This window comes from Bufo bufo, chromosome 6 (genome assembly GCF_905171765.1).
Source record: "Bufo bufo chromosome 6, aBufBuf1.1, whole genome shotgun sequence".
In the NCBI taxonomy this organism is placed as follows: domain Eukaryota; kingdom Metazoa; phylum Chordata; class Amphibia; order Anura; family Bufonidae; genus Bufo; species Bufo bufo.
Genome location: NC_053394.1, coordinates 156,337,813 through 156,409,901, shown reverse-complemented (window position 1 = coordinate 156,409,901; position 72,089 = coordinate 156,337,813). Strand labels below are relative to the sequence as shown.

At 44.1% G+C, this 72,089-nt stretch overlaps 2 protein-coding genes across 3 annotated transcripts; both read left to right on the top strand.

Moving 5' to 3' along the window:
- Positions 1-20,308: 20,308 nt before the first annotated feature.
- CCN5 (cellular communication network factor 5) lies at positions 20,309-56,302 on the top strand. Of its 2 annotated transcripts, none has more exons than XM_040437597.1 (5): positions 20,309-20,431; positions 25,879-26,095; positions 38,139-38,390; positions 55,067-55,236; positions 55,671-56,302. In XM_040437597.1, the coding sequence occupies exons 1-5, from the start codon at positions 20,378-20,380 to the stop codon at positions 55,671-55,673; spliced, it is 696 nt and encodes a 231-aa protein (XP_040293531.1). In that variant the 5' UTR covers positions 20,309-20,377; the 3' UTR covers positions 55,674-56,302. The 2 variants fall into 2 exon arrangements, with proteins under 2 accessions (XP_040293531.1, XP_040293530.1); XM_040437596.1 differs by having other exon boundaries at positions 55,449-56,302.
- An 11,515-nt stretch (positions 56,303-67,817) lies between these two features.
- LOC121003879 (P2Y purinoceptor 1-like) lies at positions 67,818-69,656 on the top strand. The gene has a single exon (XM_040435819.1). It carries the CDS (start codon positions 68,021-68,023, stop codon positions 69,074-69,076), a length of 1,056 nt encoding a protein of 351 aa, XP_040291753.1. The 5' UTR covers positions 67,818-68,020; the 3' UTR covers positions 69,077-69,656.
- Positions 69,657-72,089: the final 2,433 nt, after the last annotated feature.

Here is a 72,089-nt window from a genome sequence, read left to right as displayed (position 1 = left end):
ACTTTCACTTAACCAAGATGAATCATTAAAACCTAAGAATATTGCCATAAATGACCGCCCCTTCGAAAGGATGGAAACCCAATCTTATCTGGTTACCAGATACAATACCAAACACAAAAAAATTAGGGAAATTTTAGTTAAACATTGGCCCATTCTACAAAAGGACCCTATACTAGGTAAAATACTCCCACCCATCCCTTCACTCACCTTTAGAAGAGCACCTACTCTAAAAAATATATTGGCCCCTTCTTGTCCCAAACTAAAACATAAACATGCAAAAACGTCCATCTTTGGAGAACCTTCAACATCTATGCCAGCTGCTAGTCCGGGTATCTCTAAATGCTATAAGACTAGATGTAAATGTTGTAAAATGATCATACATGGTAGGAAGACAATTAATATTCCAGGAACAGATGAAGTGTTTACCCTAAGACACCATTTGAGCTGTAGCTCCACAAATGTTATATACCTGCTGGAATGTTCATGTCAATTAAAATATATAGGTCGGACTACCCAAACAGTCAGAGAGCGTATGAATGACCATAGGTCAAACATAAAAAGAAAGGTACTGACACATAGTGTCTCTAGACACTTTTCAGAGATCCATGATGGAAATCCGCAATTTCTTTCTGTCACCCCACTTGAATGGGTCCCTTCCTCTTTCCAGAACCTGGCGAGGAAGGAGATGTATTGGATCTATCGTATGAACACGTTAACACCCTTTGGCCTCAATGAGAGTCTTGAGTACACTAAATATTGATTAATTGTTCGTCCTGCCGGTCCATTTATTTATTTATTCATTCATTGTAATTTTAGAGCTATCATATATTTTTTAATATTTATATTGTTTTGTTTTTCTATATACATATATTCATCTATTTATCCATATGTATGTATATACACATATATATTTTAATATAACAATTATTTCTATAGTGTTTTTTTTTTTTTTCTCCCCATACTCTTTTTTATAAGTGTACATTATTATTCTACACTTATGAGTTTTTCTCTATTTTATATATATGCATTTTTGTATTTTATATATATATATCTTTTACATTTAGTTTTTCTTATATATATTTTATTTTTTTAGATATTTACATGTGTTTTTATATATATATGTATATATTTATATGTTATTATTATTGTTTATTTATGTATGTATATATATATATATATATATATATCTGTGTGTGTTTTTTTTTTTTTTTTGTTTACCTCTTACCTGTATTCATTATACCCTGATTTGATAAGGGTCCCCTTACTGATTTTTACTATGCTCATCATTTTTATTTTTATTTTTGTCACCACTACTAATTTATTAATGTATCCTGATATTTCGGTATACATATATATGGATATCTATTACATTCTACTTTTTAAGCTCTGGCTTCTTTTTTTGAACCTATAACACAATATATCAAGCTTGTTGACCGCCCCCTTTTTTTCTTTCTGCAGGTTCTCCTGTGGTGGAACGCATCGTCTTTGATGCGTTCCAAACACCGGAACCCCTGTTTGGCCCGATCCCCTGTGGTGGAACGCACCGCTTCCGATGCGTTCCAGGCATTCGTACTTCCGGTTCATACAATTTTTTATTTGTTCCTTCTTGTGTTATCCCCCATGCCCCTTAGTGTTTCAGTCCTTCTCATATATCGGCCCTGCGCTTACATATTCCTTTTGCTCTGCTACCACCAGCCTTTCTCGTGCGACGGACATCTGGAACGCACTTCCGGTTATGCGTTCCACACACCGGAAGTTCCTCTGGCTGAGCTCGTTCTCAGCCACAGTGTTTCTTTCAGCTGTCCATATCCATAACAGGAATTAGTTAGACTACTCTAGATAGGCATTCTCTGTTTAATACATATGTCGCTCCATGCCTTTATTATTTGTATTACTATTATTTTGTGTATGCACTATGATTGATGTCACTTCCGGAAATGACACCAACCACTGTTTTGGCGCCAAACACGCCTCCTTTTTCACTTTGATTCTGCTATATATGGTTGTATGTTTCTCTAATTCTTTGTATAAACCTATTACTGACTCTGCTCCTGAGGAAGGGGTTTGTGTATCCCCGAAACGCGTTGAGCCTACCTGATTTATTCACCTATTAAAAGGATTATACCTGAAGACCCTTGGTGTGGACTGACGTATTTTCCTACTACTCTACATACGAACCAGGTGAGGGAGGCGGTTGTATTGGGTGTCTTGAGCTTTATCCCATTACACCCCTCCCTGGTGAAGTGAGTTTCGGTGTTAATCACCTTTTACTCTATATTCTTTTATACCAATTGCTCCTCGTGACCCCATAGGGGTTTTTTATTAATATATCTGACAGCGTTTATTTCCTGTATTTTGGGATACTTTACACCATAGCATTTACTGCATGTTATTAGCGGTTGGCGCCATTTGGTGATTTTTCTTTCTCTTTACTTCTCTCCAATTTTACTATACTGCTTTCTTGCAGATAGTTTATCACCTAGGCTGCCCTGCTTTTTGGACTCTGATCTCCGATTCAAAAGTACCTACACTATACCATTTAATATATATATATATATATATATATATATATATAATTTTTTTTTTTTTTTTTTTATTCTCCCCACTCCACTGTGTCCTCTACCTCTGGCGCCCTGTCTGTTCATCCCATACCTCCTATTTTTGGAGTACAGGATTAACCCTCTTTTTTCTTCTCTCCCTACCTCGATGTATAGAAATGGCCACAGACATCAGAATTCTGAACATCACAGGGGGCACTTTTGACACACTCTAACAGCTCATACTCTACAGGAGAGAGGACCCCACTGACAGAGGTGTACCTATCCTTTCTGCTGCCTGAGGTTAAAATTGAAACGGCGCCCCTCCCCATTCCCATACCAAATTCTCAACCTAACATCTTTCCTCCTAACATTACATACAGGACTACAAAACATACAGGGTAAAACAGTGCCACATACCTCTTACATCCAGTGACGTCTCTTTTTATGTAGATGTCTTTCCTCATCTTCTCCTTTCACACCAGACCACCATGATGATTTCTTTCAGCCGCGTCTTGTCTCTGCAGAGTTTGACAAACAGACATGTTAGTTTCCTACTTTTCCATCATCATCCCGCCTTCTGAACACCTCATCCTGCCACCCCCAATACTGTGCTAGCTGAGCTCCCAAATACTATACTGCAGAAACAGTCACCTTGATGGGGTACTACTATGGTATCTACAATTGTTTACTGCTTTATACAGTACAGACCAAAAGTTTGGACACACCTTCTTATTCAAAGAGTTTTCTTTAGTTTCATGACTATGAAAATTGTAGATTCACACTGAAGGCATCAAAACTATGAATTAACACATGTGGAATTATATACTTAACAAACAAGTGTGAAACAACTGAAAATATGTCATATTCTAGATTCTTCAAAGTAGCCACCTTTTGCTTTGATTACTGCTTTGCACACTCTTGGTATTCTCTTGATGAGCTTCAAGAGGTAGTCCCCTGAAATGGTTTTCACTTCACAGGTGTGCCCTGTCAGGTTTAATAAGTGGGATTTCTTGCCTTATAAATGGGGTTGGGACCATCAGTTGCGTTGAGGAGAAGTCAGGTGGATACACAGCTGATAGTCCTACTGAATAGACTGTTAGAATTTGTATTATGGCAAGAAAAAAGCAGCTAAGTAAAGAAAAACGAGTGGCCATCATTACTTTAAGAAATGAAGGTCAGTCAGTCAGCCGAAAAATTGGGAAAACTTTGAAAGTAAGGGCTATTTGACCATGGAGGAGAGTCATGGGGTGCTGCGCCAGATGACCTGGCCTCCACAGTCACCGGACCTGAACCCGATCGAGATGGTTTGGGGTGAGCTGGACCGTAGAGTGAAGGCAAAAGGGCCAACAAGTGCTAAGCATCTCTGGGAACTTCTTCAAGACTGTTGGAAGACCATTTCAGGGGACTACCTCTTGAAGCTCATCAAGAGAATGCCAAAAGTGTGCAAAGCAAGAATCAAAGCAAAAGGTGGCTACTTTGAAGAACCTAGAATATGACATATTTTCAGTTGTTTCACACTTGTTTGTTATGTATATAATTCCACATGTGTTAATTCATAGTTTTGATGCCTTCATAGTCATGAAAATAAAGAAAACTCTTTGAATGAGAAGGTGTGTCCAAACTTTTGGTCTGTACTGTATGCAATGTGAATGTAATGAAATGTAATACACTTTGTACACCAGCAGATGGGGTATGGTTGGCAATGTTTGGCAACAGATGGAACTTCCTCCTCTTTTGGTAGGAGTGGGCTGGTTCAACTACCTGCCAAGAGTGGGGCAGGGCTTGGGAGATTCAGTGTAAGAATGTAGAGTGAGGAGTGAGGGAGAATGCAATCCATCTCCATCTCCTCCAGGCCATGTGGAACACAGAGGCGGCCCACCTAGAAAGATGTAATTTTCCCACAGAGACAGCAGGGTCCTAAGCCACAGAGAAATTGCAAGCTAGAGCGTATTAAAGTCAGCAGAATAATCAAGCGAGCAAGCAATCAAGATTCCGCTGCAAAGTGGTGGGAAACATGTTAAGACACCATCATGAGGGTTCAGGACAGGCATAGCTAGAAGCCAGCATCATTCAGTGGACACCTACAGTCATAGGCGCCAGAGCAAAGCTCTAGGGAAGGGAATCCAGAGAGAGAGAGAGAGAGAGACAGCATCAGCTAGCAAGTTTCTGAGTGTCATCTTTGCTGAATTGCCAGCCACTATACCCCGTCATTAGGACGGAGAGAAATTGAACTACTACTACTACTACTGTACGAACTGCTGATGTATGTACTGCTACCAGTTTTTGCACTCAGTAAAAGAACACAATATTTTATTTGTTCAACCATTTCTGCCTGTTTCCTTTCATAATGTCCTTTCTTACTGTATCAAACTGTAGGGAGCGCTGGCCTAAGGTAGGACACCGTGACACAACATTGTCATCAGTGCCTCTACCACTCCCATCCTTCATACCAGCTCCCACTGGAGCACGCTGCAAGTGCTTTAACTATAAATCCCAGTTAATTCAGTAATATTAAATGAACCCTTTGTAGTAGTCTTCTGGCGTACTACATTATGAAAGGTCTTCGTAGAGCATATATTGTTTGAATCATCATCACATCATTCTCTACAGAAGTAAACCAAAGTGGAATATTAAGTTCCTCCTTTTTGCATACTTCTTCTTCAGTTATCTTGGGTGGCTCTTGCCTCTCTACATCTTTAGATTAGTGGCATATATGCCTCAACACTGTAAGGCCTCATGCACACGACCGTTGTGTGCATCCGTGGCCGTTGTGCCGTTTTCCGTTTTTTTTCGCGGACCCATTGACTTTCAATGGGTCCGTGGAAAAAACGGAAAATGCACCGTTTGGCAGCCGCATCCGTGAGCCGTGTTTCCTGGCCGTGAAAAAAATATGACCTGTCCTATTTTTTTCACGGTCAACGGTTCACGGACCCATTCAAGTCAATGGGTCCGTGAAAGAACACGGATGCACACAAGATTGGCATCCGTGTCCGTGATCCGTGGCCGTAGGTTAGTTTTTATACAGACGGATCCGAAGATCCGTCTGCATAAAAGCTTTTTCAAAGCTGAGTTTTCACTTCGTGAAAACTCAGAACCGACAGTATATTCTAACACAGAAGCGTTCCCATGGTGATGGGGACGCTTCTAGTTAGAATACACTACAAACTGTGTACAAGACTGCCCCCTGCTGCCTGGCAGCACCCGATCTCTTACAGGGGGCCGTGATCAGCACAATTAACCCCTTCAGGTGCGGCACCTGAAAGGATTAATTGTACTATCATATCCCCCTGTAAGAGATCAGGGCTGCCAGGCAGCAGGGGGCAGACCCTCCCCCCCCTCCCCAGTTTGAATATCATTGGTGGCCAGTGCGGCCCCCCCCCCCTCCCTCTATTGTAATAATTCGTTGGTGGCACAGTGTGCGCCCCCCCCTCCCTCTATTGTAATAATTCGTTGGTGGCACAGTGTGCGCCCCCCCTCCCTCCCTCTATTGTAATAATTTGTTGGTGGCACAGTGTGCGCCCCCCCCCCTTCCTCCCTCTATTGTAATAATTCGTTGGTGGCACAGTGTGCGCCCCCCCCTCCCTCCCTCTATTGTAATAATTCGTTGGTGGCACAGTGTGCGCCCCCCCCCCTTCCTCCCTCTATTGTAATAATTCGTTGGTGGCACAGTGTGCGCCCCCCATTGCCCCCCCCCCTCTATAGCATTAACAACGTTGGTGGCCAGTGTGCAGCCTCCCATCTCCCCCCCCCCTCCCCCCCATCATCATTGGTGGCAGCGGAGTTCCGATCGGAGTCCCAGTTTAATCGCTGGGGCTCCGATCGGTAACCATGGCAACCAGGACGCTACTACAGTCCTCGTTGCCATGGTTACTTAGCAATAGTACAATAGTAGAAGATTAATACTTACCTGCTGCTGCGATGTTCGTGTCCGGCCGGGAGCTCCACCTACTGGTAAGTGACAGTGACAGGTCTGTGCGGCGCATTGCTAAATGAACCGTCACTTACCAGTAGGAGGAGCTCCCGGCCGGACACGAACATCACAGCTCCCAGGTAAGTATGAATCTTGTACTATTGCTAGTAACCCGCTGCCACCAATGATCGGGGGGGGGGGGGGGGGGCGCAAGATGGGAGGCCGCACACTGGCCACCAATGTTGTTAATGCTATAGAGGGAGGGGGGCCAATGATTGCCACCAACGATTTATTACAATAGAGGGAGGAAGGGGGGGGGGGGGGGGGGGCGCACACTGTGCCACCAACGAATTATTACAATAGAGGGAGGAAGGCGGGGGGGGGGGGGGGGCACACTGTGCCACCAACGAATTATTACAATAGAGGGAGGAAGGGGGAGGGCGCACACTGTGCCACCAACGATTTATTACAATGGAGGAAGGGGGGGGGGGCCGCACTGGCCACCAATGATATTCAAACTGGGGAGGGGGGGGGGGTCTGCCCCCTACTGCCTGGCAGCCCTGATCTCTTACAGGGGGATATGATAGTACAATTAACCCCTTCAGGTGCGGCACCTGAGGGGTTAATTGTGCTGATCACGGCCCCCTGTAAGAGATCGGATGCTGCAAGGCAGCAGGGGGCAGTCATGTACACAGTTTGTAGTATATTCTTACTAGAAGCGTCCCCATCACCATGGGAACGCCTCTGTGTTAGAATATACTGTCGGAAATGAGGTTTCACGATCTAACTCATATCCGACAGTATATTCTAACATAGAGGCGTTCCCATGGTGATGGGGACGCTTCAAGTTAAAATATACCATCGGATTGGAGAAAACTCCGATCTGATGGTATAAAAGGGACTCCGGACTTTACATTGAAAGTCAATGGGGACGGATCCGTTTGAAATGGCACCATATTGTGTCAACGTCAAACGGATCCGTCCCCATTGACTTGCATTGTAATTCAGGACGGATCCGTTTGGCTCCGCACGGCCAGGCGGACACCAAAATGACTTTTTTTTCATGTCCGTGGATCCGCCAAAAATCAAGGAAGACCCACGGACGAAAAAACGGTCACGGATCACGGACCTACGGACCCTGTTTTTGCGGACCGTGAAAAAAAACGTTCGTGTGCATGAGGCCTAAGGCCTCTTTCACACTACAGTATTTTGCGTTCAGTATACTGGACGTTTTTTGAGTTCAGTATACGGAACAGATACTGAACCATTCATTTCAATGGTTCAGCAAAAAATACTGAAGTGTCTCCGTGTGCATTCCGTTTCAGTATTTCAGTATTTCCGTGCCGTGGAAAGATAGAACATGTCCTATGTTTGTCCGCAAATCACGGTCCGTGGCTCCATTAAAGTCAATGGGTCCGCAAAAAAACGGAATGCATACGGAAGGCATCCGTATGTCATCCGTATGTCATCCGTTTTTTGCGGATCCGTCATTAACAAATGCTAGGCCCAGCCCACTGTGGCCATGTGTTTCTTGTTGCCAAACTTTGGCTGAGCACAAATACAGGTGGCTTCCGTTTTTGATCCGTGAAAAACGGACCGTATACGGGAACCATACGGAAACCATACTGAAAGGTTTTTGCGGACATACTGAACGGAAACGGAGACACAAAGGAACCCAAAAACGGGACAACGGATCCGTGAAAAACGGAACGCAAAACACTGAAATGGACATACTGTAGTGTGAAAGAGGCCTAAAGCAGAGGAAAGCCCACGCAACACAGCATGTCAGCTGAGCAAAACACCTATAAGTCCATTAACTACAAAAGGAGCACCACACATGGATTATGGTTAGGTGATTAGTTTTCTAGGCTGAACTTGAGAAGATCTGAGGATGTGAGTAAGAGGATACAATATAATTAGAAGGATGAAAGTTATTGCTTAATTACTTAGAGAAAAGCACAAAAGGTTTGGCAGATGGGAGAGAATATTTATGACAGTGCAGCATTGTGAAGAATTTTTTAAGTAATACCTAGATGCTACATCATGAGGTGCACAGATCTGCTGCAATCTGAAGATCAGGATGCTCTGCAGAAGTGTGCTGAAGCCTAACCTTTTCACTTCCTTTGTTTCTCTCATATTCTACTTACAGTTTGAATTATTAATACTTAATGTATGCGAGGGATCCATAATCACGGACAAAAACAGGGCATGCTTCAGTGGTGTCACCACTGGCTCGTGGTATGTGGTAAACTACTGATGTGTAAATACACACATTAAATTCAATGGGTATGTGTGCTGTACATGGAGACCCTGGACGGCACACATACTGTATGCTATTCACGAATGCGTGAAAGAGACCTTACTCTTGCTCTTCCCAGGTGTTGCACCAAACTTCCTCTGTTTGGCAGCAATGAAGATGGCTTTTCTTTACACAGGTCACAGCAACTCTCTTCATGAAGCACTGCCATGCAATCTGCTTAGTTATTTATTCAAGCTGCTGTACTTCTTCTCCTAACATTCACTCTGCACTGGCATCTCCCCTGGTCATGGTATTTCTCTCCTCGCGACACATTTTATACACATAGGGGGTCATTTAAGAACAGATATACGCCACTTTTCTGGCATATATGTGGCACAGATTTTGTTGCACGCCATGTTGCAGCAGAATCTGCGACTTCTTTCCTGCGCACGCCAGGTCTAAAAAAGGGGGAAGTGGCATGGTTGGGTAAGGCCCGTCTCATTCATCATTTTTTACGCCTGCTTTAGGCGTAGAAAATGGTCTAAATGTAAGAAAGCAAGGAAGCTATCTTACATTTAGAATCGGGGGTGTATACGCTGAAGTTATGTAGAGGCCGGCAATCGACCGCCAGCGCAGGAGTTTATTAAGACCAGCGTCTCAAGCTCCGGTCTTCATAAATGTGCCCAGGGGCGTAGCTAGAAGTGACTGGGCCCCACAGCAAATTTTAGTATCCCCCCCAACCTTGTTTTGCAACTCCCTCCTCCCCACTCCTTTGGCTAGTCACGATCTAGACCAGACCAGGCTGCCACGCCATCCTTTTCCTATAATATATATATATATATATATATATATATATACACACTGTCTGTCATGTAACATGATTGATAATGCTCCGTGCCTCTCTGTGACCTTTTTACTACAAATCACAGTGAGATAAAGTTGTCACTGTGATTTTGTAGTAAAAAGGTCACAGAGAGGCACGGAGCATTATCAATCATGTTAATGCTCCGTGTCTCTGCTGTCCGGAGCGGGGCTTGACTGTCATTCACACAGCGGATTCCACACACAGGATCCGCTCGTGTGAAAGTCAGACCCCTTACATGCTCAGATTATCAGTAACAAGCATCCTCACTAGGGTTGAGCGTACTCATCTTCGAAGCCAAGATCCAAAGTCAATTCGCTTTAAACTTCGTTATTGCCGAAGTCTTGGGAGACTTCGGTCAATAACTTCGGTATTTGATTATTTAACTTAAAACAGATTTTAAACAGGTATCTGAAGTTGGCTTCAAAACCAATGTACCAGTCAGTACCGAAGCCGTCTTCTGATACCCATTTTAAAATAGTTTAAAAAAAAATGCTAAACACTGATTCTGCCCTGGGGCGTGCTGTCCTTTATTTTTGGCTCCTGCAGAAATTTTCCATTCTTGCCCGTGGAACTGCCATCCGGACAGGCATATAATGCACTTTGTGTCATTTCCATTTTTTGCCAGGCCCATTGTAGTGAATGGTTATACATACAGGCCTAAAAAAAACGAATGGACATGGGGGGAAAATTCTATTGTGTGCATGCGCTCTAATGTTGATGTCCTATCGGATCGGTTATCAGTTTCACAAAAGCAGATCATTTCTTTATAGGGTTTTTCAGCTTTTTTTTCTATTGATGACCCATTCTCAAGATAGGTCATCAATATCAGATCAGCATCGGTCCGACACCAGCCCCCCTGTCGATCAGCTGTTTGAAGAGAAAGCAGCGCTCATACAAGCACTGCCTTCTCCTCATTGTTTGCCTGCTTGCCCTCGCAACTGCATTCACTTCAAGGGGACAGCTCCTTCCTGTCCAAGTGAGTAGTAGGGTAATATCCCATAGAAGTGAATGGGGATGCCATAGTTGCAATTAAACTGCTCTTCACTGCAGTCGGTAAGCAGGTTAACAGTGAGGAGAAGGCAGCGCTTGTATGAGTGCTGCCTTCTCTTCAAACAGCTAATAGGATAGGTCATGAATAGAAAAAAACAAAAAACAAAGCCGTTAAGGAGATTCTCTTAGTAGTCTGCTGCTGCCCTCCTCCAACACGCTGCACAGTCCCACTGGGTGTAGCCTGGCGGCCATTGCCGGATGCCACGGAAGTCCATCCTTCTCCTCCTCTAATTTTACTAAGATGTAGAGGCTGAGAAGGAGACACTCGGGTCCACAGCACTGAAGCCAGCCGTACTCACCCTTGTTGGGATCTTTCTCACTGAACTGCAGTCTTCACTAACGTGCTCTTCTCCTCTTCAAGTTCTGCTGACGCACTGCTCCAAGCAATGAAATCTAGAAGGTAGAAAAAAATCTTTTGTAATATACTATTAGCCCAAGAGGTAGAAAATGTAAGATGAGGGTAAGAAAGTCATTGAATCCTAGACGAGACCTGAGCAGTTCACTTGGCCATTTTCAGTTTTGGTGTTTCGTTATAGAGACAAGTGTGGGCCCCACAGGTGGGACCCGCACCTAACTGCCATTGGTGGCATTTTGTAGCAACATGCCACCAATGTCTAAGATTACACAACCCCTCCCTTTAATACTTAAATTAAATTTTTTTATTTCCTCCTTTGCCTCCAAGATCAGGAACTTTTTAATTTACATAATCTTTTTTTTCAATACGCGCTTCTGGTAATGCTCTGGATCCCCCATAGTAACATAGTAACATAGTAACATAGTACATAAGGCCGAAAAAAGACATTTGTCCATCCAGTTCGGCCTGTTATCCTGCAAGTTGATCCAGAGGAAGGCAAAAAACCCTGTGAGGTAGAAGCCAATTTTCTCCACTTTAGGGGAATAAAAAATTTCTTCCCGACTCCAATCAGAATAACTCCCTGGATCAACGACCCCTCTCTAGTAGCTATAGCCTGTAATATTATTACGCTCTAGAAACACATCCAGGCCCCTCTTGAATTCCTTTATTGTACTCACCATCACCACCTCCTCAGGCAGAGAGTTCCATAGTCTCACTGCTCTTACCGTAAAGAATCCTCTTCTATGTTTGTGTACAAACCTTCTTTCCTCCAGACGCAGAGGATGTCCCCTCGTCACAGTCACAGTCCTGGGGATAAATAGCTGATGGGATAGATCTCTGTACTGACCCCTGATATATTTATACATATTAATTAGATCTCCCCTCAGTCGTCTTTTTTCTAAAGTGAATAACCCTAATTTTGATAATCTTTCAGGGTACTGTAGTTGCCCCATTCCAGTTATTACTTTAGTTGCCCTCCTCTGAACCCTCTCTAGCTCTGCTATGTCTGCCTTGTTTACAGGAGCCCAGAACTGTACACAGTACTCCATGTGTGGTCTGACTAGCGATTTGTAAAGTGGTAGGACTATGTTCATATCACGGGAATCTATGCCCCTTTTGATGCAACCCATTATCTTGTTGGCCTTGGCAGCAGCTGCCTGACACTGGTTTTTGCTGTTTAGTTTGCTGTTTATTAAAATTCCTAGATCCTTTTCCATGTCAGTGTTACCGAGTGTTTTGCCATTTAGTATGTACGGGTGACTTGCATTTTTCCTTCCCTGTGCATAACCTTACATTTATCAGTGTTAAACCTCATCTGCCACTTATCTGCCCAAGCCTCCAATCTATCCAGATCCCTCTGTAGTAGTATACTGTCCTCTTCAGTGTAAATTACTTTACACAGTTTAGTGTCATCTGCGAAAATTGATACTTTACTATGCAAGCCTTCTACAAGATCATTAATAAATATATTGAAGAGAATAGGGCCAAATACTGACCCCTGAGGTACCCCACTAGTGACAGTGACCCAATCTGAATGTGTACCGTTAATAACCACCCTCTGTTTTCTATCACTCAGCCAGTTACTTACCCACATACAGATGTTTTCTCCCAGTCCGAGCATTCTCATTTTATATACTAACCTTTTATGCGGTACAGTGTCAAATGCTTTGGAGAAGTCCAGATATACGACATCCATTGATTCGCCGCTGTCAAGTCTAGAACTTACCTCCTCATAGAAACTGATTAAATTAGTTTGACATGACCGATCCCTCACGAAGCCATGCTGATATGGCGTTATTTGCTTATTTCCGTTGAGATGCTCTAATATAGCATCTCTCAGAAAACCTTCAAACAGTTTACCCACAACAGATGTTAAACTTACCGGCCTATAGTTTCCAGGCTCTGTTTTTGGCCCCTTTTTGAATATTGGCACCACATATGCCACGCGCCAATCCTGTGGGACATTCCCTGTCAGTATAGAGTCTGCAAATATCAGAAATAAGGGTCTGGCTATGACATTACTTAATTCCTTTAGGATACGGGGGTGTATGCCATCCGGTCCTGGCGATTTGTCTATTTTAATCTTTTTAAGCCGCTGATGTACTTCTTCCTGGGTCAGACAGGACACTTTTAATGGGGAATTTATTTTTGCATTCTGCATGTCATCTGACAATTTATTTTCCTCAGTGAATACATTGGAGAAAAAAATATTTAACAGCTTTGCTTTCTCCTCGTCGCTCTCTGCGACTCCCCCCTCATTACTCTTTAAAGGGCCAACACCTTCAGCTTTATACTTTTTAACATTTATATAATTGAAGAACATTTTAGGGTTGGTTTTACTCTCTTTGGCAATTAATCTCTCGGTCTCTAGTTTGGCCGCTTTTATTTGTTTTTTACATGTTCTATTTTTTTCCTTATAGTTTTTCAGTGCTTCCGTGCAACCCTCCTGTTTTAGTGTTTTATATGCTTTCTTTTTGTCATTTATTGCTTTCTTTACAGTTCTATTTATCCACATTGGTTTCTTTTTGTTCCTTAACCTTTTATTACCATACGGTATGTACCTCTGACAATGAGTTTTTAGGATGTTTTTAAAGATATCCCATTTTGTGTCTGTATTTGTGAGGACTTTGTCCCAGTTAGTTTGGCCTATGGCCTCTCTTAGTTGGCTAAATTTAGCTTTTTTGTGAATGACAGGAGGCTGCTGCACAGTGTTTCCTACGGAGCCCCTGTCTGTTACCGGGCTCGATAGGAAACTAGTAAAATCCAATGCTAGTTAAAGCTTATAGGGGTCCGAAAATGGGGGGAAAAAAAATAATAATAAAATGTTTCACTTTTTTTTTTTTTTAGTATCAAAACGCAAGAAAAACTATACATGTGTTATCCGCCAGATTTATACTGACCTGGAGAATAAATCAAAAACTCTGTAAAACTGTGGCAAAGTTGATATTTTTTTCCAATTCCACCATCTTTGGAATTCTTTTACCACTTCAGACTACATTTTATGCAATATTAAATGGTTGCGTTGGAAAATAAAAAAAAGTTAAGGCTCTAGGAAGGCGGAGAGCACAAAACGAAAATGCAAAAGGAAAAAAAACCTCTGGGGTAGAAGGGGGTAAAATAAAACTTTTGCATAACCATTTTCTGACAGGCATAACTTTTTCATATTTCTTTATGAGGGCTTGTTTGTGGGTGAACTGCATGGGCGTAGGAAGCGGGACGGACGGATCCCCCCCAGGAAATAATGCGGGGGGGACAGGTTTGGTTAAATCCCCCCCAGGCTCCAGCCAGGCCAGCGGCAGTGTCTGTGTGCGGCGGGGCAGGCAGTGTGCGGCGGCGGCGGCAGGCAGTGTGCGGCGGCGTGACAGGCACTGAGATGAGCGCTTCCATTGTGGAAGCGAAGCGCTCATCTCCATGGTGATCTGTTTCTGTTTATATCGCTGTCCTCAGGACAGCGATACAAACAGAAGGCTGCGGAGGAGCAGGGCAGGGAGGTGTGTCCCTTTCCTGTTCCTCTGATAGGCTGCCGGCACTACTAGGCCGGCAGCCTATCAGAGGCCGGCGCAGGCGGCGCTATGACGTCATCACGCCGCCTGAGCCGTACAGCGCTGGAGTCGGGACACAGGCCGGAAGAGTCCTGCATCGCATCGCTCCAAAGAGGTAAGTATAAGTGTTAATTATTTTTTTACTGGCACATAATGGGGGGGCCCTATTACTGGCACATGATTGGGGGGGGGGGGGCGGCCTGTTATTACTGGCACATAATGGGGGGCCTGGTTATTACTGGCCATAATGGGGGGCCTGGTTATTACTGGCACATAATGGGGGGCCTGGTTATTACTGGCACATAATGGGGGGGCCTGGTTATTACTGGCACATAATGGGGGGGCCTGGTTATTACTGGCACATAATGGGGGGGGCCTGGTTATTACTGGCACATAATGGGGGGGGGCCTGGTTATTACTGGCACATAATGGGGGGGCCCTGTTATTGCTGGCACATGATTGGGGCGGCCCTGTTATTACTGGCACATAATGGGGGGGGGGGCCTGTTATTGCGGGCACATGATTGGGGGGGGCCCTGTTATTACTGGCACATGATTGGGGGGGGGGGCTGTTATTACTGGCACATGATTGGAGGGGGCTGTTATTACTGGCACATGATTGGGGGGGGCCCTGTTATTACTGGCACATGATTGGGGGGGGCCTGTTATTACTGGCATATGATTGGGGGGGGGGCTGTTATTACTGGCACATGATTGGGGGGGCCTGTTATTACTGGCACATGATTGGGGGGGGCCTGTTATTACTGGCACATGATTGAGGGGGGGCTGTTATTACTGGCTGATGAGAGGCGCTGGGGGGCTGATGAGAGGCACTGGGGGCTGCTGCAGAGGCACTGGGGGCTGCTATGAGGCATGGGGCTCTTATCTGAGGTCTGATTGGGGGTCATTCATATTGGGGTCTGAGCTGAGGTGTGATCTGAGGTCAAGCCAGCACCCCTGAGTCTTCAGAACTGTAAGTTTATTCCCGGCGAGCAAAAATGCTGTCCCCCCCAGATTTTTGGGGGTTCCTACACCCATGGTGAACTGTAGTGTTTATTGGTACCATTTTTGGGGTGCGTGCAATTTTTTGATCATTGTTAGGGCCCATGTACACAACCGTATGCCCCCAGAGACATACAGTCCGTGAGCGAGCCATATGTCCCGGAGCGGCATTGATCGTGTGCACAGGAGCGCACAGCATCATAGGTTATGTACGCGTTGGGCTGCGCGTGAGACTACTGTCCCATAATCATACGTTTTAGTAATCTATGAAGCCGTGTGCTTCCGTGCACACGATCAATGCCGCTCCAGGACCTATGGCCCCCTCAAGGACTGAATGTCTCAGAGGGCATATGGTCGTGTGCATGGGCACTAATTTAAAAAAAAATTTGTTTGGTGCGTGTGTGTGTGTTGTGGGGGAAGGGGGAGTTGGTGACCAAAACCGTGTTTTTAGTATTTTTACATTTTAATAGTCAAGACTTTTTTTTTGTTTATTTATCTTTATATAAAATATTGGGAAGGGGGGGGTGATACTGTCTATAGCTTGCAGTACATGACAGTCTCCCCGTACTGCCTGCTGTTCCGCCGTGTACTAGTGATTATTATGGCACATATAAGCGAACACCCTCTGCATATCTAAGAGAATAAGAAGAAGTAGATGGCAGAACAGCAAGCAGGGGGGCGCAGACAGGGGCCAAGGGGGCACAGACAAGGGCCAGGGAGGCGCACACAGGGGCCAAGGGCGCAGACAAAGGCCGGGGGGGGGGGCACAGATAAGGACCAGGGGCGCAGACAAGGGCCAGGGGGGCAAAGATAAGGGTCAGGGAGGGGGCACAAATAAGGGACAGGGGCCAGGAAGGGCACAGGCCAGGGGGGCGCAGATAAGGGCCAGCGGCGCAGACAAGGGCCAGGGACCAGGGGTGCAGACAGGGGACAGGGAGATGCAGACAGGGGCCAGAGGGGGCACAGAAAGGGCCAGGGTGACGCACACAGGGGCCAAGGGGGTAGAGACAAGGGCCAGGGAGGCACAGACAGGGGCCAGGGGCACAGACAAAGGCCGTGGTGGGGGAACAGGTAAGGGCCAGGGCCCAGGGAGGCACAGACAGTGGCCTGGGGGCCACAATCCAGGGGCTGTGCTGAGAGAGCCAGGGAGGCACAGACATGGGCCAGGGGCTATGCTGACAAGGGCAAGGGGGGCACACAGGCAGCGGGCACAGACATGGATGGACGATGGAAGGATGATGATGGACAGACCGCGTCCAACTGTATTAAAGAGGACCTTTCATGGGTCCGGACTTAGTTAACAAAGTAGCAGGACATGTAGAGTGGCGCCCAAGGATCTCCCTGCATTTACTATTATATCTGGGCGCCGCTCCGTTCCCCCGCTGTGGCCCCCGTTACCATCTCCCGCGCTGTATGATAATTACTGCTATCAGAGCAGGGAGGAGGAGTCTGCCCTTTTTCTTAATGGGCATTCCTTCTCCCTGGCTGTAGTGCTGTACAATCGCAGCGCAGAGTGTCACAGCCAGGGAGAAGATGAGGTTTTTTTTCCCCTGGAGAAGGAACGCCCATTGAGAAACAGGCCAGTCTCCTCCTCCCTGCTCCGATAGAAGTAATTATCATACAGCGCGGGAGACGGTAATGGAGGCCACAGCGGGCGAACTGAGCAGCGCCCAGATATAACAGTAAGTGCAGGGAGATCCATGGGCGTCGCTCTACATGTCCTGCTACTTAGTTAACAAAGTCCGGACCCATAAAAGGTCCTCTTTAAATAATCTGACTGACACGCTGCCGGGCACCAGGACCCTTGTCAGCACGGGCACCGAAGCAGCCGCTTCCCCTGCTTCCCCGGTAGTTATGCCACTGAATGTGCCCCATAATCCACAAGTCACTATTTACACAGGCCTTGCACTTGTGGTAAGTTGGCTTCTTTTACAGATCCACCAATGCCCAATGATATGGGGATCACATTTAAATTAGGTTCCCTTACATTCTAATCAGCAGTACAATAATGGGGTATTTCTGCCCCTGTGTACTAAGAGGACATAAATAATTTTTTATTTAAAGGGGTTCTCCAGGAATTAAGAAAATGAAAATACTTAAATATTACTTTATTATAAATATATTCCCAAATACCTTTCATTAGTAATAATGGCTCATTTTGTCAATTATTAGGAGAAATAAAATGGCTGCTGTCCTATTAGTACACACAAAACCTGTCCTAATCACACAGAAGTTACTTCAGAACACTGAGCTGCCTCATCCTCCTCTTCTACTTGTCAGGGATCCTGAATACAGCTGGTAAAATCTTCAGCTAAATCTCTGTAGGAATGTAGTTTATGAGGAGACATGAAGGACAGAGAGGATGAACAGGACTGTGGTAATGTGGGGCTGTGGTAATGAGACTGCATACAAGTGCTGCTGCTCATTAGCCACAGCCATACCCTCTTCTCTGTACTTCATGTCTCCTCATGAGCTCCATTCCTACAGAGATTTAGCTGAAGATCTTATCAGCTGTATTCAAGATCATAATCCCTGACAAGCAGAGCAGAGAGGAGGATGAGGCAGCTCTTTACCTCAGTGCTGTGAATTGATTTGTCCTGCTGTGTGATTAGGACAGTTTTTGTGTGTACTAATAGGACAGCGGCCATTTTATTTCCTCTAATAATTGCTCCCCAGACAAAACGAGCCATTATACCTAATAAAAGGTATTTGGGAATATTTATAAAAACTTAATATTTAAGTATTTTCAGTAATTTTATTTTCTTAATTCCCTGAGAAACCCTTTAATCAAATTAATTACTAATTAATTTGAGACCCCTGAGCCTATATAAGGATACCTATCCTCTCCTACCATGTGTGGGTTTTTTTTGTATTGTGTGGACATGGACAAATAGTTTGTTTTGCTTATGGAATTATGGTTCCCCTATGGGGATATTTCTTGTTAATTCCCCATTATTGTTCTGCTGGTTAGGACATAAGGGAATCGTTGATTACTAAAGTTAATCTGTTTTCCTTTAGTCCTAACAGCAGCATAAGCTTCCCTCCCTAAGTACGTTACTTCTTTATAATAAACACATGGTAGGAGGGGCTAGGTATCCTTATATAGCCTCAGGGGCCTCTAATTAATTATTAATTCATTGGATTAAATTAAAAATTCCATCTGTCTTATTAGTACACAGGGGCAGAAATGCCCCATTATTGTGCTGCTGTTTGGACTAAGGGAAAACAGATTAACAGTAGATATCAACGATAGTATTGTCACCACAGCAGGGCCATCGATAACCCATAGAAATTGTACATTAAAAAATTGAAAGAGGGAGCAAGGTTGTTGCCAAACATCTTACATGCACTGAGAAATGGTGTTCCCCAAACAAGAATCTAAGGTTTAAGGATCTTGAAAATTTTCCACAGATAAACAGATAAGTCTGCTTTCAATCAGAGAAAGAGGGGTCTGTACACGTTACTAATTATGTGTAAAGAACCTCCAGTTACCCCAAAAGAAGGGGGAGGGGGGCACTGCCCTGTTTCCATAGTTACTGATTATGTCACACATCAGGAAGAAGTATTTGGAAGTGAATGAAAGGACGGTTCCTGGTTACAGCTCTGATCGGAATTCTCATGTTTTTGGCATATTTCTTGCTGAAATCCAAACATACTGTGCAACAAAACATAGCAGAGGAAAATATTTTCCATTTTTTTGCCCATTTTTTTCTTGTCTCAGAAGTTTTGGCCTTAAAAAGTGGAAATTATTTGTTTCTCTGAATAGCTCATACAAGCCACAGCTTCTAGTCCATTCAGCGAGTAACATTTGGGAGAAGTTGAAGGCCATGTAATGAGCAGCCACCCCTCCCCCTGGCTTCAGCCTGCACTGACAACTGCATGTAAAGCTTGCAGCCTTTGGAACTACTGTGTCCTCATTACTGATCGGCCGAGCGGAAAACAGCGAGCTGCTAATACACGGACTGCAGGCATTTTCGGAATTATTCAAAATTTTCACAGTCAAAGCTGTAAAAGAAGGATTAGCTGTTACTGTAGTATAAGATGGGTGGATCTCAAGGATGTCTGATCACAGTGTTATTATATTGCTGATATATTCAGTGATGTCAGTATCAGGAGGCGGGACTGTGACAACCTCTCAGTCATGATACAGAGGATGGTTGTCAGCATTAATAGATGGAACAGCTGTTACGATGATCTTATAAGGTGTGTCGATCTCATGGATTTTTAAATGTGGATAATTATATTACTATTGAATGCAGTTGCTTTTCTGCCATATTTCATGTGAAACTGTTTTCACCAGCAGATCTAGCCAAATGATTGTGAACCTTGTCATCAATATACGCAGTTCAGTTGTGTAATCTAATTAGAAATGTACCTCCTGTAAAGTCGCACCACAAGCCCTACACCACAAAAAATAAATAAAATGTCTTTAAGTATAAAAATCTTAAAACCATAAAAATATATGTAAGCTTGGGGAAGTACAGAGTAGAAGGCTCCAGCCAGAGGAGGTAGAAAGCAATCAAAAGCAAAACAGATTTATAAAAAACAGCTAATACACACGATGTGAATACTGACCAAAAAAGACAGATGCACAACAAAGTGAGGCATTTTTTTTTCAGAATGTTTGCGGATGTGGTTGCCATATGTGGTGGTGACTTTCCTTGTAGTTAAATTGCATTCTTTTTATCAGATTTATTGATTTTAGGTGAGTTAAAAACATGAGCTGAAATAAGACGCGTTTTAAAAAAAAAAAAAAGCAAATCTTGTCAAAAGTCCAAGGGACTGATGTTTGTACTGCTGCCTGTGAGTAACATCCCAGCTCTGCAGACCTACACAGCCAGCACCGGACTGTCCACACAGCAGAGACAAGCTGGGATGATGCCAGGCTGCAGGGGAATCCTGGTGCTTCTGGCATGCGCTTTGTCTCAGGTAAGATCACCTGGGTTTAAATTCATGGGTAATACAGCATGACAAGATATTCAGTCATGTATGTGTCCTGTGCCAAGTCTTTCACACTCTGCACAGTTTCATTAGGGTTTGAGACAGGGTTATTCTGGTTGGGCTGGTGTAGTTGGGATCGGATTAGTCTGACTGTAGTAGGTTTAGTTGGTATGGGATTAGTCTGGTTGGGGTAGATCTGGTTGCCCCATGCACCTGACAAGGGCCAAAGTTGCATGAAGCAGTAAAGGCTGAACCAAAAATCAAATCCTGTGGTTGCAGCATCTGGACTGCAGGGGCAATATGAGAGTTATTGTGGGCCGATGGGGGTAGTAGTAGTTTACTGACAGCTCTGTAGCGCTCCCTGGGCTGTCATGCAGTGTAGGGAAGGTTAGAACCAGTTTCTTCGGGGCCTACTCTGGTGTCCAGGGATCGCCCGCCAGATAGTGGTTGAGGTGCCCTTGGTGGTAGTTTTTTTTTAGGTGCCGTAGAGGCAGGGTCCCTGTTGCTCATGACACCAGCACCGTTTGGTGCAAAAGGAGGGTGGTAGAAAGGATGAGGAGTCAATACTTGTAAACAACCTTTACTTAATCAGTTGCCTTGAGGTAGTTAGTGCAGTTCATTTACATGGCAAGGGTGACAACCCATATGATGCGTACACGATTGGTATAGCTGTAATCCTGGTAATAGGCTTGACAATAGGTGCATTGAGATTTTCCTTTGGCTGGTATGATAGAGTTCCTTTCTAACTGTCCTCACTATGTCCTCACTCTAGCCACCAGATACTGGATATAATAATGACTCCTCCTTGTGTTTGGCAACCCACAGGGCAGTCTCCCTAACGGTAGGCATGATTCCTCTGCTCCATTGTTTGCACTGGTTGCTTTCAGAAACAGAGCAACTTTGCGTCTAGTCGTCCAGCTGTGTCCAGGTGCTTTTAGGCTTCACCTGGTCAATGGTGCTGCGGAGTCCATAAGCTAATGCTGCTCCTATCTCCACTAGACTTTCTCTATATCCATAATTCACTCTAGTCTGTGCTAGGTAGCTGTAGGTAGGTTCTTCCCACTCCCTCAGCTTGACCAGGGCCAAGGGGCTAAAATGGCAGCTACATAATGGACTTATCCTGTTCTGCTCCTCACTCCTCCACTAACTTCCTCCCTTTTCCCTCTGCCTTGGCACACCCTAAGATATATATATATATATATATATATATATATATATATATATATATGTGTGGTGCCAGCACTACCTATAGGTGAATAGTTGTAATAACATGCCCATCTTAAAACAGCCCGTTTTAAGGAATTACAGTTCACACAGCAATACATTGACATGGTATAATGCATACCCCCAAAGTTATACAGGGCCCCACGACCATCACGGAGTGGGACACTGCATGGTTATTCTCCTTCTGCAAGTAATGTACAGTCCAAAGTACAAAAGGTACAAATAGAACATTACTGCAAAGTTATTGTGATGTTGAATTGTGTGCTATAAAGCCAAGTTAGGTTAGGTTTAAATCAGATCATTTTTCTTTTTCTTTTAACACACTGTGCACAAGTAAAAAACATATACAACAATAAACCACTCAAAAACCCCTCCCCCTTTTCCTCCCTCCCCCATGCAGTGTCCTCTGTACCCTCAATAAGTTCTATACTTGATTCCTATCAACAGTTAACCTCTCCATCCACAGCTGCATTATCCAATGATCATCTATGGGCAGTCCTACTTCTCTGATCTAGGCTGACTACTCTCATGGTGTCTACCAACCATGATCTCGTCAAGTCCTTGGAGGCTAAACCAGATTTTACTATCCAATTCTGCCACTGTTTCTGGAATTTTTTAAGTGCACCTCTTTTCAGGTAGATTCCCCTTTCCAACTGAACCAAATGATTTACAGCTCCTATCAATTCTTGCTTGTTTGTTGAAGTAGAATTTTTAAAGAGTGGTCTACCACTGGAGACATTGAGTGGCTGCAGCTAGAGATGAGCAAATCGAATCCCACGAAGTGGAATTCGATCTGAGCCTCAGGATAAATTCTATTCGCCTAGAAGCAGAATTTCCTCGTGCTTCGTGTCAGCGAATCAATTTAACCTGAAATAGTATAAACAAACAAATTCTAACTTTCCTCCTCTATTTGCTCGTGACGGGCCACCAGCCTCCATCTTGCTTCCATGCGGCGCGAGATTACATGATCACGTCGGCCGGCGTGATGATGTCATATGTCACTACGCCAGCCGGCGTGGTGACGTATTCTGGCGCTGCACAGGATTTCGGCCGAAATCTTTAAGCAATATGGCGGCGGCCGGCCCATCGTGAGCGAATGGAGGTGGTAAGTTTGATTAAATTTTTTTTTTATTGTAAATTTTACACTCAGATGCACGATCATGTACGAACACGGCATCTGATGGGTACAATGACTGGGGCGGAGCTATTGCAGCTCCCTTCCATTGCACCCGCTATTTACACTGACCAAAAATATAAACTCAACACTTTCGGTTTTGCTCCCATTTTGCATGTGCTGAACTCAAAGATCTGAAACATTCTCTACCTACACAAAAGACCCATTACTCTCAAATATTGTTCACAAATCTGTCTAAATCTGTGTTAGTGAGCACTTCTAATTTGCCAAGATAATCCATCCCACCTCACAGGTGTGGCATATTAAGGTGCTGATTAGACAGCATGAATATTGCACAGGTGTGCCTTAGACTGCCCACAATAAAAGGCCACTCTGAAATGTGCACAGTTTTGCCTTACTGGGGGGAAAATCTGAAAACCAGTCAGTATCTGGTGTGACTACCATTTGCCTCACCAGCTGATAAGGTTGTTGATTGTGGCCTGTGGAATGTTGGTCCACTCCTCTTCAATAGCTGTGCAAAGTTACAGAATATTAGCAGGAACTGGAACACGCTGTCGTATACGCCGATCCAGAGCATCCCAAACATGCTCAATGGGTGACATGTCTGGTGAATATGCTGGCCATGCAAGAGCTGGGATGTTTTCAGCTTCCAGGAATTGTGTACAGATCCTTGCAATATGGGGCCGTGCATTATCATGCTGCAACATGAGGTGATGGTCGTGGATAAATGGCACAACAATGGGCCTCAGGATCTCGTCACGGTATCTCTGTGCATTCAAAATGCCATCAATAAAATGCACCTGTGTTCGTTGTCCAAAACATACACCTGCCCATACCATAACCCCACCGCCACCATGTGCCACCCGATCCACAGCGTTGACGTCAAAAAACCGCTCACCCACACGACGACACACACACTGTCTGCCATCTGCCCTGAACAGTGAAAACCGGGACTCATTTGTGAGCAAAACGCCTCTCCAACGTGCCAGATGCCATCGAATGTGAGCATTTGCCTACTCAAGTCGGTTACGACGACGAACTGCAGTCAGGTCCAGATCCCGTTGAGGACGACGAGCATGCAGATGAGCTTCCCTGAGACGGTTTCTAACAGTTTGTGCAGAAATTCTTTGCTGAATGTGGAGGTCCTGGGTTGGTGTGGTTACACGTGGTCTGCGGTTGTGAGGCCGGTTGGATGTACTGCCAAATTCTCTGAAACGCCTTTGGAGACGTCTTATGGTAGAGAAATGAACATTTATTGCACGGGCAACAGCTCTGGTAGACATTCCTGCAGTCAGCATGCCAATTGCACGCTCCCTCAAACGTTGCAACATATGTGGCATTGCGCTGTGTGATCAAACTGCACATTTCAGAGTGTCCTTTTATTGTGGGCAGTCTAGGGCACACCTGTGCAATATTCATGCTGTCTAATAAGCACCTTCACATGCCACACCTGTGAGGTGGGATGGATTATCTTGGCAAAGGAGAAGTGCTCACTAACACCGATTTAGACAGATTTGTGAACAATATTTGAGAGTAATGGGTCTTTTGTGTATGTAGAAAATGTTTCAGATCTTTGAGTTCAGCTCATGCAAAATGGGAGCAAAACAGAAAGTGTTGCATTTATATTTTTGGTCAGTGTACAAAAAAATGCACTTCGTGACGAAGTAATACATTTTTGGGTGAAATTCGGTGAATCAGCTGAATCGAACTTTTAAGAAATTCGCTCATCTTTAGTTGCAGCAGTCTTGTGCTGTAACCTGGCACGTCACCGACACTGTGATTGTCGGGGTGCAGCACATCACTACTGCAGCCAGTCATTGTCCTCAGTGTTAGATCACTGAGGACACTGATTGGCTGCAGTGGACATAGGTTGTGTACTGCCATGTCCCCGCTGAAGTTTGTAAACAAATAGGGGCTGGAGAACCGTACCATGCACTCATAGAACGGCAGTGGAGAAAGGGGTGAGTATAATGTTTTATTTCAGTCAATTTAGGGCTTTTCAAAGGTTTTTTATCAGACATCACAATATCAGATGGTCAATGGTCAAAGAGACCCCCTGAGATGCCAGTAGCTTAATGGTCTTAGAGATATCAGGAGGCTGTTGCAACACCTAGGTGGGTCACGCTGCGGTAGGGAGTACCCCCCAAATGTGAGAGAAACCATCAAGTTAGGGTCCATTCACACGTCCGCAATTCTGTTCCGCATTTATTTCAGTCAATTTAGGGCTTTTCAAAGGTTTTCAAAGATCCACAAAACACACACAGATGTGTGAATGAACCCTTACTGTACCTCTTCAAGAGACTGTAACTATTGCACGTATGTACCACTTAAAATGATTGTAACTACCAAGATCCCTGTGACCAGAAAAATTTGGTTTTTTATTTGCTTCAAGAAGTGTCTGTGAGTTTACCACTCAGGACTTAAACCTGGACCTCATCATTGGTTGTATTCCGTGAAAAAATGAATAAAAATTTTCTCACTTCATTTTTAAGTGCTTCTTCTGTACTGAACAAAAACAAAAAAATTGTGTTTCGAAATCAGAGATTGGTGCCAACCACAGAATGGCCTGTGAACCAAACTTTACACCTAGCTGATATCACAAGCCAGCTGTGCCTCACTGGCAAATGGAGTATGCTTCATCAGTAGCTAGCTTGTAGGGGTAAATCCCTTACACACATTAGTGAACTGTCGGCCAAACCTACTGTTTTTGCAGGAAGGACAACTATTAATTTGTTTAAGGAGCTCCCAACTCTGCCTCAAGAGATGATTTTGGGGGAGAGAAGGATAAGGTAAATTACATTTTTCACCAAATTCTTTTGTTCTCCCTGGAGATGAGTGGCTTTCTCCTCCCATTAAAAGCACAAACATGCTTGGCCAAACCGAATGTGCATATGTGTTGGGGACTTAGTCAAGACAGCTGTTAAAGGTGTGAGGAATCCTTAGGGGTTGGAGATACTGTATGGGTGATATCCATACAATCTATAATCTGTGTAGTGTTACAGCGCATTGAGGAAGATGGAAAGTTAAAGCTTTTGGACACAATCATTTTACATAATGTTTTCTTTTTCCATATCAGATTTGCTCACAGCTTTGCAGACTCCCATGTTCCTGTCCCTGGATTCCAGCTCAATGTCCTCCTGGCTCAGCCAGAATTTTAGATGGATGTGGGTGCTGCAATATCTGTTCTAGGCGCCTTGGGGAACCTTGTGACCAGATCAACCTGTGTGATAAGAGGCAGGAGCTGACCTGCGATTATTCTACAAGCATTGATGGAAGAGGAGGAACCTGTAACTGTAAGATTCCTACAGTCAGCATTTTCTATCTGTCCTCATCTGCTACTGGTTGCTCCAAGTTTACCAAGTGTGGTGTAACATTTTCTTAAATGCTCCACAGGCCCTGCAGTGGTTGCAGTGTATTCAACAAGAGATATGGTTTTATGAAAAAACACTGGACATCTGCAAAATGCAATAGCATTCTATTATCAGATCATGGAAGCACAATGTGTGGCACATTTATTTTATTATGTTTCTCAGACAATCGCAACAGTCTTGAAAATTGTATGTAAAAGAGGCATGGCTAAGAAATCATACATCAAATTTATCAAAAGCAAGTACCAATTTTAGGGTTATAGAGGTGTGGCAGCTATGAGGTGAAATAAGGAAGAGTGTCTAATATGCTGGCAAGGTGCACCAACTTATGTCACATTGTGATGAATTTACAAAGTGCTTCATTTTTGCCAAACCTTCTCATCCTATTGATATATCTTCCTTATTGTTCTTCTTAGAACTGCAATGTTTTGGAGATAATTGTAAGAACAAATGGAATGAAAAGAGAACAAAAAGGAATAAACACATAATCCAAAGATGTGATCCAGTGACAAGAGGCAGCCACAGGTCAGTGTAGAGTGAGGTATCCTAGCCCTAGAAATGGGCCACAAATTAGGATGAACCACAGATAGAACAGGAATATAATTTAAAAAAAAACACATACCTGCCATTATGAATCGTTAATACAGGGAAATTAAAAAGATGGATTCCTTTCCTGATATATGGAAGGACCATTCTCCTGACACTTGGGAAGCTGGGACCAGGGGTGAACTGGCCATAATCCTAGAGGGAAATTTCTCAGTGGGCTTATGCCCAGGGGGCCACCCGAACCCTCCTCATGGCCGCCAGCTGGATACATAATGATCTCATACTGTCAGTAGTAATAAATGCTAGAGCCAGGAAGTACTTATGCACTTGGCCCCAGCCACAGGACTCTACTAAGTTCAGTTATATCGCCATCCTGCAGACTGTGAAGGCATCAGTATTTTGTGCTGTACTGTGGTACTTGATTCTGCTGGGGTGCTATATTGTGCTGCACTATGGTATTGCTGGCCCCATCTACTTGTGTTTTCTTTGTTTAGTTGTGTTGCCTCACCTTCTGTCAATTTGGAGCCGCCTACAGCATGGGGCCTACTTTTGGTTTTATCCAGGGCCACAGACAACACTTACATCACTCATGTTACCTAATGGAGCATTGAACTGGTACATATCACCACCTGGAAATGAGGCCACCACACACTAGTGGACAACTAATGAACAACACACTGCAAAATAAAGGGATATTAGTCACCTATAAACATTAGTAAGTATTATATTCACATATGCAGTATTATACCAGTCCTGACTCTACAAGCATACCAAATCACTTTCTGCACTTGCCTGTTCTGGACCTAGGAATCAGTTATAAGGCACTTAAGTAAGGGTCTTTAGTTGACTAGAAACTTCACCAAGCTTATTTTTTTTTATTCACTTCCTGTCCAGCTATTTAGTACTACTGGCCGGGTGTTCTGATCCAACTAGCACATTGACACAGTCCAGATGTGGTCTATAGCATGGCCACCCTACATTCAATGTTATTAGACTTCTGAAAACTGCCAAACACTAGCAGTGAATGGAGAGGTGGCTGCGCATGTATCTGGCCAGCTAAAACCTATCATAGGTTGCTAGTATAGCTTATATGTGTATACAGCTAGATCTGCCAATAGCCTTAATACAGTTCCTATGTTTATGTGTTAAAGACAAAAGCTATTGTTATTTACTGTGACATCATGTTTTGGATGTCATATAACTGTTATATATTGTGTTCACAGAAGCAGAAAAAGATAATATGCCTTTAAGATTCATTTTGTAATGTAAGGTAAGCTCAGTGACACAGCAGAAACAACAGAATGCATAGTGTTAATCTGTTGTTGCTGGGAAGAAGTCTAGACCAATCACAGCCAGCTTCTCACACAGCAAGAGTATTCACCAATCACACAGCCTGTCTGGGAATTCCCCCAGCTCCTGCTACTAGAATCATTATTCACCAGAGACAGGAGCTGAAGAGACATTCACTCCACTAAGAGCTGAATTTTATGGGAACAAGAGGCCAAAAATAGGTATTTAGAACAGTTAATTAATGTTCTTATTGTTAGTATTGTGTTTAGAACTGTATACTGAACTATATATATATGTGTTTACTTACAGTTCCACCAATTGCAACCATACAATTGCAATACCAATTGCAAGTTCAATTTCAAATTCAATTGCAACCATACAATTGCAAATACTAATTGCAAGCTACAAATTGCAAGCATTCAGATTTCACATTGCAATACAAATTGCATACAACCATACTAGATCATATTCAACCAATCTGCAAATAGTCACTGAGTACTGTAAGTAGAACTATTAGTTAGACCTCAAATATACGTCTTAGAAAGATCATAAAGTGCTTAAATAACTTAAAGTGACAGTACAGATACTGAAGAGAGAAATATATCCACAATTTTATGTTGAATGACAAGATTGAACAGTTGAACCACCATCTTATGCATACCGCCATTTTGTGATATCTTTTCAACACGTGTTTTGTACATGGACTATCTGCTGAGGAGGCGGCAGTGTTATATATGAAGAAAAGTTGAAGTTAATAAAGGAGTTATTTGAAGCATTTGGTGTGCTCTTTAAACCTACTGTTTCCACAGAACGGCGCTAGAGGAATTACAGAGTAATAGACAGTCTGGTTAGACTAAAAGTCAGAGATATCAAAATTCTTCTAATGCCACAGCGCAAAAGGCACTTCATAGTGCTGCGCCTGCCACAGTGGAACTATATTGGCCTCAGAGGGCCAAGTGATAACGCTCCTCAACTTGCACAGTAAAAAGCGCATTAGAGCAGCAGAGCGCCAGCATATAACGCCACGCAGCAACTGTTCCCTGAGTGAGCAAGCAAAGACACCTCAGCAGAGCTACCATAAAGGCCATAACGTGTGCATTAGTCAAACTGCAGCCGACTCTTAAAGTGGCAGAACGGAAAAGGCAAGATAGTCAGAGAAAGATCGCCAACCATTCTGCGATCCCTAGAGAGAAAAAGAGATACATGGTGGGAGGCCAAAGTCCACAGCTAAAGTGCCTGCACCGCTTTCCACGGAGAGACCACGTACTGCAGTCAGCTAGTTTCCCGCCACTAGGCCCAAAGCCTACAGCAGCGTATCAAAGCCAGCGCATCGCACGTCATCACAAAGCATCGCAAGTCTGCACAGAACATCGCAACTCAGCGCAGAGCATTGCAAGTCTGCACAGAGCATCTCAAATCTGCACAGAGCATCGCAAGTCAGCGCAGAGCATCTCAAGTCAGCGCAGAGCATCTCAAGTCTGCGCAGAGCATCTCAAGTCTGCACAGAGCATCGCAAGTCAGCGCAGAGCATCTCATCACATCAAGAAAAGACAAGTTTCCTTTAAGACAGACATTTGTTCCAGCAACCTTCAGATCGCAGTATTCTGCTCTTCAGAATAAGGTCAGAGCTTTCCTTTTATGACTTATCATTGCATATAGGCTTTGGTATAAAGAGACATTTTTGTGTTCAGATAAAGACTTTAAAGTAAAACAAAGGACATTTTGTATTACACAGACTCTATTGCATTTAAAGTGAGTCATTTATTGCCTGCATTTATCGCTGTTACATTTAAAGTGAAAGTAATTTATTTCTGCATTTGTCAATATTGCATTTAAAGTGAAAGGACTCTTAATATTTGTATTGATTGTTATAGCATTTAAAGTAAAATGTCTGAGCTTAGTATTACCATGCCACTGTTAGAGGATACAAAGATAGATAGAGTAGAGGGGGAAGAGCAAGGGAACCTGTCTGATGTAGAAGAGTCTGGTGCAGCATTAGTCTTGCCTCAAATATAGCCCAAACAGATGAACTAAGACGTTCATCATGTGCCAGAAAACCGACCCCAAAGATGCTGGAAAATTTGGAGCAAGAAGCAGCATTAAAAGGAAAAAAGTATGGAAATCATACATTAAAGACATTCGTAGAAAGCTAAAGCAAGAAAGTAGAAAAAGGAACTTGAGTGATATGGTAAACGGTAGAAGAATCTGAATCAAAGCTTATGGCAGCATATGTCAACCTGCGGTCACTTATGACACCTTCCCAGGATATTGTAAGAAACATGGACACATGTACTGCGGTCACTAAAGATTTAGTAAAGCTCATGAGAGAACTATCATCTGCAGCAAACTATGATGAAGTTAAAGCAAGAAGTAGAATGAACAAGCTTTTTATGAGAGACTATGCTAGGTCCTTAGGGGGAACCACAATCTCAAGTGTGACTTCCTTAGCTAGCAGAAGTGCCACCCACATATAAGAGTCCTCAAATACTTCAGCCAAAAGAAAGGAATTAGCTGAACAACTTGCTGTCAAGAAAGCAGAAATTAAGATGGAAGCTGCCATCGAGGCGCAGCGTCAACTGATGGCTGAAAAGCAAGCTGAAAAGGATGCACAACGCCATCAGATGGAAGCTGAAATGGAGGCACAGCGCAATCAAATGGAAGCTGAAATATAGGCACAGCGCCATCACATGGAAGCTGAATTGAAAAGTCTGGAAAGGCAGAAAGAAGTTAAGATCATAGGAGCCAGACTCAGAGTACATGAGGAGGATATGAGTCAGAGTAGTAGGTTCAAATCTGTACTAAGTGAAGAAAAAGACTCCTACTTTCCTTCATATGCCCAGGAGAATGGAAGAAAATCTCCAGCATGCAGTGAAGAAATAAGTTATTATCCTTCCATCCCTGCTTATAAAAACAAAGAGAGGTTTAGTCCAGTGTTAGGAAAAAGGTGTGTGAATTTACCCTCTATCTCTACCGGAAAAGATGATGAAAAGGACTCGCCTAATTCAGAACTAAGTGAGAAAATAGATTCTATTCCTAGATGGCACAGCAATGCTCAGGAGAATGTTACAACCATTGTCCTTGCAAGACCACAGAGAACAGTCCTAGCTAGACTTCCCGTTCCGGAACCTACTGTATTTTCAGGAGCCATACTGAAGTTCATAAAGTGGAAGGCAAGTTTTGAGATGATCATTGAGCATCATTGCTTCAGCCCAGTTGACAAGTTATTCTACCTTCAGAGACATGTTGGTGGAAAAGGCAAGGAAGTTCTTGAAGGTAACTTCTATAGAAAAGACGAAGAAGCCTACAAACAAGCTTGGGAAAAATTTAATGCAAGATATGGTCATCCTTTCTTAGTACAAAGAGCATTTAGAGAGAAACAGGTTTAGTTGAAAGAAGAAGATCGGACCAAATTTAAACGGCGCTGATGCAGAAGAATGACTCCGTGTTGAGATGTTACCATATAGGTAATCTTTTATTCAAAAGTCTACGCGTTTCAGGGGCGGACTGCCCCCTTCATCAGGACAATAAAACTTATTAGGATCCTAATAAGTTTTATTGTCCTGATGAAGGGGGCAGTCCGCCCCTGAAACGCGTAGACTTTTGAATAAAAGATTACCTATTATGGTAACATCTCAACACGGAGTCATTCTTCTGCATCAGCGCCGTTTAAATTTGGTCCGATCTTCTTCTTTCAACTAAACCTGCTTTATCTCTTTGACCGTGAGCGACGGAAAAAGGGCATAGACCAAGGCAGCAGATGCAGATCCATCCCCCGCAGACTGGACGGGATTATTTCCAGCAAGGCGAAACATAGGTGTTGTGACTTTTCACAACACCACATGGTAAGCATAATCAGTGCAATTCTGTATTATTGTCTGTAAGGTTCCACACAAGAGGCGCTGCCTCTTTCTGGTTTTTTCTTTCATATATTTAGAGAGAAACTGAATAACTGGCCTAAAATAGGTCCTAAAGAACACTTCAGACTCCAAAAGTATGGTGACTTCCTGCAAGCATGCAGCAATTCCATCCCACATGTTCAAGGACTGGAAGTACTGAACGACTATCTAGAAAACCACAGGATGCTAACTAAGCTACCTGAAGAAGTGGCTTCTAGATGGAATCGCTATGTGATTAAAGAGTTAGATCTAGGTAAGAACTTACCAAGTTTAAAAAAGTTCTCTGAGTTTGTCAATGAGGAAGCACGGATAGCATGTAATCCAGTAACATCATCTTACGTCTTAAAATCCTTAGAAGAAAGTCATGCAAGAGAGATAAGATGTGCAAGAGCAACTAGCTTTGCAACCAACGCAGCAGCTAAATGGTCCAGATACTTACGAGAGCAAGTCCAAAGTCACTACTGGGATCAATAGAGAGACAGAACCGATAAATCTTCAGACTACCTTCAAGTGTATGTTCTGTGGAGAGAACCACTAAGTGCCAACAATTGAAGGCGAAGTCCCCAGAAGAAAAGAAAATATTTGTGCTGGATAACCAACTGTGTTTTGGATGCCTAAGAAAAGGCAATGTTGTAAGTGTAAGAAAAAGGCCACATGCAGCATTTGCAAAGGACGCCATCCTACACCACTACATAAATAAACGTCCAAAGAAGGATAAATCCTCAATACCTAAAGATACTAAGGAAGGAAAGAAAGTATCGGTATTCTCTTGCAGAGTGAGGGAAGGAGAACGCAATAGCATATCAATGGTTGTACCAGTGTGCATAATATATCCTAAAAAGGAGGAACAATGTATATGCCTATGCGCTACTGGATGCCCAGAGTGATGTCACCTTCATTATCTGCAAGAAATTACAAGTGGCTACAGAACCAGTGACGCTCAAACTCACCACAATGACGGGGAGAGACACAATACTGAACAGTCAAAGGGTCAAAGGACTGAGAGTTAGAGGACTTCATTCAAACTGCACATTAGATCTACCTCCGGCTTATACAAAAGACGATATACCTCTAGATCGAGATCGCATACCTACCTGTGAAACAGCCAATGAATGGGAGCACCTATCTGTCATATCTCATGAAATGTCCCCGCTAAAGGAGTTGGTGTTGGACTGTTGATCGGCTACGATTGTCCCGAAGTCTTGGTACCACAAAAGGTAATCACAGGAGGAAAGGGTGAACCCTACACTGTTCAAACTGATCTAGGATGGGGTGTTGTTGGAGGAAAACAGCAGATCGCAAACTCAAGACAGGTGAGAGAATTGTGTCATCGAATATCTGTCCAAGAGTTATTAACTGTAAGTCCAGCAAAAGTAATCAAGATTCTTGAATCCGACTTTGCAGACATAAGTTCTAAAGAAAAGAGTGTATCCCAAGAAGACATAAAGTTCGTACACACTCTAGAAGAAAATATTCAACAGAATCAACAAGGTCATCTTGAAATGCCCTTACCTTTTAGAGAACGACCTCGTCTGCCAAATAACAGAAATCTTACCCTAGCAAGATTGAAATGTTTGAAGAAAAAGATCCCAAATTCAAGCAGGATTATTTGAAATTCATGGAAGGTATCCCCGAAGAAGGACATGCAGAGAAAGTTAATAACCAACCTAAAAAAGGAGAAATGCGGTACATCCCACATCAAGGTGTCTACCACTCAAAGAAACCAGATAAGATTAGAGTAGAAGAAAGAATGAAAGCTGAAGAAACAGTCATAAGACTCATTCAAGAGAGATTCTACAGTAAAGAGTTAAAGGGACTTAGTCAAGAACCTAAAAGGCTTCCAAACAACCACCCATTATACAAACTTAATCTCGTTCTGCAGGATGGTATACTGAAGGTGGGAGGGAGACTGGAAAATGCATCGTTACCTAGCAGAGTGAAGCATCCATCAATTCTACCCAAAAACTCTACCTTCACAAGATTGATTATTGATCACTACCACAACAAATCCTTGCATCAAGGAAGGAGCTTTATCCAAAGCTATTAGGTGGCTACTGGCTTGTAAATGGAAGCAAAGTTATAGCAAAGTATATAAGTAAATGTGTAGTCTGCAGAAAGGCATGTAGACCTACCGAAGAGCAAAGAATGGCAGATTTACTGGCAGATTGTGTAAACCCATCACCACCATTTCTTTATATCGGAATGGATTATTTTGGCCCATTCATCACCAAACAGAACCACAAGGAGTACAAGAGATATGGACTAATATTAAAATGTCTAAGCTCCAGAGCAATTCACCTGGAATGTTAGCATATATGTCAACTGACGCATTCATCAACGCCTTAAGATGTTTCATAGCCATTAGAGGTACCGTCAGAGAGCTTAGATTTGACCAAGGATCTAATTTTGTCAGAGCAAAGAATGAATTGAAGAAAGCTCTAAAAGAGATCGATAAAGAAAAAGTAACTGAGTATTTGTTAGAGAAACAGTGTAATTTTCATATAAATGCTCCACATGCAAGCCATACAGGAGGAGTTTGGGAAAGACAAATCAGAACTGTAAGAAATGTGTTAAGTTCAGTGTTGAAAAAGAACGCCGGAAGAATAGATGATGCTTCACTTAGGACCCCATTCTATGAAGTAATGTCTATTATTAACAGTCATCCACTTACAGTTGATAATATTAACGATCCAACAAGTTTGGACCCTTTAACTCCCAACCATCTACTCCACCTTATGTCGGATTACATACAGCCACCGCCTGACAAGTTCACCAAAGAGGATTGCTATGCTAAAAGGAGATGGCGAAGGGTTCAATATCTATCAGAACAGCTTTGGAATAGATGGAGAAAAGAGTACTTAGCCAATATTATGCTAAGAAGTAAATGGCAAACACCCAGAAGAAATGTCCAAGTTGGTGACATAGTGTTAGTGAAAAAAGAAGATTTACCTAGAAGTCAATGGAAATTGGCCAAAGTTCTAGAAGTTCAAAAGGATGAAGACAAACTAGTAAGAAGAGTGTTGTTACAAATAGGAGACTCAAAACTTGACAAAAAAGGAAAACGTCTCACTACTCCACACAAGTTGGAACGTCTTATACAGAAGTCAGTTGTTCTACTTAAGAGTGATAAAAAACAGTTGAGAGGTGAGAACCTGATGGAGAATTCCTCAAATTCATGTTAAAGTCCCACCACTAAGAACATAGAATTATAGGTAATTTTGGTGGGAGTGTAGCTGGCCAGGTAAGATCTGTCCTAGGTTTCTAGAATAGCTTATATGTGTATACAGCTAGACCTGCCAATAGCCTTAATACAGTTCCTATGTTTATGTGTTAAAGACAAAAGCAGAGTTATTTACTGTGACATCATGTTTTGGATGTCATGTAACTGTTATACACTCACCTAAAGAATTATTAGGAACACCTGTTCTATTTCTCATTAATGCAATTATCTAGTCAACCAATCACATGGCAGTTGCTTCAATGCATTTAGGGGGGGGGGGGTGGTCTTGGTCAAGACAATCTCCTGAACTCCAAACTGAATGTCAGAATGGGAAAGAAAGGTGATTTAAGCAATTTTGAGCGTGGCATGGTTGTTGGTGCCAGACGGGCCGGTCTGAGTATTTCACAATCTGCTCAGTTACTAGGATTTTCACGCACAACCATTTCTAGGGTTTACAAAGAATGGTGTGAAAAGGGAAAAACATCCAGTATGCGGCAGTCCTGTGGGCAAAAATGCCTTGTGGATGCTAGAGGTCAGAGGAGAATGGGCCGACTGATTCAAGCTGATAGAAGAGCAACGGTGACTGAAAGAACCACTCGTTACAACCGAGGTATGCAGCAAAGCATTTGTGAAGCCACAACACGCACAACCTTGAGGCGGATGGGCTACAACAGCAGAAGACCCCACCGGGTACCACTCATCTCCACTACAAATAGGAAAAAGAGGCTACAATTTGCACGAGCTCACCAAAATTGGACTGTTGAAGACTGGAAAAATGTTGCCTGGTCTGATGAGTCTCCATTTCTGTTGAGACATTCAAATGGTAGAGTCCGAATTTGGCGTAAACAGATTGAGAACATGTATCCATCCTCTGATGGCTACTTCCAGCAGGATAATGCACCATGTCACAAAGCTCGAATCATTTCAAATTGGTTTCTTGAACATGACAATGAGTTCACTGTACTAAAATGGCCCCCACAGTCACCAGATCTCAACCCAATAGAGCATCTTTGGGATGTGGTGGAACGGGAGCTACGTGCCCTGGATGTGCATCCCTCAAATCAATGCCACGTAGAATTAAGGCAGTTCTGAATGCAAAAGGGGGTCCAACACCGTATTAGTATGGTGTTCCTAATAATTCTTTAGGTGAGTGTATATTGTGTTCACAGAATCAGAAAAAGATAATATGCCTTTAAAATTAATTTTGTAATGCTCAGTGACACAGCAGAAACAACAGAATGCATAGTGTTAATCTGTTGTTGCTGGGCAGAAGTCTAGACCAATCACAGCCAGCTTCTCGCACAGCCTGTCTGGGAATTCCCCCAGCTTCTGCTGCTAGAATCATTATTCACCAGGGAAAAGAGCTGAAGAGACATTCAATCCACTGAGAGCTGAGTTTTATGGGAACAAAAGGCCCAAAATAGGTATTTAGAACAGTTATATAATGTTCATATTGTTAGTATTGTGTTTAGAACTGTATACTGAACTAGATATATATGTGTTTACTTACAGTTCCACCAATTGCAACCATACAATTGCAATACCAATTGCAAGTTCTATTGCAAATTCAATTGCAACCATACAATTGCAAATACAAATTGCAAGCTACAAATTGCAAGCATTCAGATTCCATATTGCAATCCAAATTGCATACAACCATACCAGATACCAATCTGCAAATAGTCACTGCTAACTGCATACTGCAAGTAGAACTATTAGTTAGACCTCAGATATACCTGAGAGATCATAAAGTGCTTAAATAACATAAAGTGACAGTACAGATACTGAAGAGAAAAATATATCCACCATTTTATGTTGAATGACAAGATTGAACAATTGAACCACCATCTTATGCATACCGCCATTTTGTGATATCTTTTCAACACGTGTTTTGTACATGGACTATCTGCTGCGGAGGTGGCAGTGTTATATATGAAGAAAAGTTGAAGTTAATAAAGAAGTTATTTAAAGCATTTGGTGTGCTATTTAAACCTACTGTTTCCATACAACGGTGCTAGAGGAATTACAGAGTATTAGACAGTCTGGTTAGACTAAAAGTCAGAGATATCATGCACAGCTTGCTCTCCAGGTCCCCATTATTGATATAGCAGTGGGTCTCAGACCTGTCCCTATCAATATGCCATAAATTGACCTGCATGGGACAACCCCTTAAAGCACTATATGGTGCTGTCAATTCATTGTGTGGCACTACGGTATGAGGACTAGGCATGAGGACTAGGGCACTTTAAACACTAAAGGGGGGAACTTATCAAGCATTTCTAGTCTTGATATAGTTTGTGGTGGTTTGAGATGCAGGGCGCAATTCAGCATATTTGTGCGCCAGAATCTTAACTCTATACCAGCTAGGAGACAACTGTAATCTTAAATTTGTCAGCCCATGTAGACCCATACACTCACTTTTTACAAAGTGGAAGCATGGCATAAAATAAAAAGGCAAAAAGTTGCAAAAATTAGCAAATTTTCAATGCCAGAAAACGAGTGCACTGCAATACTTTAATAAATGCTCCTATATGTGTATTATAAGCATGTTTCCTATGTGTTCTATATGCCACTGCAGTGTAGGCACGCCTCTGTCATCAGCTACATTATTAGATGCCACATGCCCATCCCAGTGTCCACCTCTATCACCAGCTGAATTAACACACAGGCCTTGAACCCATCCCAGTGCCCATATCTGTCATCAGCCACATTATCACAGAGGCCATGTAACCCTCCCAGTACTCACCTCTGTGATCAACTACATTATCATAGTGCCCCCATACCCATCCCAGTACCCCCCTCTGTCATCAGCTACATTTTCACAGAACCCATGTACCCTTCTCAGTAACCAACCACTGTCATTAACTAGAGGCCATGTACCCATCTCAGTGTCCATCTCTGTGTTACTAAATAACAGAAAAACAACAATGAGCATGTTTTTACAATATTTAAGTCATGTTCTTGAAAGGACTAGGAGGTAATATTTGCTGATATTTGTGACATGGACTCTCCTCAGATAACCAGGGTGACAGCTGCAACATCCATGGAAAAGTGTATGAAGATGGAGAAACCTTTCAGCCCAGCTGTAAAGTCCAGTGCACATGTGTGGACGGTGGTGTCACCTGTATCCCACTGTGCAGTGAAGATGTTAGGCTCCCAAGCCCAACATGCCCCTTTCCTCTAAGAGTTGAAGTCCCAGGGAAGTGCTGTCAAGAATGGATATGTGATCAACCCCAAGAGCCCAAGCTTCTTACCAGTGTGGAACAAGGTAAAATTACTAAAATATATCCTTAAAGAGACAGACCACTCACCTGTGATCTTTTGACCAGAATATATCCATGCATAATATATACCCAGTCGAATCACATTATTATGATCACCAGCAAATATCCAGATCATTGAGTTCATCAAGTTGGTCCTGGTAGGTTGTCAAAGGTATCTGGAGCCATGCTGACTGCAGTTTATTCCACATCTGCTAGACGGTGCATGGGGGGAGGATCCCTAGAGCGTATCCGACAATTGAGGTGGTCCCACAGATGCTCAATTGGGTTCAAGTCTGGAGATTTAGGGGGCAAGGGTAGTACTTGGAAATCTTGGTCATCTTCTTCCAACCAATGTCAAACATTTCTAGCCATGTGACATGTCGCATTGTCTTCCTGGAAGAACCCATCCACCCCAGGGAAGACAGTCATGTATGGGTGTATGTGATGTTTGGTCTCATAGAATTCCACAAAAACATTCCCCAGACCATAACACTAGAGATGAAGGTTGTTTCGCGGCGAACTTTGCGCGTTTTCGAGATTCGTCAAACATGCGAACATATGGCGATGTCCGCCGACGCCATATTCTTTTGCATTGCACCGAATATTCACCCATGACACATCTATCAGGTGCGACAGGACAGACAATTGAGATGTTTCAGCACATGGACACACCCCCACCCTATAAAAGAACCCTATCTGGCAGCCATTTTACATTCTGTGCTTTGCCAGTGTAGGGAGAGGTTGCTTTGTGGAGCAGGGACAGGCTGTTAGGGACACCAAATGTTAGATAATAGGGCCACAAAAGTCCTTTTATGGACTGGTATAGGTGCGCTATCGATAGGTGTGATATACTGAGGGGTGTGATATACTTATAATATACTTTCTAACATAGAAAGTATATTATAGTGCATTTGTATTGTGCAGCAGTTGTGTGCGGTTCTGCTGCGATACCGCAGCTATATAGAGGGACAAACGCTATTGGAACAACTAATTGCAACGGGTGTGATATACCTGTCGCCCCCCCCCCCCCCCCAAAAAAAGAATTGAGGGGTGTGATATACCTTCTTCCACAAAATACTGATTGAGGGCTGAGATATACCTGTTGCCCCAAAAAAACAGGGTGGTGTGATATAACTGTTGTGGTAAAAAAATAATTGAGGGGTGTAATATACCTGCTTCCACAAAATACTGATTAAGGGGTTCAATATATCTGCTTCCACCAAATATTGACTGAGGAGTGCGATATACCTGCTTCCACAAAATACTGATTAAGGGGTTCGATATACCTGTTTCCACCAAATATTGATTGAGGGGTGTGATATACCTGCTTCCACAAAATACTGATTAAGGGGTTTGATATACCTGCTTCCACCAAATATTGATTGAGGCCTGCGATATACCTGCTTCCACAAAATACTGATTAAGGGGTTCAATATGCCTGTTTCCACCAAATATTGATTGAGGGGTGTGATATACCTGCTTCCACAAAATACTGATTAAGGGGTTTTATATACCTGCTTCCACCAAATACTGATTGAGGCCTGCGATATACCTGCTTCCGCAAAATACTGATTAAGGGGTTCAATATGCCTGTTTCTAACAAATATTGATTGAGGCCTGCGATATGCCTGCTTCCACAAAATATTGATTAAGGGGTTCAATATACCTGTTTTCACCAAATATTGATTGAGGGGTGCGATATGCATGCTTCCACAAATACTGCTTTTCTCTAGGGACTTAGGCACAGGGTCATTTTGAAAATGACAGGCAGAGGAAGAGGCAAGCAGTGGGAAGTTGGAGAAAGCACGATTTCAAAGGGCACACCAGAGTTGGTTGAGTGGCTCACTCAGCCTTCTGCTTCTGCACCCTCCTCATCCTCTGTATCTGCACCCTCCTCACTCTCTGCTGTGTGCACCCCCAAATACACCACCACCACCATAGCCCCTCCACTCGAGTCAGAGGAATTATTTTCCCATCCATTCCCAGACCTTACCGATGCGCAGCCATTCTTGACATCGGATGAGGAACAGGAGGTAGCAATGGCCGCCACCCAGCGGTCTGACGACAGTACCCAGATCAGCCCAAGGAGGGAGGTTCCCGCTGTTGCTGCCTACTCCGAGATCTCAAATGTCAGTGGTGGTGAAGGTGACGATGATGACGTGTCGATGGACAGGAAGAGGAGGGGAGTTCAGAGGGAGAGACGGAGCAGCAGAGAGGGAGGAGAAGGAGGAGAAGCAGGCAGAGCTCACAGGGCACAGTAGGCAAAAAGCAGGCTGCAAATGTATCTGGAGTGAGCCATCCACCATGCACGGTCACTTCTGGCGCTCCCAGGAAGCCAGCACATGGCTCCGCAGTGTGGGCTTTTTTTAACGTGTCAGCTGCTGACAATAGTGTTGCCATCTGCATACTGTGCTGTCAACGCATAAGTCGCGGTAAGCCCAACACTCACCTAGGGACGACCGCCTTAAGAAGGAACCTGGCCTCCCATCACCGAGCCCAGTGGGAGCAACGCCGTCAGAACCCACAAAGCCACACTCCCGGTGCTCTACGTCCTGCCTCTTCTCTTCTCCTCTCTCCTCCCATTTGTCCTCCACTCCACCTTCCACCGTGCCGTCGTCGCCTTCATCTGGCAGAAGGCAGACTTCCGTGGCCCAAATGTTCGAGCATAAAAAGTTGATGATGCCGGATAACCCTCTTGCCTAACGGCTGACCGCTGACTTGTTGGAACTGCTAGCCCGTCTAGTACTGCCATATGAACTGGTGGACTCGGAGGCCTTTAGAAAATTTGTGGCCATTGGCACACCGCAATGGAGGGTCCTCGGAAGTAAATATTTCTCCCTGAAGGGCATCCCAGAGCTATATGGTCACGTTCAGCGGCAAGTGAATATATCTGTCATGGCCTCGGTGTTGTACGCTGTGACATCTTTGCCGTACATGCCGGTTGCCAGGGGCAACGCATGGTTGTCTGCATGTGTGTTCTTTGCTCCTCTACTCCTGGTTCCTCCTCTGTCTGATGCTGGAAGGGTTAACTCCCTGGCTGGGTGTGGTAACTTGGGTTTTATTACCTGTGGCTCCCTGGCTGGAGTCAGTTGTACAGCTGTCGTTGGTGCTGGAGCTCTGCTCCAGTCCAGGGTGTTCTGTCTGCCCAGTCCTTGAGGGCCACCTAGTGGGACATCAATGTCTCCTGCGATGTCTCTCCGTTGTCATCCCTCTCTCCTCCCTTCACTACCCTTGCATATGTTTGGTGATGTTTATGTATGGGTGGTTGTTGTCTTGTCTAGTGGTTGTTACATGTCTGGACCCTTGGTGTTTGTAGTCCAGCATGTTTGCTAGACTTGTTCCTGTGTTGTGTACCTCCGGAAGGGGGCTAGTTTCCCAGAGGGGTGGTTTCCCAGCCTGGGGCTGCCATGCACCTTGCGGCATGGTGTCCAGGCAGTAACTGGTGTGCTGGATACCGATGTGTGGGTGTTGTTTGTACGGTGTCCTGTTTGGTGTGTGGGCTCTTGTACTTATGCACGGGTTCCAGTTAAGGTGGCTGCGGCAGGTAAGTGTGTCTCTGTGTACTTACCTGCCGATTTAGTTACTGCATACAGTCTCCTACTTTTCCGTGCAACTAGGCCATTTGAGACTCCTGTTCTTCCGTGTCTTGGAAGCATGTAACCCGTGGCTCCCGTGTGGATTTAGTGTTAATGCCAAGGTTTGTATGCAGGCCTGCCTATTCTTCTCCTCCTCCTACTCCATCCTCCGTCTTTTCTGTCAGGTGAATGCCAAATTTTTGGGGCCTGTACTCCAGTGGCCTACAGTAAAAAATCTTATCCAGTGACCGTCTAATGTACCTCCAACCACATCATCACAAGTTCTGTTCTCTCAGGTGAATGCCTCATTTTTGGGGCATGTACTGGCCTACAGTAAAAATTTTATCCAGTGACCGCCTAATGTACCTCCAGCCACATCATCACAAGTTCTTTTCTGTCAGGTGAATACCTAATTTTTGGGGCCTGTACTGGCCTACAGTAAAAATTTTATCCAGTGACCGCCTAATGTACCTCCAGCCACATAATCACAAGTTCTTTTATGTCAGGTCAATGCCTAATTTTTGGGGCCTGTACTCCAGTGGCCTACAGTAAAATTTTTATCCAGTGACCTCCTAATGTACCTCCAGCCACATCATCACAAGTTCTTTTCTGTTAGGTGAATGCCTAATTTTTGGAGCCTGTACTCCAGTGACCTACAGTAGAATTTTTATCCAGTGACCGCCTAATGTACCTCCAGCCACATCATCACAAGTTCTTTTCTGTCAGGTGAATGCCTAATTTTTGGGGCCTTTACTGCCGTGGCCTAAAACAAAAAATTTCTAGGCTCCAGCAGGGCACATTTTTGAGAGTTTCCCTTTAAGACGCATAAAAATGGCCCCTGATTGAAATACATATCTTTTGTGAAAACTTTTGCCAATGATCCCCCTCTGGTATGTCACTGTCCATGTTGTTGAACTATTTGTGCACTTCTAGTAAGTATTTGGTAACTGCAAATATGACCTGAAGGTTTTTCAGGTTCGCCTGCCATTAAAGTCAATGGGGCCCGCCACGAACGCGCGGTTCACGAACATTTGTCCCTGCCAATGTTTGTCCATCACTACATAAACCCTGCCCCCACCAGCTTGTGTTTTTCTAGCAGTGGTTAGTGGGTATTTGTTCTCTGATGTTTCTTGCCTGCCACGCCAACGTTCATCAATTTGATGGTGCAGAAAACGTGATTCATTAGAGAAGGCAACCCTCTGACAATCAGCGGAGGTCCTGGTTCACTTTGGCAGTGAGCTGCTCCACTGTAGCATTTCAGCATCCCTTGCGCACCTTCATAGCTGATGTTCACCTCTGATATGAATGTGATGGTACTCCGCAATTTCCACCTGGCTTGTTCGCAATTTGTCCACTCGCAATACACTTTCACCACGGCAACACATGAACAGTTCACTAACTGCGTTGTTTCAGTAATAATGCCACTCTTGATAAATTGCCCCCTGACAGCGGGGCATATGTGAGCAGACAGCCTATCACACACCTTATATACCCACCAAGCCAGCTCATGACGTGTGAATTCCTTCATTAGTTACACACTTCCGACGTTGAAAGTAGGAAGTGGTCATAATAAAGTAACTCGACCATGTATATAGATAGATAGACAGACAGACAGAAAAAAAGTCTTCAGACCTTTTCACTTTTTTATGTTGCGGCCTCCTTGTGCTAAAAACAAAAAAAAAAAAGTTTTACACATCAATGTTCACTCAATAGTGCATAATAAGAAAGTGAAAACATTATTTTAGAAATGTTTCCAAATGTATTATAAAGGAAACATTTAAATTTTGCATTGACATATGGAAGTATTCAGACCCTTTGCTATGACACTCGAAAATTTAGCTCTGGGGGCCTCCCATTTCTCTTGATCATCTTTGAGATGTTTCTACACCATGGCTGGAGTCCACCTGTGGTAAATTCAGTTAACTGGACGTGATTAGTGTTGCCATCTGCATACTGTGCTGTCAACGCATAAGTCGCGGTAAGCCCAACACTCACCTAGGGACGACCGCCTTAAGAAGGAACCTGGCCTCCCATCACCGAGCCCAGTGGGAGCAACGCCGTCAGAACCCACAAAGCCACACTCCCGGTGCTCCACGTCCTGCCTCTTCTCTTCTCCTCTCTCCTCCCATTTGTCCTCCACTCCACCTTCCACCGTGCCGTCGTCGCCTTCATCTGGCAGAAGGCAGACTTCCGTGGCCCAAATGTTCGAGCATAAAAAGTTGATGATGCCGGATAACCCTCTTGCCCAACGGCTGACCGCTGACTTGTTGGAACTGCTAGCCCGTCTAGTACTGCCATATGAACTGGTGGACTCGGAGGCCTTTAGAAAATTTGTGGCCATTGGCACACCGCAATGGAGGGTCCTCGGAAGTAAATATTTCTCCCTGAAGGGCATCCCAGAGCTATATGGTCACGTTCGGCGGCAAGTGAATATATCTGTCATGGCCTCGATGTTGTACGCTGTGACATCTTTGCCGTACATGCCGGTTGCCAGGGGCAATGCATGGTTGTCTGCATGTGTGTTCTTTGCTCCTCTACTCCTGGTTCCTCCTCTGTCTGATGCTGGAAGGGTTAACTCCCTGGCTGGGTGTGGTAACTTGGGTTTTATTACCTGTGGCTCCCTGGCTGGAGTCAGTTGTACAGCTGTCGTTGGTGCTGGAGCTCTGCTCCAGTCCAGGGTGTTCTGTCTGCCCAGTCCTTGAGGGCCACCTAGTGGGACATCAATGTCTCCTGCGATGTCTCTCCGTTGTCATCCCTCTCTCCTCCCTTCACTACCCTTGCATATGTTTGGTGATGTTTATGTATGGGTGGTTGTTGTCTTGTCTAGTGGTTGTTACATGTCTGGACCCTTGGTGTTTGTAGTCCAGCATGTTTTCTAGACTTGTTCCTGTGTTGTGTACCTCCGGAAGGGGGCTAGTTTCCCAGAGGGGTGGTTTCCCAGCCTGGGGCTGCCATGCACCTTGCGGCATGGTGTCCAGGCAGTAACTGGTGTGCTGGATACCGATGTGTGGGTGTTGTTTGTACGGTGTCCTGTTTGGTGTGTGGGCTCTTGTACTTATGCACGGGTTCCAGTTATGGTGGCTGCGGCAGGTAAGTGTGTTTCTGTGTACTTACCTGCCGATTTAGTTACTGCATACAGTCTCCTACTTTTCCGTGCAACTAGGCCATTTGAGACTCCTGTTCTTCCGTGTCTTGGAAGCATGTAACCCGTGGCTCCCGTGTGGATTTAGTGTTAATGCCAAGGTTTGTATGCAGGCCTGCCTATTCTTCTCCTCCTCCTACTCCATCCTCCGTCTTTTCTGTCAGGTGAATGCCAAATTTTTGGGGCCTGTACTCCAGTGGCCTACAGTAAAAAATCTTATCCAGTGACCGTCTAATGTACCTCCAACCACATCATCACAAGTTCTTTTCTCTCAGGTGAATGCCTCATTTTTGGGGCATGTACTGGCCTACAGTAAAATTTTTATCCAGTGACCGCCTAATGTACCTCCAGCCACATCATCACAAGTTCTTTTCTGTCAGGTGAATACCTAATTTTTGGGGCCTGTACTGGCCTACAGTAAAAATTTTATCCAGTGACCGCCTAATGTACCTCCAGCCACATAATCACAAGTTCTTTTATGTCAGGTCAATGCCTAATTTTTGGGGCCTGTACTCCAGTGGCCTACAGTAAAAATTTTATCCAGTGACCTCCTAATGTACCTCTAGCCACATCATCACAAGTTCTTTTCTGTTAGGTGAATGCCTAATTTTTGGAGCCTGTACTCCAGTGACCTACAGTAGAATTTTTATCCAGTGACCGCCTAATGTACCTCCAGCCACATCATCACAAGTTCTTTTCTGTCAGGTGAATGCCTAATTTTTGGGGCCTTTACTGCCGTGGCCTAAAACAAAAAATTTCTAGGCTCCAGCAGGGCACATTTTTGAGAGTTTCCCTTTAAGACGCATAAAAATGGCCCCTGATTGAAATACATATCTTTTGTGAAAACTTTTGCCAATGATCCCCCTCTGGTATGTCACTGTCCATGTTGTTGAACTATTTGTGCACTTCTAGTAAGTATTTGGTAACTGCAAATATGACCTGAAGGTTTTTCAGGTTCGCCTGCCATTAAAGTCAATGGGGCCCACCACGAACGCGCGGTTCACGAACATTTGTCCCTGCCAATGTTTGTCCATCACTACATAAACCCTGCCCCCACCAGCTTGTGTTTTTCTAGCAGTGGTTAGTGGGTATTTGTTCTCTGATGTTTCTTGCCTGCCACGCCAACGTTCATCAATTTGATGGTGCAGAAAACGTGATTCATTAGAGAAGGCAACCCTCTGACAATCAGCGGAGGTCCTGGTTCACTTTGGCAGTGAGCTGCTCCACTGTAGCATTTCAGCATCCCTTGCGCACCTTCATAGCTGATGTTCACCTCTGATATGAATGTGGTGGTACTCCGCAATTTCCACCTGGCTTGTTCGCAATTTGTCCACTCGCAATACACTTTCACCACGGCAGCACATGAACAGTTCACTAACTGCGTTGTTTCAGTAATAATGCCACTCTTGATAAATTGCCCCCTGACAGCGAGGCATATGTGAGCAGACAGCCTATCACACACCTTATATACCCACCAAGGCAGCTCATGACGTGTGAATTCCTTCATTAGTTACACACTTCCGACGTTGAAAGTAGGAAGTGGTCATAATAAGGTAACTCGACCATGTATATAGATAGATAGACAGACAGACAGAAGAAAGTCTTCAGACCCTTTCACTTTTTTATGTTGCGGCCTCCTTGTGCTAAAAACATAAAAAAAAAAAAAAAAGTTTTACACATCAATGTTCACTCAATAGTGCATAATAAGAAAGTGAAAACATTATTTTAGAAATGTTTCCAAATGTATTATAAAGGAAACATTTAAATTTTGCATTGACATATGGAAGTATTCAGACCCTTTGCTATGACACTCGAAAATTTAGCTCTGGGGCCTCCCATTTCTCTTGATCATCTTTGAGATGTTTCTACACCATGGCTGGAGTCCACCTGTGGTAAATTCAGTTAACTGGACGTGATTTAGAAAGACACGCCATTGTCTATACACTGTATAAGGTCTCTCAACTGACAATACATATTAGAGCAAAAACCAGTGTAACCCCTGCAGAGAAAGCAGTGGGTCTAGAGGATGTTGCTGCCAATTACAAGCAGGGACTCATAGCAGCAGACATTAGTCTTGATTCTCCTGAGGTGAAGTGAGCAACATGCCACCCCCAGGGCAAAATTCATGTCCTAGGTTCTTAGAAATGCCGAGTGGTGTGGTGCGACCTTAATAGTTTCTGTGTGTGTGATGGTGATCCTACCTGGATACTATCGTTCCCCATGGTTAGGCTTCGAAGCAATAAAGGGTAGAGTGGTAGGAGGTAGAGAATAAGTTGAGTCCAGACTTGGTGAAAGTTCAACAGGTTTGAATAAACTTGTATCCAGACAGTATTCGATCTTTCTCTTGGTCTCAGCAGGTTTTGAGGTAAACTGGCAGGCAAACTTAAATTTTCTGCTTTATCTCTCTGCTGTGCTAAATTCATGCTTCAGTCTGAAAGCTGGACTTTATAATGGTTCTGTTACCTTTGGAGTGGGGTGCCTTTGGCTGTTGACCCCCTTGTAATACCCTGTCTGTTTAATCTGTAAGGAGTCAAAGTGATTCTCATCCCCTTCCAACTCTCAATTTCCCTCTAGACTGACTAAACTAGACCTCAGAATGACCAAACACTCCCTAAGGGCCCTTCCCTTGGTAGGAATCAGGAATAGCCCGCTTCTGTCCTAAAGGTGGGGGGGGGGGGAATGGAATGGTAAGTTCCATTCTATCTAAAGATCTCTTTATGCTAGATACACTGCCACTTGCTGGTGAACCAGGCACATTACATGAACATAACAGTTTCATAGCAATACTTTGAATGCACGGTGTAAAAGGACCAGGAATAAATACACAGATGACATTATTTTTAGCCATTAGAGACAGTACCAGGGTGAAGGAATGGTAGTGCTACTCTGGGGTACTACAACTGGACTACAAATACCATGAGCACCTGCTCCTCCCTGCAGCCAGTAGAAGGGGGACCAGGGGAAAAGGCTAAGGAAGGAATTAAAACAGCAGCAATCTTAGAGACAGCAGCATGACTGAGAGATCTCCACAGACAGAAGTGTACCCTGCTTCTGTGCAGAGATTACAGCACAGTCCTGACAGCTCATGTGATTCCTGTATGAGAAGAGAAATCTCAGTTGCTGCATTAACCCTACAGTACAGCCCAGACAGCCCTTGTGTTTACAGTGTGAGAAGAGAAAGCTCAGCTGCTGCATAAATCCCTGAGCACAGCCCAGACAGCTCCTGTGTTTCCAGTGTAAGAAGGGAAATCTCAGCTGCTGCATTAATCCTTCAGCACAGCCCAGACAGCTCCTGTGATTCCTGTATGAGAAGAGAAATCTCAGTTGCTGCATTAACCCTACAGTACAGCCCAGACAGCCCTTGTGTTTACAGTGTGAGAAGAGAAAGCTCAGCTGCTGCATAAATCCATGAGCACAGCCCAGACAGCTCCTGTGTTTCCAGTGTAAGAAGGGAAATCTCAGCTGCTGCATTAATCCTTCAGCACAGCCCAGACAGCTCCTGTGATTCCTGTATGAGAAGAGAAATCTCAGTTGCTGCATTAACCCTACAGTACAGCCCAGACAGCCCTTGTGTTTACAGTGTGAGAAGAGAAAGCTCAGCTGCTGCATAAATCCATGAGCACAGCCCAGACAGCTCCTGTGTTTCCAGTGTGAGAAGGGAAATCTCAGCTGCTGCATTACCACAGCAGTCAAGCCTGCATCCCAGGAGGATCTTGCTCCTAACTCCACTGACATCCAAGCTTCTTAATGCTTTTATTGTATTATGTTTATGTTCACCCTTTCCCAAATAATGTTGTTGATCAGTTAACTCCTTCCTGGGGTGAGTGTGTACTAGGCTGGGCAGGGGTTTCCCAAGTTGGCCCCTGGCAGAAGAGGAAGACCCTCCTGCCATCCTATAAAACACCAGGCAAGATTTGGGTGGAGGCACTGCGTAATAGTGAGGTGAGAATCACCATGCACCCTGCCTACCGAGGGCTGCCTAAATGGGTGTTACAGTGAAGGCACTGCTGAGATCGACAAAAACAGCTGACATGGAAACTTTCCAAGTCAGAGAGGTGTACACGTGGTGTGAACAGACGAGCGCTGCTGAAGAATATAGTTTTGCAGTGTGTAGTGAACTCCTCGATGTGTCTGATGATGACATACTAAAGATTGTGAATGGGCTTCATGATATTGTCCATCCTAAATTGGTTGGCCGCCAAAATGAATAGTGACGGAAAAGGATTTACAGAGAGAATACTTCCCATCTGGAATAGCTGTGCCCCTAGAACATGGACAGAAGTGGAAGATCATATGGCCTATAAGGCCCGCAGCAACTTCACCTCAGGAACCATGCTTTCGGGATAGGAGTCCCAGTAGGTGTTTACCTCCTTCTCCACCTTGTGCCAAGTCTGAGGAGACCTCTGCTACTGCTGATGTACTTATGGAAACCATGGAGAAGTTAGTCAGTCAGTTGTCACCCCTATCCCAGCACGACACATGAAAGATGTTGCCCTGCAGTATCTAGAAGAGTGGTAGTGTACTAATGGTGCAAGGAAGCAGATAATAGTGGATAGTTTAAATGGTCTGTCTATGGAAGTGGTCCAGGCTGAGTGGCGGAGTAAGTCCCAAGCAACTTCCCAAGACTATATGGATGCACTTGAGGATGCTTTTGGGCCCCCAGAGGATGGTGTGGAGCTGCTCTATAAGCTCTGTACTACCTATCAAGATCCTGGCGAGAAGATGTCTTTACAGACTAGACCAACTGGTTCGGAGGATAGTATCCAAAGGAGGGAATAGCCCAGCAGAAGTTGAGCAGTGCCGCCTTGATCAAGTACTACGTGGAGCTCTGAACCATGATCCTATTGCTCAAAGACTGAGGTGCTGTGATAAAAAGAAGATCCTCCTTTCCTTCCCTCAACTACTTAAGGAGGTGTGACAAGAGAAAGTTGCTTTGGCAGCCGGGGAGCTGAAATCCACGAGAGTGGCAGTCTCAGTGTCAAGAGGAGGAGCTTCTGAACATAACCTCTTAAGTACTGACAAAAATTAAGTGCTTACAACAGATTGCTGAGGCAGTCACTGAAAGACCCCAGCAATCCCCAAGGAAGATAAGTGATAATCCTCCGAGGAGTTAAGACAGGAAAACAGAAGGATGCTTTGTGTGTAGGGATCCTAGCCCAGCTGCTCGGCAGTGCCTGAAGAAGCGGAGTTCCAAGGAGTCTGTATCTACTGCCTGTCCGAAGAATAGGCTGTCGAGAAATGGGACCAGTAGAGTCCTGTACTGGCCCCCCATTAAACTTGAAGGCGTACTCCACAGCCTGGAAGCCAAAGCTGACTCAAGGTCAGTGCCTGTAATAGTGAGGATGAATGCAAACATGTTCCGTACACTAGCACAGTGGTGCTGAGAAGTCGGGGAGACAATTATTTGCAGACTCTTACCATTAACCCAGCCTGTCTAGCTTCTTATGTGAGAAAGCAAGAGGCGAAGAGAGGCGAGCTCTTCCCTGAATATTTAAATCCCCGCTTTAAAGGAAGTGACCTGACAGAGGACAAAAAAGAGTTGCTAGTAGCAGGCATGATGGAACATGGTGCTGCTTTCTCATTGGGAGATTGGGATTTGGGCCTGGCGCAGGATGTAGAGCTTCACATCCGGATGAGTGATAAGAAGCCTTTCTGAGAGAGGTCCTGAAGACTTGCTCCCTCAGACATTAAAGATTTCAGGCAGCATCCCTTTTGGACACTGGAGTTATCATCCGGTCAAACAGCCATATGCTTCTCCTATAGTAATTGGTTGGAAAAAGAATGGAGATATCTGACTATGTGTGGATTACCGGACTCTGAACAAACACATGGTCCCTGACCAATATACGGTGCCCAGGATTGATGAAGCTTTGGATTGCTTACAGGATCGTTTGTGGTTTATTGTGTTGGATCTCCGGAGTGGCTACTACCAGCTACCAATGAGCTAAGAGGAAAAGATAGGACCACTTTAATTTGCCACATTGGGTTCTACCAGTATAAGAAGATGCCCCAAGGAGTTAAGGGTGCTCCTGCCACATCCCAAAGTTGCATGGATAAGGTCATGAGAGACATGAACTTCCAGGAAGTACCTGTCTACTTTGATGACCCGATTGTGTTTGAGCAAACACTAGAAGAGCACAACCAGAGACTGTTCAAGGTGCTGGATCGGCTAAAAAAACCTGGGCTCAAAGAACACCACTAGGCAGGCTACTTCAAGGTTAATGAGCCGTTTGAAGAAAGGTGGACGTCTGCTTGTGATGAGGTATTTGAGAAGTTGAAATCCTGCCTAACACAGGCCCCGGTAGCCTGAGAGGAACACTCTGAAGACAAAAGAGTTCCTAGAAGTAAGGAATGGGCTACTGTATCAAGTGGCCAAATAGTGGACTGGAAAGATCCAAAGGCAGCTGGTGCTTCCTGCTTGTTTCAGGGACGTGGTTCTGAAGGCTCTGCATGATGACCACAGACATCTTTAGGTTTAGAAGACAACCGGTCTCGTGGCAGACAGATTCTACTGGCCAAGAATGGAAGCCGACATTGAGGGTTACTCCAAGTCCTGTGCATGGTGTGACCAGAGAAAGACTGCTCAGTCGATCAGCCCTTCTTGTCAACCAGTGAGGGCCCTTAGATCTAGCGTGCATGGATTTCCTCTCCATTGAGCCTGATGAGGGTGTCAGAAATGTATTGTTGGTCACTGGCCATTTCAGCCGTTATGCCCAAGCGTACTCCACCAAGATCAGAGGGCAGTCACTGTGGCCAAAGCATTGTCAGAGAAGTTCTTTGTACATTATGGACTGCCATCCCGCATCCACACTGACCAAGGAAGAGACTTTGAGAGCCAGCTGATTAAAGAGTTGTGTGAGATCTGTGGGATCAAGAAGTCTATAACCACACCTTTCCACCCTCAAGGCGATCCTCAAACAGAAAGGTTCAACTGTAACCTTCTCAACAAGTTGGGCACTCTAGACCCCAAGCAGACAGGACGCTGGAGCCGGCACATAAGTCAGCTAGTTCATGCCTACAATTGTACAAAAACAATGCCTACTCCCCTTACTACTTCATGTTCGGGAGGGAAGCTCAACTACCAGTAGATATTAGTTTCGGAGTATCACCTGACCAATCATCTGGGAAGACCTATCTGAAGTATGCGTCACAGTTAAAAGAGGAATTGAAGGATGCTTACAGATTGGCTGACTAGGCTTCTGGTCGATCAGGAAGGTAAAGCAAGATCCAGTATGACCACAGAGTCAGAGAACAGGTTCTGCAGCCTGGGGATAGAGTCCACATTCAACAGCGGTGTCTTTATGTTAAGCATAAGCTTGCTGATCTACCCTATCCTCAGCTGGGGGAGAACTCAGAGGAGATGGAACCACCAGATGAAGAAATAGCTATGGTGGAGCTGAGCCTGAAACTCTAGAGCCAGGGTTCGAGGAGGATGCTGTACTGAAAGTTCCGAAGAGCACAGTGGTACCCATAATTCTTAAATAGAAGAGGTTTGGATTAACCAGGACTATTCCTAGAGCTGGCCGACCCACTAAACTAAGTAATCGGGGGAAAAGGGCCTTGGTAAGATAGGTGACTAAGAACCCAATGGTGACTCTGGCTGAGTTCCATAAAGCCCATGTGCAGATGAGAAAAACTTCCAGAAGGTCAACATCACTGCAGCACTCCACCAATCTAGTCTTTATGACAGAGTTGCCAAAAAGAAGCCTTTCCTCGTATAACAAAAAATTTATAGTAGTTCATAAAAAAAAATGTCATAGTAGTTCATAGTGGAGCAGTACTAGGTTTCCTCAACAGGTATATCCATTCAATCAAATAAAGATCTTAATAAGCCTCCTGGTGCAAGTAGCGTAGGACCCTGGCTCACGATCCCAGATATGAATCCAAATAGAAGAATCTGCAGCACTCCTTCAATTGCAATATACCAGATCAGTGCATCTTTAACAGAGGGACGTTTCGACTCATGTCTGGATGAAACTAGGCACTGCCCATCACCTGCCCAATACCATTCTCACAGTGAAACATGTGCAGCATCAGCGGCTGGGACAGGGAGACTGGTCAGAGTTGAGGGAAAGCTGAATGGAGAAAAGTACAGAGATAGGCCGCATGCACACGACCGTGGTGTGTTTTGCGGTCCGCAAATCGCGGATCCACAAAACACGGATGGCGTCCGTGCACGTTCCGCAATTTGCGGAATGATACGGACAGCCTTTACATATAACTGCCTATTCTTGTCCGCAAAGCGCGGACAAGAATAGTACGTTATATTTTTTTTGCGGGGCCACGGAACGGAGCAACGGATGTGGACAGCACACAGAGTGCTGTCCGCATCTTTTGCGGCCCCATTGAAGTGAATGGGACCGCATCCGAGCCGCCAAAACAGCAGCTTGGATGCGCACCAAAACAATGGCCGTGTGCATGAGGCCATATTCTTAATAAAAACCTAATCCAGAGCTCTGGACCTCAGACTGGGAAAAAGGTTCAGCTTTCTACAAGACAATGACCCTAAGCACACAGCCAAGACAACACGGAAATGGCTTAGAGACAACTCTGTGAATGTCCTTGAGTGGCCCAGCCAGAGCACTGACTTGAACCCAATCAAACATCTCTGGAGAGACCTGAAAATGGCTGTCCACCGATAGTCCTCATCCAACCCGAGAGAGGTCCTGCAGAAGAGAGTGGCAAGAATTTCCCACATCCAGGTGTGCAAACCTTGTGACATCATACCCAAGAAGACTGGAGGCTGTAATCGCTGCTAAAGGTACTTCAACTAAGTCCTCAGTAAAGGGTCTGAATACTTATGTCAATGTAACTGTTACTTTGCCATTATGGGGTATGGAGTGTAGTTGTTTCACATTAACAGCAGGGGAGTCCGGCAGGCTGTTCCGGCGGGTGAACAGCCTGTCGAATCCGTCCTGCCGCTAGTTCACGTGTGCCCCCGGACTGCGGCTCCATCCCCATTGACTATAATGGGGGCGGAGGCAGAGTTCCGGTGGCAGCACGGCATCGCACTTAGAGAGGCAGCCGGACTAAAACTACGACATGCAGTACTTTTAGTCCGACTGCCTCTCGCCGTGCCCTGCCGTGCTGCCCGCGGAACTCCACCCCCGCCCCCATTATAGTCAATGGGAACGGAACGGCAGTCCAGGGGCACACGTGAACTAGTGGCAGGACGGATCCGACAGGCTGTTCACCAGCCAGAACAGCCTGCCGGACTCCCCTGCCGCTAGTGTGAAACTAGCCTTAAAGGGAGAGTGGGACTTTGTTATATTTCTTATTACTGACATTTTGCTCACACAACACCCTGACTATTGAAGTGATGCTCCACCTAAAGCCACTATAAAAGGATACATTTGAGATAATTTTAATAATGATGGCTAAACCCGTCTCAGCTCTTAGTTACTGGTAATGGGAATGTCATCAATAAACCTATGAAATGTCCTCACATGTATGAACAAGACATAACTAAACACGGAGATCTTCACATCATTATCATTTCACATCTGCTGCTAAAAGGAGTGATCACAATAATCATGTTATAATAGGTCTTTGCAGTCACCTATATTACACAGGGTGGAGCTTTACTGCCATTGTGACATTATGACTGCATAATGTGGTTAGAGACTCAAGGATAAAGCCTGGTGGCTCAGAGCTTGGCTTGGTTACGCTGCAGCACTAGGGTACTGGTTTCAAATACAACAAAGGACAACATTTTCCAGGAGTTTCTAGGTGCTCTCCCTTGGTTCTTGTGGGTTTCCCCTGGGTGCTCCAATTTCCTTCCACACTTTAAAAGCAGGTTAAATGGAATTGGTCCCAGTATGTGTCAGTTATTGGGAAATTACATTTTAAGCTCCTGAGGACTGATGTGAGTGGTGACAAGCTCTGTACAGTGCTGCGGTATGCTGGATAAGCAGCGATAAATAAGATGATAAATAATTATGCCTTATCTTGCGGTGGTTTCCAGGCATGGTGAAGTTTAACTGCCCTGAGTGGAGCACAGAGTGGGGATCTTGTTCTACTGACTGTGGCATTGGGATCTCTTTAAGAGTGACCAACCAGAATTCATTCTGCAGACTGGAGAGCCAGAGCCGCCTGTGCATGGTGAGACCCTGTGGAGACTTCTCAGCTGGCAGAGTAAGTGTTATTGATGGAATTCTAAACTCCATGACAATGACCATGTTCCATATCTTCATGAAATGTGATATCAAATGATTTATACATGGGATCAGGATGACAAAACTGCAGGTCCCCCCCAAACCTAACCCATAATGATCTACTAATAATCTAACCCTAACTTTGTGTCCTTGGTACCAGAAGATATATGCTGACAATTATTCTTACTTCAGACAGGAGCTCCTTGTGTCCCCGTTGTACAATCCTCTCATCCAGTCAGGTTGGAATTCCCAGGCTGCATCAGTGTCCAAAACTTTTTCCCCAGATTCTGTGGCTCATGTGGTTTGAGGAAATGTGTCCCACATCAGACGACAACAGAGATGGTGGAATTTAAGTGTAAATCAGGATTATTCAGAAAATTTATGATGATGATCCTCTCATGTGTCTGTTACTAGTGAAATGACCTCTATGCAAGCAAGTCATCAAGAACATACAATGGAGGCACCAAATGTACAACTCTGTAAGGAAGTCACATCCTCACAATATGATCTGCCCAGGCCTTGGATTTACAGAAAAAGAATAGATCCTGATATTAGTCTGATGCATTCCATGAAGACGCTCCCAGAACAGAACTATGATGGACGCAAAGTGACTTTCTCTATGACAGACATATAAGACAATGAAGGCTGCAATATGCATTTAACCATTTCAGACTCCATTGTTTTATACAGTGTTGCTTTGTAATGACTGCACGATCAGACTACACAGAATGACTAAACTACAGTATTTGCAAAATTGCTTAATTTATTAGATGGTCTCTTAATGTAACACTGGGTAGGGTCTAGTAAATTTGTCCCATGTTGGAAAGTGGGGGGTTTAGTAAATTTGCCCCATTATGGAAAGTTGGGAGGTCTAGTAAATTAGTCCATTGTTGGAAAGTGGGGATCTAGTAAATTTGTACCATGTTCAGGGGCGGACTGGGAACTTAAAGTGGCTCTAGAAAAAACGTGAAAGTGGCCCTAATGTTGTAGGTGGGACCAAATTGACAGAAGGTGGAGCAACACAAGTACAGTAGATGGTGCCAATGCAAGTTTATGCGGTTGAGCGCCAAACTCCCAAAAGACAGAAAGGTGCGTAATCAATCCTCTTTATTGGTATAATGTACGGCTCAACGCGTTTCAAGGGTCATAATACCCCCTTACCTGAAGCTCTCAGGAACCTGAGAGCTTTACCAATAAAGAGGATTGATTACGCACCTTTGGATTTGTCTGCTGCTTTACCAACCAGGCTGTACACCCGGGTCGTAGACGTCAACCTCTAACAACTTATACGTGATCCCGGCTTAGGGGGGTGACTTGCCACAGGTGTTTTGAGTTTATCCTGGTGGCGACCCCCCTGTGAAGTGAGTGGATTTTTATCAATGATTTTATTTTTATTATTGTCTCTATATTTTTAACATTCTTGAAGAAAGTACTTCGTTTTATGCATCTATATCTTATTCAGTTTTAGTGCTGCACGATTTGACCTAATAATATTACAAGTATCATCTTATTCCTGTTACCTTTTTCCTACCCTCGACTGTGTTCTACCTATCAGTCTATAGCACCTGAGTTTGGTGATTTTTTGATACCGTCAACGATTATCTAACACCATCACTTACTTTTATTCTGTCTTTTGGGAGTTTGGCGCTCAACCGCATATATTTTCACAGTGACCGGTGTGATACTCGGGGTGGGTGACTACCCCCTGTTCCCTACCCTTCACTGATTTATCTCGACTTCTCTGTGGTGTTTGGTTTTATCCCACAGCAGAGCTGCCTCTCCATCCTACTGTTTCCTTTTTTCCAACCCCTCCATCGTACGGTCCTGGTGGCGCCCCTTCTCTATCCTTCTCTTCAGGGACAAAGCACAGTCCCTTGTAGCTTTTGGATAACCTCCTTCTTTTTTCTTTTCTCCACTTCTGCGCCAATGCAAGTTGACAGGGCCAGTAATACCATAGTGCAGCACAGAATACCATACCACAGAACTAAATACCACAGTGAAGCACAAAATACTTCCCCAGAAGCTGTCCCATTGTGGTGGCCATCAGTAGCTGCATTCTATCTTCCCCCTCCTCCTCCAATTGTCTCTAATATTGATAAGGAACAGGGGGCTTAGGAGGTGAGATGTGAGCCACAACACCAAGCCAGGACTACATTCAGCATGCTGCCTGGACTTCCCCAAGTAATGAACCCTATAGTTCCCCCAGTAGTACATACCCAGTCAGCAGCAATGAATTGGGCTTGGGTGACCCTATGGGCATCGGCCCACTGGGAAAACTCCCTGTAGGGTCTACGGCCAGTCCGCCCCTGCCCATGTTGGAAAGTGGGGTGGTCACAACATTTTCAACTCTCAGTACTTTAAAATGTGTCCGTTGCTGGTGAGTATCTGCACAGATTGGGGAGGGGAATTTTAAGGTGAACTGAGTTTACAAAAGACAACGAGCTATAAGAAGTGCCCTAGATATAAGGTCTATAAAGGAGCAGTATTAAATTAGAAGGAAGGCAATGTTTTCTCTCCATTAACATCACCCCTCCTGTCTATATATCTGCTAGCAGAGTGAATGGGGCTGAGCTGCAATATCAGACACAATCATGGACAGGAGGGGCAATATGTCTGTAAAGACCCTTCTGTCTATGGCTACTTTCACACTCGCGTTTGGTGCGGATCCGTCATGGATCTGCACAAACGCATCCGTTCAGATAATACAACCGTCTGCATCTGCTCAGAACGGATCCGTTTGTATTATCTTTAACATAGCCAAGACGGATCCGTCTTGAACACTATTGAAAGTCAATGGGGGACGGATCCGTTTTCTATTCTGCCAGATTGTGTCAGTGAAAACTGATCCGTCCCCATTGACTTTCACTGTGTGCCAGGACGGATCCGTTTGGCTCAGTTTCGTCAGACGGACACCAAAACGCTGCAAGCAGTATTTTGGTGTCCACCTCCAAAGCGGAATGGTGACGGAACGATGATGCATTCTGAGCGGATCCTTATCCATTCAGAATGCATTAAGGGCAAAACTAATCAGTTTTGGACCGCTTGTGAGAGCCCTGAACGGATCTCACAAACGGAAATCAAAACGCCAGTGTGAAAGTAGCCTATGTCACACAATCCCATTAAATTCTTAGGGCATGTTTCCATGGCTGATTTTTTACCACAGAAAAATTATCTGGGAAATTTGCCGCAGAAGGCCATGTCTGATGGTTGTATACCTGCTGTGGATTTAATTGCGGTGGTTCTGCAGCCCATGTGGCTTACCTCCTGGCATGGCTTCCATGTGGAATCTGCCTGAAGAATTTTCATGTCTGCAGCGGACAATTCTGTGGGCATGTGAACTACACTTTGGATTCCCATTGAAAACAATAGAAGACCCTGACTTTACGTATTGCCTATATTACCCTACACTTACCAGTGTTACTTGGCAGATTTGTGCTATATGTATGATATTGCTGTTCTGTATTGCAGCTTTGTTCCTATGGTGGCACCTACCTCTTCTTAATGTGATTACTAAAATATGTCACATCTTTGTTCATGTGCATGTTTCCTTTCTGAAAATGTGATAATTCAATAAAATTCTTCAAAGAGAAAACAATGGTAGTTGGTCTGCATGTGGATTCTGGCACAGAATACAAAATTAAAATCCTTATGGAAAATCATCAATGTGAACATGCCCTTAATCTTTAACTACATTTAAAGGGAGTACTCTATGTAACCCATGTTACAGTCATGTGAAAAAATTAGGACACCCTTTGAAAGCATGTGGTTTTTTGTAACATTTTTAATAAAAGGTTATTTCATCTCCGTTTCAACAATACAGAGAGATTAAAGTAATCCAACTAAACAAAGAAAACTGAAGAAAAGTCTTTTCAAGATCTTCTGTAAATGTCATTCTACAAAAATGCCTATTCTAACTAAGGAAAAAGATAGGACACCCTTGCCCCTAATAGCGAGTGTTACCTCCTTTGGCTGAAATAACTGCAGTGAGACGGTTCTTGTAGCCATCTACCAGTCTTCGACATCGGTCTGAGGAAATTTTACCCCACTCCTCAATGCAGAACTTTTTCAGCTGTGAGATGTTTGAGGGGTTTCTTGCACGTACAGCCCTTTTCAAGTCACCCCACAGCATCTCAATGGGATTCAAATCTGGACTTTGACTTGGCCATTCCAGGACTCTCCATTTCTTCTTTTTCAGCCAATCTTTGGTTGATTTACTAGTATGTTTTGGGTCATTGTCATGTTGCATGGTCCAGTTCCGCTTCAGCTTTCATTTTCTAACTGATGGTCTCACATGTTCTTCAAGCACCTTCTGATACACAGTAGAATTCATCGTGGATTCTATGATGGTGAGCTGACCAGGTCCTGCTGCAGCAAAGCAGCCCCAAACCATGACACTTCCACCTCCATGCTTCACAGTTGGTATGAGGTTCTTTTCTTGGAATGCTGTGTTTGGTTTACGCCAAACATGTCCTCTGCTGTTGTGTCCAAATAATTCAATTTTGGACTCATCTGTCCAAAGAACATTATTCCAGAAGTCCTGGTCTTTGTCAACTTTATCTCTGGCAAATGTCAGTCTGGCCTCGATGTTTCTCTTGGAAAGCAAAGGTTTCCTCCTTGCACACCTCCCATGCAAGTTAAACTTGTACAGTCTCTTTCTGATTGTAGAGGCATGTACTTCTACATCAACAGTAGCCAGAGCCTGCTGTAGTTCTCGAGATGACACTTTAGGGTTTTTGGAGACCTCTTTTAGCATCTTGCGGTCTGCTCTTGGGGTGAACTTGCTGGGGCGACCAGTCCTGGGCATGTTGGCAGTTGTTTTGAAAGCCCTCCACTTGTAGACTATCTTCCGGACAGTGGAATGGCTGATTTCAAAATCTTTAGAGATCTTTTTAAATCCCTTCCCAGACTCATAGGCTGCTTCAATCTTTTTTCTGAAGTCCTCTGACAGCTCTTTTGCTCTCACCATGGTGCTCACTCTCACTTCAACAGTCAGGAGCACACCAAACTAAATGTCTGAGGTTTAAATAGGGCAAGCCTCATTCAACATGCAGAGTAACGATCTACTAATTATGTGCACCTGGTGTGATATACCTGTGTGAGATCTGAGCCAATTTAAGAGGGAATACATGTGAGGGTGTCCTATCTTTTTCCTCAGTTAGAATAGGCATTTTTGTAGAATGACATTTACAGAAGATCTTGAAAAGACTTTTCTTCAGTTTTCTTTGTTTAGTTGGATTACTTTAATATCTCTGTATTGTTGAAACGGAGATGAAATAACCTTTTATTAAAAATGTTACAAAAAAACACATGCTTTCAAAGGGTGTCCTAATTTTTTCACATGACTGTATGTAGTGCTTCCTAACGTAATCAAAACCATACCTTTCTTAGCATTATCCTTATTTCTGAAATCCTTGATTAGAATGCTTATGATGCCCCAAAATGTTCAGTGGGGCATTAATAACGGTTCCAAGAGCTCAAGTCTGCCTACTGCAGGAGCCCAAGCCTGCCCCTTCACTTGATCCCAGTACCTCACCTTGTGCCATCCAGTCTGCCTCCTCCTCTGTGAGGTCACAATCATCATACAACTCATCCCACCTGGTCCACGAGATCTTGCGCAAGCGCAAAATAGGATGCTGTTTGCGCTTGCGCATTGAGTTCCCTGCAGTGGGCATAGGTCTCACTGGACTTACGGCACATGCCGAGCCACAGAACACGTTGGCCAAATGGGTGGAGTTTTATGATGATCTTGATGTCGCTGGGGGGGGGGGGGCAAACTGGATGGCATAAGAGGAGGTAAAAGGATCAAGTGGAGGTGGGCTTGGGCTCCTGGAACCATTATTCACATCCCACTGGGCACTATGAAGCATGGGATTATTAGGCAGCACTACATAACATTGTCATGGGTTACATAGAGTAAAATTAAGTGACAGATTCTCTTTAAAGGGCATCTGTCAGCAGATTTGTACCTATGAAACTGGCTGACCTGTTGCATGTGCGCTTAGCAGCTGAAGTTATCAGTGTTGGTCCCATGTTCATATGTGCCTGCATTGCTGAGAAAAATCATGTTTTATTATATGTAAATGAGCCTCTAGGAGCAACGGGGGCGTTACAGTTACACCTAGAGGCTCAGCTCTCTCTGCAACTGCCGCAGCAGTGAAAACATCATAATGCACGGCCCTTTCAAATCAAAGTGAAGAGGGCGCGTCAGTTGCAGAGAGAGCTGAGCCGTTGCTCCTAGAGGTTCATTTGCATATATTAAAACATAATTTTTTACATGAAATTGCACTGCGGAAACGACACAGCATTAACTCCATATGTGGCCGTACTCTGAAAGTGGAGGAGTCAGGTAATGGAAGACATTCCCAGGGATGGGAATTAGTTGAATGGAGAGTTAACTTATGTAGACTATAATCCTCTACTCGCATTTGAGAAACTTGTTTTTTCAACTCTGTTAGTTGAATTGTGTCACATGGAAAGGGAGATTTTTGTGCACAAGAGGTCAAAGAATACCATGAATGGAATATTATCAAGAAGGTAAGAAAATGGAGGTGGAGCACAAATATAGCCATGTAAACAAAGCCCACAGCCGGGAGGATGCAGAGTAATAAAGCCTGTCAATGATTTACCCCAAACAGTATCAGAGGTTCCTCATAAGATCCCATAAAATGTCACATGAATGCTTGGAAGCTCTAGACAGAATAAAGGCATGGTCCAAATTACTATGAGGTGCCCTACAATTGAATTGCAGAAGATCCTGTCCCAAATAATGTATAATCCATCTGAGTTATGGAGAAGGACAGGTCCAGAGCATTAATCTTTCACCCACAGGGCACACTAATACTGGGAAGCCTGAGGCTGCACTACTGAAAGCTTCTGATGTCTCTCAGGCACAGTGTTGTTATGGAGATTATACATGGATCCAAAATACCATGAATAGTGGCAGTTATATGCATGTATGTGTGGACTTTAGCATATTTAATTTTGGATCCACACAAGGTGTCCATGACACCACTGCACCTTACAGACAATAAAGGGTAACGTCTTGTCTCTCAAGAGTGCATCCACAAGCATTAAAATCTCCTGCATTTAGAATTTTCTAACTTTCCACCAAAGTTTCTAAAACAGGAAATAAAGTTCACCCTCACCCGAATACACCGAGTATCAATTGTGACCAGCAAACCGATCAGAAAAGTAGAAGCAACCAGCAGAGAAATGTGGAATGTCATATAGGTTACATATGCTATCAGAGGTGATAATCGTGTGTCCGAAGCGTAAAAGTGCGAATACTAGTTCATTTTTATTTATTATGTATCCATTATCTTGTAGATGGTAGTGATATTCGAATTTGTGATATTTCGCTGATATTTTGTACAATATTCGTGAATTCTAATATTTGTTTCTTTTTTTTTTTACTCGAAAATCGGCAAGGTAATGATTGCGTAATATGCTTAAGTTGCTTGGCCCACAAGCAACTTAAGCAGGGAGGAATCATGACTTCAGATGGAAAAAAAAAAAGATGAATATTCTAAAATACGAATATATAGCACTATATATTTGTTTTTTAGAATATTTGTAATTTTTTTTCCATCTGAAGTCATGATTCCTCCCTGCTTAAGTTGCTTGTGGGCCAATGACTCATTGGCCCACAAGCAAGAAGCAAGGAGGAATCATGTGTTCAGATGAAAAAATGACGAATATTCGATATGACAAATATATAGCATCTACAGTCGTGGCCAAAAGTTTTGAGAATTACATAAATATTGGAAAAGTTGCTGCTTAAGTTTTTATAATAGCAATTTGCATATACTCCAGAATGTTATGAAGAGTGATCAGATGAATTGTATAGTCCTTCTTTGCCATGAAAATTAACTTAATCCCCAAAAAACCTTTCCACTGCATTTCATTGCTGTCATTAAAGGACCTGCTGAGATCATTTCAGTAATCGTCTTGTTAACTCAGATGAGAATGTTGACGAGCACAAGGCTCCAGATCATTATGTCAGGCTGATTGGGTTAAAATGGCAGACTTGACATGTTAAAAGGAGGGTGATGCTTGAAATCATTGTTCTTCCATTGTTAACCATGGTGACCTGCAAAGAAACGCGTGCAGCCATCATTGCGTTGCATAAAAATGGCTTCACAGGCAAGGATATTGTGGCTACTAAGATTGCACCTCAATCAACAATTTATAGGATCATCAAGAACTTCAAGGAAAAAGGTTCAATTCTTGTTAAGGAGGCTTCAGGGCGTCCAAGAAAGTCCAGCAAGCGCCAGGATCGTCTCCTAAAGAGGATTCAGCTGCGGGATCGGAGTGCCACCAGTGCAGAGCTTGCTCAGGAATGGCAGAAGGCAGGTGTGAGCGCATCTGCACGCACAGTGAGGTGAAGACTTGATGGCCTGGTGTCAAGAAGGGCAGCAAAGAAGCCACTTCTCTCCAAAAACAACATCAGGGACAGATTGATCTTCTGCAGAAAGTATGGTGAATGGACTGCAGAGGACTGGGGCAAAGTCATATTCTCTGATGAAGCCTCTTTCCGATTGTTTGGGGCATCTGGAAAAAGGCTTGTCCGGAGAAGAAAAGGTGAGCGCTACCATCAGTCCTGTGTCATGCCAACAGTAAAGCATCCTGAGACCATTCATGTGTGGGGTTGCTTCTCATCCAAGGGAGTGGGCTCACTCACAATTTTGCCCCAAAACACAGCCATGAATAAAGAATGGTACCAAAACACCCTCCAACAGCAACTTCTTCCAACAATCCAACAACAGTTTGGTGAAGAACAATGCATTTTAAAGCACGATGGAGCACCGTGCCATAAGGCAAAAGTGATAACTAAGTGGCTTGGGGACCAAAACGTTGACATTTTGGGTCCATGGCCTGGAAACTCCCCAGATCTTAATCCCATTGAGAACTTGTGGTCAATCCTCAAGAGGCGGGTGGACAAACAAAAACCCACTAATTCTGACAAACTCCAAGAAGTGATTATGAAAGAATGGGTTGCTATCAGTCAGGAATTGGCCCAGAAGTTGATTGAGAGCATGCCCAGTCGAATTGCAGAGGTCCTGAAAAAGAAGGGCCAACACTGCAAATACTGACTCTTTGCATAAATGTCATGTAATTGTCGATAAAAGCCTTTGAAACGTATGAAGTGCGTGTAATTATATTTCACTACATCACAGAAACAACTGAAACAAAGATCTAAAAGCAGTTTAGCAGCAAACCTTGTGAAAACTAATATTTGTGTCATTCTCAAAACTTTTGGCCATGACTGTATATTTAAAATATTCGCAAATTTTCAAAGTGGCGATATTCGAGATAAAAATTAGCTTTTCGAATATTCGTGCTCAACACTAGTAGTTGGTATGTAACTGAGGCATGAATGGACTGGACGTGGGCAGGGTTGTTTTGACCTACCAAATTCTACAGGATTATCCAGTGACGCAAGGCTCTGACACATATAGGTACACAGAGGTCCATCAGAAGACAACCCCATTTGTAGGTGACATTCAAGACCAGGAATTTCTTGGCCCCATGTCACCATGGAGTTTGGGCTCCTGGAACAGAATGTGATAGGGGCAAAAGGGTCTGTGCAGAGTGGTAACACTTCTTGGCAGAGGTTTCAGTGGGTGGGGCAGACACTACTTGGCAGGATTCTATAGTGGTACGGTTCTGGCGTAAAAACTTGCCTCAGAGTAAGCCAACCAATAGTTAGTATGGAGCCCCTGTAAGCTTACACCATGGATTGGGCCACCAAATGGGCCTGGTCATTGCCTCCACCACCCGCTTACCCTCCTGCCTTGCACCCTGCTAACCATCCACCTAAGGGCTCATGCACATGAACGTATTTTTAAGCCTCGCCCCTGGGAACCCCCCCGAACCCACACGGAAACACCCACTTGTGGGCGGGGTTTGTGTTAGGTCCACCAATTTTCGGCCTGGGACAACGCAAATTTGCCAGGACTGTCTCTGAAAATCAGGAACACTCCTGGCAAATTCGGGACAGTTGGCAGCTATGCACAGTCCAGCAGCGCGATCTGTGCCTGCAGGGCTGAATGGCGAAGCAGGAAGAGGACGACTGGAGGAGGGAAGGAGCTGAGCAGTCAGTAAGTGAAAGGACTGCCGGCTCCCTGGTGCTCTAGCAAGGAGCGCTTCCATCTGAATTGATGGAAAGTAATCGCTCATTGCATCCGGTAACCCCCTGACAGCTGTTACCCGAGGCGGATCGCCCTTGCCCCCCGCTTTGGCACATCACTGCTCCTATGTATAGTCCTATATAGTATACTGCACTCCAGGTATAGTCCTGTATATAACACTGCACTCCCATATATAGTCCTATATAATATACTGCACCCCACGTATAGTCCTTTGTAGTATACTGCACCTCTACATATAGTACACTGCACCGTTTATAATACTGTATACAAACCGGATTCCAAAAAAGTTGGGACACTATACAAATCGTGAATAAAAACTGAATGCAATGATGTGGAGGTGCCAACTTCTAATATTTTATTCAGAATAGAACATAAATCACGGAAGAAAAGTTTAAACTGAGAAAATGTACAATTTTAAGGAAAAAATATGTTGAATCAGAATTGCTACTTGTCCCAACTTTTTTGGGATTTGTTGACACCGTGAAAATTGGAATCAACGTATTTTTCCTTTAAAATGATACATTTACTCGGATTAAACGTTTGATCTGTCATCTACGTTCTATTACAAATAAAATATTGACATTTGCCATCTCCACATCATTGCATTCAGTTTTTATTCACAATTTGTTTAGTGTCCCAACTTTTTTGGAATCCGGTTTGTTTTATACTGCACCTACATACTGTATATTATCTTGTATATTAGAGATATAATTTTGTTTTATTTTGGAAATTGTCTAAAATTTAACATTGTAGATATCTGTACCATCATCTCACATGCAACATATCACACCCATTTTCTTTATCTCACACACAATGTATTACTCTTATCATCTCACATGCAATGTACGTATTACTCCCCTCATCTCACACTCAATGTATCACTCCTATTATCTCATATACAATGTATTACTCTCATCATCTGTATCTCACATGCAATGTATCACTCCCATCATCTCTATAACACATGCAATGTATCATTCCCATCATCTCATATGCAAGGTATTACTTCCATCATCTCTCACATACGATGTATCATTTCCATCGTCTATCTCACACACAATGTATCACTCCCATTATCTAGTACACAATCCTAGGGCCCACCAGTAAAATACATTCTGGGGACTACTGTTTAGCTACATGCAAATACTTACCTGAACCCCTTTTGAAAATCCCTAAATATATATATAGTTTCTAGTTTACTGTTCCTGGTCCGGGAATCCTTGTGGGATTTGCACCTGGCATACCTATAGAGTGCTGCTGTTTGTTTTTATTGTGGGTGGATCTGCGGAAGACGCAAGCACTGTTATGGGAGGTTCGGCAGATGATGCACTGTTATGGGGGGATCTGTGGATGACACTGTTATGGGGGGGGGATCTACGGTTAACACACTGTTATAGGATTATACCTCCCCTCATCCTTAAGAATGCATCCTGGCACTGCATTACATGAATACATTCTTAAGAATGAGAGGGCTATTTCCACATTTAATATAAACACTTACCAGTAAACACCAATACAGTCCTTCAACAGAGTTTATATTAAATATGACAATAACTCCCCTCATCCTTAAGAATACAGCCGTGTACTGCAGTAAATGGGTGCATTCCTGTGGATGAGGGGGTTATAGTCACGTTTAATATAAAGATTTAGGCCAATAATGGTACAGTTCTTGGACAGTGTTTATATTAAATGTGACTATAACCCCCCTCATCCTTAAGAATACATCCATGTACTGGCCGCGCATAGCCAGGAGGGAGTAAGCTAATTGGTGGAGGCGGCAGAGCAGCAGTTCCCGCTGGTACTCACCACCAATCAGCGTGACATGCAGGGCGGCAGTGCAGAGGAGAAGGAGAATGGCTCTTGTCTCTCCTCCGCCTCTAGAACGGACCCCGGCTGCAGATAAATGACATGCGGGCCAAGGGTATTCAGAGTGCTTCATACCCGCTGCCCGTCCCACACTTCTTCTATGGACTAAGGGGGTATAACTACTGTGTGGGAGCACTAAGAAGGCATAACTAACCTGACTAGTAGTGGGAGAGGGGTTGTGGAGGGGTTGGGGGGAAGTTGCTTGGGAGGTGGGGGCCCATTAAAAAAATTGCTGTGGGGCCCAGTTTTTTCTAGATACGTCCCTGACCTGGAGGGCTCTCCAGGATCCTCTCTGACTTCTTCCAAGATGAAAAGAGTTGCTGAGGGAGTAATACTAGGCTTGATGTGTAGTGCTCAGAACTTGCTGCTCTTTTCCTGTGGTCACATTAGGAGATATATGACAGGCATGATGCAGGAGGCTTGTCTCAGGCAGCATTCAGTTATTGGCCACATAAATGGGCAGTGGTTGCTTTGCTTCCCAAGAGACATACCTGTCTGTATAATGTATGTTATTTCAGTCCTGAAAGACTAAACTGAAAGTGCCTGTAAAGTGTGGGCAGCACCATGAGACAGCCAGGAGTGGGCGAGTGAAGTCACACAGTTTAGTGGAGGGAGGGGCTGTTCTCAGCTGCGAGATGTCAGGTCGCTGTACTCCAGCAGAAGCACAGTGCTCTTCATGCTGACTGGTGAGGGTCTACATCTGCAGCCGCATGTCTACTTCATCTAGAACTCCCTCCACACTCCATCATGGAAGAGGACTTCTTTGAGTCACCTATAACTGCTGGAAACTTCAACATTAGCTCGCATTGTAACGTCAACAAGACTTTCACTTTTCACTTCTTATCTTCAGTTTACCTTATTGTCTTCATACTTGGATTATTAGGCAATGGGTTTGGTCTGTGGAATATGTGCATTAACTGGAAGAAATGGACATCTTTGAACGTCTTTGTGTTGAACCTTGGCATTGCTGACCTTCTCTATGTTGGGACATTGCCATTTTTTGTGTCCTACTACCTCAGCGAAGGTGTTTGGATATTTGGCTATGGATTCTGCCGCATTGCACGCCTCCTTTTCCACATTAACATGTACGCAAGTATCACCTTTCTCACATGCATCAGTGTTCAGCGCTACCTAGGAATAGTGCACCCAATGAAAATGATGGGCAGCTTTCAGAACTTGCGTCCTTCGATGTACATTAGCATTCTCATGTGGATATTGGTCTTCCTTCAGATCTTACCTAATCTCTACTATACCAATGCGATGAAAAATGACACATACTGCCATGACTCGACAATCAATGAGCACTTGGAATCCTATGCACCCTACACTCTGAGCATCACAATCACAGGGTTCTTCATCCCTTTCCTCATCATTATGACTTGTTACACCCGGGTCCTAAATGTGCTTACAAAAAATAAAAATGTGGACCCAAACCTGAAGAGCAGAAGCATGAAACAAGTGTTCATCATCTTGATCCTGTTTGCCGTCTGCTTCTTCCCATACTATATATTTCGGAACCTCAATTTGCTTTCCAGAGTCTGGCAGCTCAGGGGAACATGCACCCGAAGTTTAAAGAATGTTTATATATCTTATCAGGTGACCAGAGGACTGGCGGCTATGAACAGCGCCATCAACCCTTTGCTTTATTTAGTGACTAATGAAAACTTTGTTTCCAAATTTAGGAATATGCAGAGGAGAGCATGGTACACCATTGTCTATGTGGCCAGAAACCATTCTGTGCCTGATATCAAGGCTATGAGTATGAATGAGAAGGAAGAAGACAAGATGACTGAAGTACTGTGATGGAAACCTTATTACTGAGCTTTACCCTGGTCTCATCTGGCATTTTTTTAATGCTACAGAACACTTCAGTATGTAGGCTGTATCGTCTCTTTTCCCAAATCCCCAGTATCCTGCCAGGTTCTTTTCTTTTCTTCTCATTGTCACTGAGAACCAAACCTACCTTATGAAAACAGAGGAGAAGATGATCATGTTAGGTCATCGAGAGAAGACTCAACCCTTATACTGTATATGTCATGAGATTTAAAGACTCCAATAGAGAAAGAGCACTTTGAAGAAAATACTATTAAGATTTATTAAAGTCAGTTCACTGTGTTTATTCCGTGAACCCTAAAACCTTGCTATATGCAGAGACATCCTCATAATGTGAATACTAGGATTCTTTTGATAGCAGAGCTGTGAGTTGGCAGCAGGATCATCATCTTTAATACAGTCCGATGCAGTTTAAATTCCTTGGTGTCCTGCACGGAGTTACAGATATCCGTGGATTATTTTTCCTTTACATCATACTGTATGTCTTTACTAGTTTATGATGTTTATTTCTTTTATATTCCTGACACTGTAGAAATAAAAGTTGTGTTTGTAATTATTAGCGAGTGTAAGATGAAGGACCATGGGGATAACACTGCAAGTATTTTATCAGATTTATCATTGCCTACAGATTATCGTAGGGGTAGGTATGGGCCACATGTATTAAGACAGGCGTTTTAGACGCCGGTCTTAATAAACCCTATACCTCGCTGAGGATCAGCCGGAGATATGAAGAGGCGTAGGCCTCTACATAACTTCGGCAGATCTTCTGCCACTTCTAAATGTAACTTCCTAGCTGTCTTAAATTTAGTAGTGTTGTCAACCTCCTGGCACTCTGGAGAATGTTGCTTGGAGTCGGGTTTCCACCCCATACAGTAATAAAGAGAATACTCCAGCACTGTGCGTCAAAGCTTGTTTATTTGGAGTGCGGCGTCGTAACAACGTGACGTTTCGGCCAGAAAGGCCTTTATCAAACTAATGCCGCTGTCAGGAAATGCGCCAATGTGTGCTGCGCTATGAAGTTGTGGCGTGTATCCACACGCTGAATGAGGGTGCGCACCCTCATTCAGCATGTGGCTACACGCCACAACTTCATAGCGCAGCACACATTGGCGCATTTCCTGACAGCGGCATTAGTTTGATAAAGGCCTTTCTGGCCGAAACGTCACGTTGTTACGACGCCGCACTCCAAATAAACAAGCTTTGACGCACAGTGCTGGAGTATTCTCTTTATGTCTTAAATTTAGACCATTTTCTACGCCTAAACCAGACATAGAAAATGGTTAGGTTCCCTTCCCAACTATGCCCCCTTTTTTAGACCTGGCGTGAGCGGGGAGAAGTCAGAAATTTAGGCGTATTTCTGTTTGATAAATGACCGCCTAAATATCTGGTAACTGCTAATAGATTAATGGGGTGTATGAGATTAAAAAAACATGGCTGTTAGCCTCTAGAAACAGCGCCCCCCTCGTAAATGGTTGTGTCTGCTATTGCAGTTCAATTGAATGTCACAAGGAAGAAAATAGCCATGTTTATGTCTGATGAGAGCATTTTGTGGCCTCTGTGGGAATCTGGTGTGACCTGTCTTTGATTTTCATGGAGGCCATTTTTTTGTTGAGGTTGGAATAAGCAAGAACTACTGAATGAGGTTATTAGAGTTTCTAAGCTTTTTATTTTGTGAAGCCCCTTAATTAATACAGTTTCCAAAGTGTAAGCTCTAACCCATATATGACGTGTTCTGACTTGTGATGTGGACGTCATTTCCATGTTCATCATGTCCTATATGATCATGTTGTATCTAATCACATCCTATCAGCGGCGTAAATAGAAAAATCTGGGCCCCACAGCAAATTTATGAACAGGCATCCCCCTCCCATGGCTAGTCAAGACTGCCCACACTTGCCAAAACCCTTCCACTTACTCAGTTATGCCTTCTTAGTGCTTCCACACAGTATTTATACCCCTTAAATTAATATTCACCTAGGCCCATTCTCACCAGCAGGCGCTATGCAGTAATGTAATGGCACCTGCTGGGATGAGTAGACGGGGGATTATCCTCGGCACATGCGCTCTTCTATTAGGTCCTGCAGGCAATGTGAATTGCGCCTGCTGGAGAGAGCATGGCAGGGGAATGAGGCCTGGGCCATATTGGATGACAGACATGCACTACGGGCTGGGCCTCACCTGGGCTTACACACAGAAGTCATTATTATTGAGTAACAGATCAGGGGGAGAAAAACAGAACTGGATCGCACATCCACAATGCTATGCTTTGATCTAATTCAACTCGCCTCTCAGCGCTATATTTAAGTGTACAGCCCCCCCATACTTCTTGCTGTACAAGAGGCATTAGTGTACATTTTGATCAAAAGGCATAAGCCCACTCACCACGCCAAGGTCGCCTCTTTGAGTGGGACCTACTCTGACAAAAAGGCGCAGCGACAATGCGGTGACAAAGCGGCACTGCCCTGGTAGGCGGCGGGACCCAGGAGTAAAACAGCAACCCTGCTGTCCGACAATGTCACCCATGACACTGGGTCCCACCAGCACAGCGCCACAAAAACAGAGGCCACCACGCAGTACTGCACCATGTGAACAGTTGTGTAACACAACATGTCCATTGCTATAAGGAGCTACAGGTCAATGACCACTTCTATGCAGACTTCTTGTTTTTGTGGCGCTGTGCTAGTGGGTTGGTGGGACCCAGTGCCGTGGGTGGCATTGTCAGACAGCAGCGGTGCTGTTTGACTCCTGGGTCCTGCCGCCTACTAGGGCAGTGCCGCTTTGTCACCGCACTGTGCTGCGCCTTTTTGTCAGAGTAGGTCCCACTCAAAGAGGCGACCTTGGCGTGGTGAGTGGGCTCATGCCTTTTGATCAAAATGTACACTAATGCCTCTTGTACAGCATGCAGTATGGGGGGCTGTACACTTTAATATTGCGCTGAGAAGCGAGTTTAATTAGATCAAAGCATAGCATTGTGGATGTGCGA

Coding starts and splice junctions, on each gene's coding strand:
- LOC121003879 (XM_040435819.1), top strand. CDS start 68,021: ATGGAAGAGGACTTCTTTGAGTCACCTATAACTGCTGGAAACTTCAAC.
- CCN5 (XM_040437596.1), top strand. CDS start 20,378: ATGATGCCAGGCTGCAGGGGAATCCTGGTGCTTCTGGCATGCGCTTTG. Junction 20,432..25,878: donor TGGCATGCGCTTTGTCTCAG/GTAAGATCACCT, acceptor TTTCCATATCAG/ATTTGCTCACAGCTTTGCAG. Junction 55,237..55,448: donor GAGACTTCTCAGCTGGCAGA/GTAAGTGTTATT, acceptor TTCTTACTTCAG/ACAGGAGCTCCTTGTGTCCC.